Here is a 70,087-nt window from a genome sequence, read left to right on the forward strand (position 1 = left end):
AAATACAAAGAGGGCTTGTCCCACATGATCTGTAAATGAGACAAAAGACAAATTCAAGAGACAAAAGTTAATTTACTCATTTTACAGTCCTGACAAAACACTACAAAACAGCCCATTCAAGCACATAACCATTTTAATGACAAAACTAACACTTGCAAGACAAAAAAAAATAATATTGCTTGTTAATCTTGTTTTATTTGTGCTACAGAACATTTTCCCTCCCGATTTCCATTGCTGCCTATTTTTCATGCTATATGCTTTCGTAATATACGCCAAGATAAGCCAAGAAGAACATGAAAAAACCCAAAGTAGTGTTTAAATGGTTATTTTATTTGATGAAGGAAAAGGTTGTGCAGCACATAAATGACCAGTGTAAAAATGCCCCATTAAAGTTAATTACTCATTGGATCACCTGTATAAGCAGTGACCGCAGCCAAATGCTGTTCTGTATTGCACAATACTTTGGTGAAACATGGGGCGGGCTTTATATTAATGCCCATGGTTTTGGCATGGAATGTTTACGGTTAAGTTTAAGGTTAGGTGTCCACATAGTTTCGCTTATACACTGATCAGCCATAACATTAAAACCACCTCCTTGTTTCTACACTCACTGTTCATTTTATCAGCTCCACGTACCATATAGAAGCACTTTGTAGTTCTACAATTACTGACTGTAGTCCATCTGTTTCTCTACACACTTTTTAGCCTGTTTTCACCATGTTCTTTAATGGTCAGGACCCCCACAGGACCACTACAGAGCAGGTATTATTTGGGTGGTGGATCATTCTCAGCACTGCAGTGACACTGACATGGTGGTGGTGTGTTAGTGTGTGTTGTGCTGGTATGTGTGGAGTGGATCAGACACAGCAGTGATGCTAAAGTTTTTAAATACTGTGTCCACTCACTGTCCACTCTATTAGACACTCCTAGCTAGTTGGTCCACCTTGTAGATGTAAAGTCAAAGACGATCGTTCATCTATTGCTGCTGTTTGAGTTGGTCATCTTCTAGACCTTCATCAGTGGTCACAGGACGCTGCCCACGGGGCGCTGTTGGCTGGATATATTTTTGGTTGGAGGACTATTCTCAGTCCAGCAGTGACAGTGAGGTGTTTAAAAACTCCAGCAGCGCTGCTGTGTCTTATACACTCATATCAGCACAACACACACTAACACCTCCCCCATGTCAGTGTCACTGCAGTGCTGAGAATGATCCACCACCTAAATAATACCTGCTCGGTGGTGGTCCTGTGGACGACCATTGAAGAACAGGGTGAAAGCAGGTTAAAAAAGTATGTAGAGAAACAGGTGGACTACAGTCAGTAATTGTAGAACTACAAAGTGCTTCTACATGGTAGGTGGGGCTGATACAATGGACAGTGAGTGTAGAAACAAGGAGGTGGTTTTAATGTTATGCCTGATCGGTGTATAGTCTATATATTCTCCTCTTGGAGGATACTACACTTTTACAACATATCTGTGTATTATTTGCTAAATGACAACAATGCCTTTTATTCTTTCTTTCCCCTTAATTATCACATTTAATTGCTTAATTCCTCAAGTAATATAGGTGTATGAAGGAAAACAGTTTATGTTGTCATGCATTCTATAAACAGCTAAAAAAGAGAAAATTAAAGCACTCAATCTGTTGTTCTGTTTGTTGATTTCCAGTTAATTTGGTGTTAATTTCCTCGAGTAAACAACGGCATATTTAAAGTGATTAGTTCTAAGGTTTGAATGTGCCTGTTGCAGTATGCAAGTGATAACATCCACACCCACATCCGCAGCAGGTTAGAACCAAACACTGTGAAGCTTCGTGCTTTGCATTTGAACTCACAGTTTCAGTCATGTTATAAAGGTCTCCAAAAGTAGATTTTTCAGTCATTTATCACCTAGCACTGAAGTGTATGATTTGTTAAAGACCTTTCTTGTAGGTCAGCACCTTGCACTGTGTTGCCACAGAGATCTCTGGCTCAAGCTGAGACACATCAATCTGAGGGATTGAAAAATAAAAGTCATCACATAGTCATGATTACATCTTTTTTTTCCCCCATTTATTTTTAGTGACTCAACAGACACAACATATCTGTAAATCTGAACCATGACTCGAGTAAACATCAATTAAAGTTAAAGCAGCACTTTGCACGATTGGTCAGGGACATCACTAGTTTGTTCTAATCACAACCTATAAAACATTTTCCTTGACACACACTGATTTACTATTTAATGTTACATGTAGTTATTTTTATAAATCCATGTTAAGGAGCTGATCTGTCAGCTAAAAATTACATTTATTAACCATAAACATCTACTCATTAAGGTGTTTAAAACGTTCCATTAAACGTGAATTAAAGAACTGCGTCCTTTATGAAAGGGGCCTCAAGCATTTTTCACAGGCAAAACTGACGCTTTCAGAAAATAAACGTAAAAATAAAGCAATGAGGATTGGTAAATAGCCAAGGCAGAGCTAAAACATGCAATGTTTTGCTCAGAAACAGATGGCAAAAAATTTGTGAGTGTGCGAAGCAGAATCTGAAACAGACGTGCCATAGGGTGTGAAAAGGTGGGGGTACAGGAGCGGTGGATTTTTGGGAGCACACTCGTCTGGAACCCTCCGAAACGTGTAAAGAGGGAGCGAGGAAGTGAGAGTAGAGGAGGAGGGAAGAGGAGAGGGAGGAATGGAAGAAGTTGGCAGCACATATGTCTACAGATCAGTAACCATATGGATGAACAGCTTATTACAGACCATTTTAAATCATAACTCTCTTCACGACAGACAAAGACAGAGGGAGAGGGAGAAGGGACGGAGAAGTTGTTTAATGCTGTGTTTTGGAGTGTCCTGTAGAGCTGTTTCATTTTTGTTTTGTGTGTTAAGAACTGCTGTGGTGTAATGTAATGCTGTTGTGTTGTGATTTGTTCCCTCAGGCAATTGGCTTTTGTGCTGTATATGATGGGTTGGCAGGCTGCATTGTGTGTTTCTAACAGTGTGTTGTCTTGCACTGTGTTGCATTGCATGTTTTTTGTTGTATTTTGTGGCATCTTAAATTGTGCATGTTGTACTGTATTATGCTGTCTTGCACTTTGTTGCACTCATTTGCAATAAACTATAAGCAAATAGTCCAACTGTTTAAGAATGTTTCTCAATGCATTATTGCAAAGCTTTATGGATTTCCTATCTACAATCCAAAACAATATAAAAAAATGTATTAGTTATTATCATGTTTTACAGTTTGGTTACATTTATGGCCTGACAGGTTACACATGATTTGGGTTTAAGTTCAATGTCAAACAAAGTCACAGGCAATTTTGTCTCTCCAGTTAACTTACATGTCTTTGGACTTACATGTCTTTGAACGTGGGCATATTTAAACATGTTAGTATAATACAATTGCCTACCCTTATTCCAAGCTTTTGGAACCTGTTGCAGCCATCAATTATAGAATCAGCATGTACATACAGTATACAAAAAACCTAGTGAGCACTCTACATAGCCAGCATTTTATGTCATCCTACGTGCGCTCCTGAGAGGCTGTCTCAATTCTTAGAGGACTTAAAATACAGCCTACTGAGATGCCTTATTCTGACCAATATTCTGAACAGATAACGAAGGAGCTCTGTGTGCTTCCTTAGACGTGAGGGCAATCCCAGCATATCAGCATTATCATTAATTTTATTTTATTAATTTTAAAAAAATTCTTCATTATAATTTTTATAAATATGTACATGCAATTTATTTGCATTTTTGGGTTTGTCAGTGACAATCTAACAGTTTTTGGTACATGGAAGAAGATGTTAGCTTGCATGTTAGCTGGATGTGTCGCCTCAGCCCACTGGTTAAATCTGTTAGCTTAGTAAGCTAAAACTGAAACGGTGGGTAGAGACGGCCGCTATCTAACTAGATCGCCTCAATAATCTGCCTTCTAAAGTTCGACGTTGGTTAAAATCCTCCCTACTTAGGCATCCATGGTTTCAGATCCTCATACAAAACGTAATATAAGCCTAGGAGAACATAAGAAAACCCAAAGTAGTTTTTAAATGGCTGTTTTATTTAATGAAGTATTGGGCTGTGCAGCACATATATGACAAATGTAAAGACGTTAATGCCCATTTAAACTTAATAACTAATTATGTCACCTGTAGCAGCAGTGACTGCAACCAAATGCTGTTTAGTATTGCACAATGCTATGATGAAATATAGGTAGGCAGGGGGCAGCAAGGCAGCTTAGTAGGTTTTGAGACAGACACGTTGTTTCCAATTAAATGCAGGCCAAAAAAGATTTGCTAATCATTACAGTCTGATCTATTGACAATTTTATAATTGCCCAACTTTATTTGAAACTGGGTTTGTAATTATGCTGTATGTTGTGGTGCCTTCCTGGCTGTTCTGTGGGAACAAACTGATGGCAAGAGGCAGGGCCAGACTGAAAGCAGCAAGACAAACCAAGCTGTGTACTGGCAGCACAAGACGACAGTGAGCCTGCAGCAGAGGAAGTCTCTCACACACATGCATGTACATGTTAGTGCTGAACAGTATGACAGTGTATATCATGACATCAGAAAATACATTTAACTAAACCACTTTTATCATGTTAGTTACAGCATGTTGCCAAAAGCTTCCGGACACCCAAACATTCCCCTTTTTGGAATCCACCCTCTTGTGGCAAAAGATTTTGGAGTAATGGTAGAAATTTGTGCCTATTTTGTCAAAAGAGCATTTGTAAGATTAGACACAGGGAGACCTGGTTGGTGGTAGATGTTTCAGGGCTTTGTGCAGGCCCTCAACACTATAGCTGAGAAAACTATCTGTCTTTTCACCATTGCACTGAAGCAGTAGGCAAACAGTGTTTTTTTTATACTGTACAGCCCTGTATAATATAAAATTTAATATTAGATTTTAATAATAGATTTAAATTAAATTAACATAATAATTTATTTGCTTGTTCCTATGAAACAAAAAACAATTGTTTATTAATTTTGTTTGTGTATTTCTCTAATAGGTTTTGTATGTTTAAGTTATTATTCATATTGGTCACCAACTAAATTAATAAGTGTTTATGTATTATTACAGTTAAAGATAACATATTCAAATTTCTTTGTCAATAATTGGAATATTATCAACAGAAAGACAAAATAATTAGTTAAGTGCAGTTATCTTACAACAAATAATTATCCGAAATTTTAGAATCATGACTGATCTAATTATATACACAAAAAGACCAGTACAAATGAGAAAATACTACAAATAAACACTGATGAACATTTAAAACAAGTAAAAGAATCACCTCAGCTTCAATTACACTTGACATAAACAGGCATTGCTTTTAATAAGAATGGCAGCCCAAAATGAAACGCTAATGGATGCCAAATAAATGAGTAAATGGGACAGTGGTAGCCTACTGGGTAAAGCAGTGGGGTACCAACTAAAAGGTTGTGGGTTCGAATCCCAGCTTGCTATACAGCCACTGTTGGGCCTGTACATGTGTATATGTATATATGACAAATAAAGGAACGTATAAAAGTAACCAATTTACAAGTTTTTAAACAGGTGTACCCATAAGTATACTATAAAATTAAGCATTAACATCCCATCATACTTTGTGACATAGATAAAAATTCTGGATTAAGACTTTCCAAAGAAAATATCCAGGAGCTTTAGTCACAAAGACTGCTCAACTGGAAAGGGTTTTGGTAGGGTTGCATATTATTTACATGTCAGCATGTTCACAAGTGTAAACTGCCTCCTTGTTTCTACACTCACTGTCCATTTTATCAGCTCCACTTACCATATAGGAGCAATTTATAGTTCTACAATTACTGACTGTAGTCCATCTGTTTCTCTGCATGCTTTGTTAGCCCCCTTTCATGCTGTTCTTCAATGGTCAGGACTCTACAGAGTAGGTATTATTTGGGTGGTGGATCATTCTCAGCACTGCAGTGACACTGACATGGTGGTGGTGTGTTAGTGTGTGTTGTGCTGGTATGAGTGGATAAGACACAGCAGTGCTGATGGAGTTTTTAAACACCTTACTGTCACTGCTGGACTGAGAATAGTCCACCAAACAAAAATATCCAGCCAACAGTGCTCCGTGGGCAGCGTCCTGTGACCACTGATGAAGGTCTAGAAGATGACCAACTCAAACAGCGGCAATAGATGAGCGATCGTCTCTGACTTTACATCTGCAAGGTGGACCAACAAGATAGGAGTGTCTAATAGAGTGGACAGTGAGTGGACACGGTATTTAAAAACTCCAGCAGCACTGCTGTGTCTTATCCACTCATACCAGCACAACACAAACTAACACACCACCACCATTGTGGTGTCATTGTCACTGAAGTGCTGAGAATGATCTACCACCTAAACCATGAAAAACAGTGTGAAAGCAGGCTAAAAAAAGTATGTAGAGAAATAGATGGACTACAGTCAGTAATTGTAGAACTACAAAGTGCTTCCATATGGTAAGTGGAGCTGATAAAATGAACAGTGAGTGTAGAAACAAGGAGATGGTTTTAATGTTATGGCTGATCAGCATATATATCACACTGACCAGATCCCAAGCCAGTTTACAGCCATGAAAGATTTTAACCTGTACTTTTAACCAACATCATGTCTATCTCCAGTACAGTTCCAGATACCTGAAAATGTATACAAAAGTCTCCTGAAGCTCTTCTACTGACTTACTGTCTTATTGTGCTATATACAAATAAAATTATGCATTCTGTGACAGTTTTTGGCTCAATTCCTGACTCAACACACATACATAATTCTTTGACAAAATAAAAACTCAGCATTATGTGCATTCCTGTGATAATCATTAAAACCCCCCTTTTACCCCCACCACTTCCACAAAGTTACGCGAGATCACTTTGTGCTGACACCTCCCCCACCCCTTACTCACGGCCGCAGTGTGGCATGAGGGCTTGTGGGATAGCATGCTCTGCAGGAGTCCTCCAAAGCAGTCCTGCTTTAATAAAGGCAACGGCTGCTTAATGACGACTTCATCAACACATACGCGTGATGAGCATTAATTGGCCAACAGACACGGCCAGACATGTGCACGCTCGAGTGCAAAGTATATGTGTGCTTACAAGGAGAGATTGAGAGTGTGTGAGAAGGAACCCAGGAAATTCATAATAAAGCAGTATGTTAAATATCTTTTATCATGTCCATCAGCTGCTTACACTATGTCATCATTAGTCACTGCTAATTCAATCTAAAAGAGCCAAGCAAAATACGCTTTAGAGAAGCCAATGAACACTTGAATGAAAGTGGCAAAAAGTAGGAGGCCCCGCAGGTGGGAAACTATGCCGAAGAATTGGCCATCACACATGTGTAACATACACACACTCCTCTCAGCACACTAATCCATCAAACACCCTCTTAAAACCCCTATTACACTGACCCCTCTGCTCTCTTCTTCTTGCTCTATTGAAAGGCAATGAGGGTAAGCTGACTGGCAGCAATGCACAGGGCAACTCACCGTTTGCTACAATACATGGATACACACCTGCAGATTAAGTTGTGAAAATATAGTTTGAATCACAACTACAAAACACACAGAAGTGGAAAAACATGCATGGACAAAGTGAATGACTAAGAAGAGCGGGGCACCATAGAGGTATGATATTAACATTGCTATACATTTATCATTGTCATGATGAGCTAATTTAAACATTATGGCATCATCAGGTGACATTTTTTTTTTTAACAAAAATATTTGTGTTCTTCCAAAAAATAAGCTGAAACATGAATCATCTGGCCACTGTTTTTCGGTCCATCTGAGATGAGCTTATTTACATTTTTGGCATTTAGCAGACGCTTTTTATCCAAAGCGACTTACAGTTGTGACAGTATACAATCTAAGCAACCTAAGCAACAATCTAACTTGAACCGGCAACCTTCTGATTACTGGACCAGTCCCTTAACCACTAGGCTACAGCTGCCAGCTCATGCCCAGGAAACGTGGCAGCAGTCCTGCACAGAGCTGACGTATGGCATTTTCTTTGCATAGTAAAGTTTCAGGTTGCATTTCTTGATGCAGTCTGACTGTGTAATAACTCAATGGTTTTCCAAAGCACTTCCAAGCCCATGTGATTATCATTATCACAGAAGCAAGATGCAATGCCGTCTGAGGGCTTGAAGGTCACACACATCTTATCTTATCTTATCTTACATTCAACAGTGTTTTGCTGCCTTGCTTTACATGGACTGAGATTTCTATGTATTTTTCCACATTATTATGTATGGTAGATGGTCAAAAGCTAAATTACCATTACATTTTTTAACTGACTGACAAATAAAAATTCATTATAAGTAATAAGTCACACATTCTTCTTTTCACTGCATTTTACAAAATGTCCCATTTTTTTGGAAATGGGGTTGGTAATTTCAGTATACTTTTGTGTGTTAAATAAAGGTTAAAGAGAATTAAGATCAAATCACAGTTTTCACAAAAAATCTCAACTTTTCTGAAATGTAGTTTGTAAATAAAATGTCCCAATCATATCAGGTTTTTAAAATTAATTACATGAAAATAACATGCTTTGTCAACATGACTGTGACATGTCTTGTCTTCATTTCAAAATATTTTTACTATTTGCCAAGTCTCTTTGAGTGAGTCTCTTTTATGTGTGTATTTTTCACATAATATAGAACATGCAACACAATAAAAAAACAACAAGACACTCTAACCTCTCCAGCATGGTCATCAACATGGGCGGTAGCAAAAGGATGGGCACTGGCAGAAACACACGTTACTGCTGTCTCCAACAAAGCCTATGCACACAAAGCAATACACTCAATTTCCACACAAACAAGCTTGTTATGAATTATCATCTCCTAGTTTGATACACAGCAAATGTTGTACTGTATGTGTTGTACTGTATGTGTTGCATTAGAGTAAATAAAGATGAGCAGCTCTGGGTGCTCATGTACCCATCTAGCTGCCAGCCTTGAAATGCCCACCACAGTACACTGATGCCCTCAAACAGCTCACTGTGGCGCATCAGCAGCACACTGCACACATTGGCACTTGCTATAACAAAGATTGAATAAGCAAAAAGTTAACAGTGCAAAGCTTGATGTAATTAACCCTGTCTTCTGTAGATTGCTGAGCAAATGACACAATGTGCCCGAACACAGAGCAAAAGTTTTCAGTATCAACGCTTTCTTTAATTTAAGATTACTACACAGAATATTTTTAATTGTGATTAAAATCCTGTTTAAATACACATCAGATACAGCAAATATAACACTGAATATATATATAAAAAAATAGCCTGTTCGTAGCATTGAAAAATATTCAAAATTTTTCAACAATTTCAGTTTATTATGACAGACGTAATTTTTTTTTACTTTTTCCCCCCCATCAAATTGGAACTGGCATGTATATTATAAATTGTGAAACTACTAAATTAGAAAATACCTACAGTGTATCACAAAAGTGAGTACACCCCTCACATTTCTGCAGATATTTAAGTATATCTTTTCATGTGACAACACTGACAAAATGACACTTTGACACAATGAAAAGTAGTCTGTGTGCAGCTTATATAACAGTGTAAATTTATTCTTCCCTCAAAATAACTCAATATACAGCCATTAATGTCTAAACCACCGGCAACAAAAGTACACCCCTTAGTGAAAGTTCCTGAAGTGTCAATATTTTGTGTGGCCACCATTATTTCCCAGAACTGCCTTAACTCTCCTGGGCATGGAGTTTACCAGAGCTTCACAGGTTGCCACTGGAATGCTTTTCCACTCCTCCATGACGACATCACGGAGCTGGCGGATATTCGAGACTTTGCGCTCCTCCACCTTCCGCTTGAGGATGCCCCAAAGATGTTCTATTGGGTTTAGGTCTGGAGACATGCTTGGCCAGTCCATCACCTTTACCCTCAGCCTCTTCAATAAAGCAGTGGTCGTCTTAAAGGTGTGTTTGGGGTCATTATCATGCTGGAACACTGCCCTGCGACCCAGTTTCTGGAGGGAGGGGATCATGCTCTGCTTCAGTATTTCACAGTACATATTGGAGTTCATGTGTCCCTCAATGAAATGTAACTCCCCAACACCTGCTGCACTCATGCAGCCCCAGACCATGGCATTCCCACCACCATGCTTGACTGTAGGCATGACACACTTATCTTTGTACTCCTCACCTGATTGCCGCCACACATGCTTGAGACCATCTGAACCAAACAAATTAATCTTGGTCTCATCAGACCATAGGACATGGTTCCAGTAATCCATGTCCTTTGTTGACATGTCTTCAGCAAACTGTTTGCGGGCTTTCTTGTGTAGAGACTTCAGAAGAGGCTTCCTTCTGGGGTGACAGCCATGCAGACCAATTTGATGTAGTGTGCGGCGTATGGTCTGAGCACTGACAGGCTGACCCCCCACCTTTTCAATCTCTGCAGCAATGCTGACAGCACTCCTGCGCCTATCTTTCAAAGACAGCAGTTGGATGTGACGCTGAGCACGTGCACTCAGCTTCTTTGGACGACCAACACGAGGTCTGTTCTGAGTGGACCCTGCTCTTTTTTTGGATGATCTTGGCCACTGTGCTGCAGCTCAGTTTCAGGGTGTTGGCAATCTTCTTGTAGCCTTGGCCATCTTCATGTAGCGCAACAATTCGTCTTTTAAGATCCTCAGAGAGTTCTTTGCCATGAGGTGCCATGTTGGAACTTTCAGTGACCAGTATGAGAGAGTGTGAGAGCTGTACTACTAAATTGAACACACCTGCTCCCTATGCACACCCGAGACCTAGTAACACTAGCGAGTCACATGACATTTTGGATGGAAAATGACAAGCAGTGCTCAATTTGGACATTTAGGGGTGTAGTCTCTTAGGGGTGTACTCACTTTTGTTGCCAGTGGTTTAGACATTAATGGCTGTATATTGAGTTATTTTGAGGGAAGAATAAATTTACACTGTTATATAAGCTGCACACAGACTACTTTTCATTGTGTCAAAGTGTCATTTTGTCAGTGTTGTCCCATGAAAAGTTATACTTAAATATCTGCAGAAATGTGAGGGGTGTACTCACTTTTGTGATACACTGTATAAGCCCTTACATGTACACTGATCAGCCATAACATTAAAACTGCCTCCTTGTTTCTTCACTCACTGTCCATTTTATCAGCTCCACTTACCATATAGAAGCACTTTGTAGTTCTACAATTACTAACTGTTGTCCATCTGTTTCTCTACATACATTTTAGCCTGCTTTCACCCTGTTCTTCAATGGTCACAGAGCAGGCATTATTTAGGTGGTGGATCATTCTCAGCACAGCAGTGACACTGACATGGTGATGATGTGTTAGTGTGTGTTGTGCTGAAATGAGTGGATCACACACAGCAGCGCTGCTGGACTTTTTAAATACTCCATCAGCATTGCCTTGTCTTATCCACTCATACCAGCACAACACACACTAACACACCACCAGTGTCAGTGTCACTGCAGTGCTGAGAATGATTCACCACCTAAATAATACCTACTCTGTAGTGGTCCTGGGAGAGTCCTGACCATTGAAGAACAGCATGAAACAGATGGACAACAGTCAGTAATTGTAAAACTACAAAGTGCTCCTATATGGTAAGTGGAGCTGATAAAATGGACAGTGAGTGTAGAAACAAGAAGGTGGTTTTAATGTTATGGCTGATCAGGGTATAGAAGATAGGATGGAATAGCATTTCTACCGAAACTCTTTAAATATCTAAAAACACAGAAGTTACATACTGTGCCTTTAAAATAAACCTGCACACATTAGAAATTCTTTTTTGTTGTTAATATTTTTTAAACTCTACATGATGATTAGTCTAATTAGTCTATTTAAAATTAGTCTAACAAAATATATGTGAAAAGTCTGACCATGTCAATGACCACAAAATATTTATGTTACTTTAATCATCTACTAGTTTAGATCTATTTTCTTAAATAAATAGCTTTTAAAAATAAAAAAGCTTTAGTTGTATGTGTTAATTTGAAACCACATTTTTCAATAATTGGAATACTTTTAAAGCTACACTGTTTTGCAACATTTTAAATAGTTCAAACATAAAATTATGCCAAATTAAGAATATCCTTTAATTACTTTTGCATTTTTGCATTTTTGTTCAGAAGGTGACACAGCTAAGCATTTTGGACCTGAAAATCTTATTTTGATTATTTTGATTTTATTTGGCAATGTAGAACAAGGTTATGTATTTACTAAATTATTTAAAAGGAAGATAATAGACTTGGAACCTGTCACTGCCCCAGTGCTAAGATATGTAACCTAAATGAGAAAATAAACAACCTCTGTGAAGAAAACAAAGGTTGTTGGTGGTGACTGGCCTAATTCGAAAGCAATTTAATTAAATAGACAAGTCAATTAGGCTAACAGTTGATTAATATTCTGACAATTGTAGTTGATAGTGATCGCCACCACCATAATATCGTTAAAAATAAATTAACACAGTCAAGGACCACATAGCGCGAAAGTACGCCATGGACCCCTGAGGGGCTCCGGACCCTACTGTCCAAAGGCCAACACATATCTGCTTCCTTTTCATAAGCTGACTAAGAAATTTATTCTAACAGTATTTAATAACACAAACAAAACATACTATGTTGTCATTAATATAACAAAATGTCTTGGTGTAATTTACAATTTACAAAAATAGTGTCTGAAAATAATTACAGCAGCTTTAACTGCTACATAAATCCAAACGATATCAAAACAGCATGATAATTTACTCTGTTTAGTTGGTGTGTGGGTGTATGTCTGTGTGTGTGTCTGTCTGTGTGTGTGTGTGTGTGTGTGTGTAAAAGTGAGAGAAAGCCTGAAGCATTTTTAATTTGCAGGCTTTGTGTTGTGAGTTATCAGTGTTCAGTGCTGCAGTGTTATGGGACTGAGTTAATTGGTAAAGTAAATAGCTATTCACCTCTGAGGGGTTTAGACCCAGATCAATTAACCAGAGACATGCACATGCGCGCACATACACACAGGCATACACAAGTGCAAAAACACAAACATAATGCTTAAAAACATTAAAAAATATTGTTAAGAACATAAATTATGAAATGTGCCAAAGTGATTAGACAGACAGACAGACAGACAGATAGATAAATAGATGCTTCTGCATGCCTGAATGCTGTTCTTCAGTTGAAACAGACTTTAACTAAGGCTGAACTTTGAAGTTAAACTTAAAAAGCATTTTTTTCAAATACAATGCCTTTATTTTTTGCAATTAGATTCATTTAATATACTTTTAGAAGCAAACACTGGGGGAAAAACAAACACCATGGACGACCTGGTGGCCAGGAGACAAGGATCCCTTTGCTGACAAAGAGAGCACTTTAGGCCTAATTAACCAATTACAGAGCAGCAACCAGGAGCTAACGAGGCTCCGTTACCCAAGCCAAAAGGTAAGGGGGACTGTCTGATTTAATTAAAGCGATGGGGTGAGGGGACAAAAACAATTTAATTACAGCCAAGTATCCCCACGGCATCCTGGGACTGTCTCTCAGAGCCCCTCTGGCCTTGTTAGAGCCACAGAACGCTAATGGAAGAGTGAGATAGCGTTCCAGCAATTCCCCTATGACACCAGTCAGAACAGAAAGACACCAATAAAGAAAAATAAACAAACACTTAATGTATTGGTGGTTAAAGGATTGCAAACACAAGTGTCATTACATTTATAAACACATGACAATGAGCGCTGAGACAAAAAATGACGTGACATAAAAGGTCATATAATCTTAATGAATTAATATTTAGCGCTACTGATTTAGTCATTCATTTATGTAATGCACATGTTTAACCAGGCTGGTTTAAGGCCTGCAAGACAGTACTGTCTTGTAGACAATAAAATACACGCCAAACAGGACACTAAAACAATATCCTTCTCCTTATTTTCACGCTCATGGATAGATACCTACTGGCAGCTGGAAAAGGGATGAATCTTTGAACCAGAAGTCGTGTGGCTGGGCTGAAATGTTCAGCTCTCCTAATCAGAACATTAAGACCCACCTGTACAAAACACAAATGCATCATATTTGTGAGATTATACAGAACATACATTACACCATTCTATAACTGTGTCTAAACACATTTTCAATCCATCAAAATTTATGTTATGGTCTCTTTGTTTTTTTAGAAATGTTAGCTGTTGGGATCTTATAAAGAAATGTGTAATATTACAACCCCAATCAGAAAAATAAAGATTCTCTGCCCATCTTTGCTCCTCAAAGACTCAGCCTTTCGTAGATACTGCTTTTGTTTCAAATTATAATTACAATCACCTGTTAACATCACCCATTCGAAATCCCATAATTACCTAGCTTTTTTAACCTCATTACTAGCCCTAAACTGCCCCTGTCCCAATCTTTTTGGAATGTATTGCAGGCCTGAAATGCAGGAATAAATGTATATTAACAAATTAAATAAAGACCAGACAAAATATGAACTTTCTTGGATTCATAGTCCACAATGAAACAAAAATAAAAGTAAATGTAAGAAACACTTTTTATTTACATCCTTTGTTTACGTTTTCTATACTGTCCCAATTTATTCTGATTTGGGATATGGGACACCCTGGACAGGTTGCTAGTCCATCATAGAGCAGATACACTCACACACACTCAGGGCAAATTTTAGTATCTCCAATTAATCTGCTTGCATGTCTTTGGACTTGTAGGAGCAAACTGGAGGAAACCCACACAGACAAGGGGAGAACATGCAAACTTCACAAAGAAAGGACCCAGACTACTCTACCCGAAAATCAAATGCAGGACCTTCTTGCTGAGAGACAACAATGCTACCCACTGAGCCACCCACTGTACATTTTTACTATAAAAAATAAACAGTGATTGATATTACAAAGCTTGTTTAATTTAGGTTTTGAAAACTGTACATTTATTAGGTTTTTCAAAATCAAAAAGTGAGCTAGACAAAATACTCAAACCCTTAAAATAGACTAAAACAATACTTTTAGTATTTATGTAACCCTAACCAGACGGAGATTATCCCTAATTGTAAAATGAACTTTTTATTGGACTGCATTCACTTTAATACAACCTTTGATTTCCTAGATGAACATGTATTTTTAGTATGCAAAAAGTTCCACGTCTGCACACCAATCTCATCTCAAGTATCTATATCATGACAGAAATAATAAAAGGTGAAACTTAAATTGTGAAGCAATGTCAATCAAAAACAGAATACAGTTAACAAACAAAAACAACACTGCAAATTACATTGTATTACACATGCATCTGATATCATATCAACTTATAAATGTGAACTTAAGCTCAACTTTTCAGATGAAAACGTACATACTTCATTAATACATTTGTTTTCCTGTGCGTGTGAGGACAATGATTCTCCCAAGGGCCCACAAGGCTTGGTGACAGGTCATGACAGGCTGAGTAAAGTTGTTTCTTGCCTGGCGTTGGGAGTCTCTGGTCATTTCCAGCAGCTCCTGTTACAGGCCTGTCTAACTACCATCTAACAGCTTCATCCCTGCTCCCCACCATGCCCTTCCCAGCAGGGAACTTCGTCAGGACTCGGGGTTTTAATTAGTGACCCCTCCCTCCACTTCCCACAGGCATGGAGCCATTTGTAGTTGCAGTCATCGCGGTTATGGTTGTCATGCCCCAGGGCATCAAACCGCCGCCAGCGGGGCAGCTAATTGGCTCTAGAGGACATGAGGGGGGGCATGGTTACATGGAGACGTGCTGAGGTCTGTGTGACAGACAATAGGGCCTGGTACCTGAAGCTGAAATTCGCCTTATTGACAGGGTTGTACTTTACCAACCAAATATGTTCAAAATACGATATGTAGCATGCTTGATGATAGGGGTTTAAGATTTGTGTTAAATGTGGGTGCTAAACTCACTGCAATGGTGACTGCACTGCTGACTGCACCCAGGTATCCAAGAAAGAATTTAGACCTCTGTGTAGGCTACAAACAGAATTAATCAATTAATCTGAATCAAGGTTTGCCAGTAAAATAGTGGTAATAAGAGCAAGATAAAGCAGAATAAAACTAAATAAATAAAATACAATTACAAATTTTACAAAACTGACTGAAAAAAATAGTCTTTAATTATTTAAAATTGGGAACTGTACAATCCATTCATTTCTGTAAAAATAAGACATCTGGTGTCAATCTCACAAATAAATAAATACATTAAAAATAAATAATTACCAAATAAATGTTAACATTAGTAATAGGCATCTATTGAACCTTCAGAAATAAATGTTCTACAATTTTAAACATTTCTGACATTGTTTGCACATTTATTACCCCTAAAAGGAGTATAGTAAAAAATATTTTGCTTCACCCCATTCCAAACATTTGCTAAACTACAAACATATTGCTTTATACCAGGGTTAATTGTGACATTTTTTTTTCACTTCTGTTGCCTATGTGATAATATGTATGTGTATTTGTTATTATAATTATTTTAATAAATATTTTTATCCCTGTTAAAGCAAAAATATTTTTTAGAGCAGTGGTAGCTCAGCAGTACTGTAATCAGAAGTCCCACCACCACCATATACTGAGCAAGGCCCTTAACCCTCAGATGCTCAAATTGTATTTAGTCATAATTGTAAGTCACTCTGCAAAAAAGCTCTGCTATATGCCGCAAATGTAAATGTATAAATGTATTTTTTTAAATACTTCTGTTGAATTTGAATGATAAAATGAAATGTTTACAATCAGAAGAGGCACAAATGAAAATGAAAACATAGACAATTAATAATTTTCAACAAAAATAATAAAACAAAACAGGTTTATATAATTATTGCAAAACGATTGCCAAAAGGGCTGAAACTCGACTAACAACAACTGCCATCCATCTTTATTGCACCCTGGATCAGACTGTGCTGCTCATACTGCACCTTTGTGGCATTGCAATTGCAGTAGTTCACACAGGCATTATGGCTCTGGTTCAGCCACTAAGAGATCCAGAGAGAGAAAAAAGTAAATAAAGAACTGTAGTATGTAAAGTATGTTACGTTTTCATCTATTAGAATGGAACTAGAAGCAAGGAGTGTTTACTTGTCAGAAGATTGTTGAGGCCAGGGTTGGATTGGGCAGTAGGAGACCAATAACCTATAACAGCGGACAGCTGTTGTTAGAAGCCGATTTATTTTTATTTTTTTTATCAGAACAGCCACAATATACTGAGTAAGCAACCAGCACTTTAAATGTCTGCTTAAAACAGCTACTAAAAAAAACTTTTGTGATTTTGTTTCATATGAGGTACATTTGCTGCATAGATTACTTGAGTAGTACATTGTTCAACACTTAAAAAGGTAGTTTATTTTTAGGTCTGTTCATTTGTAAGCTATAAAAAATTTCAATGTAAATATTAAAGGACGTCATGGGGAAAACTAGTGCTCCCCAAAAACACTATTTAATTCCTGCTGTGTAGTGTAGTGGAGGGAGCATCATGTCGTAGGGCTTTTCTGGTGATTCTTGGACAATTTGTAAACACAAATCAATAAAAAAATTTTTATTGTATCAGTTTTAAATGTAATTCATTGTATCCAGAATTGTTTTTGACAATAATTATTTAATCAGATTAATTGTCCATCTAGACCTTAACCCAATTGAGATAGCATGACACAAACTAAAGGGTGTTGTTCAAGGAAGACAGGAAAAGTGGTCTAAAGTTTTTCCTCACCATTATCAAAGTTACTACCAGTTAGTAAATACATTGATTCAAACTTTTCCAGTTTTTATTTTTTTAAAGATAAATTAGTGTGTTAAATAAACAAATTAATGTTTAAAACAAAATGCATTCAGCAGTGTTTGAAATCACAACTATAAAGTTTTATTAATGTTTGCATTCATATTACATTGGCTTTTCTTCTTCTATTAGCAACCTACCACTGGTGGACCAAAGAGAATAAAACCTACAAACACAAAAAGCAAAGAAAAGAATATAAAAGTGGAAGTTTAAAAAACTCTTTAAGAAGGAATAAAGGGCAATAGGGCTCTGTCATAAATGCTTTAATTATCCTATAAAAAGACTCCCTCATGTCCCCACTAACCATTTACATGGTAATAACGCTGATTAGACTCTTCACTGAAGGACTCTAGTGCTCATTCCAGAGGTAGCCATCACCCTGTTCCAGCAAACAGGTCATTCTGTCTCTTCCTCTCTCTCTCTGTCTTTAAATAGCTTTGTTAACACCAGTCTAAAGCACTCCTATTTCTGAGAGGCCCAACATCAGTTCCAGGCAGCAGGGGGTGACGGCTTTAATCAGAACCCAGCTGAGTGTGACCTTTCCCAATCGCCCAGTCCACGTGGATCACCTGCCATGCTGCCCAGGACTCCAGGCATGGTAACAAGGAGCCAAACCGCCAACTAGCCATGTCACATACACACAGGTTACAGACATGCTCACACCCTCACCTGACATGCGAAAGGGCATGGGGATCTTCTCTCCAGTGTCTGGATGGAGGATAGCCTGACACCACCGATAGCACAGAGGGGGAGAAAGAAAAAGAGTAAAAACAGATGGGAGGGCTAGACAACCTGTGATCACTCACTTATTCTACCTAAAACCCCAGCTGAGTGTGCTGCCTGTCAGTGTGTGCATTTACATAAACGCCCACTAATAATAATATAGTTAACAGATTTGCACAAATACTCAATCAATACAGTGCTCAGGTGGACAAAATGCTTCTTCATACAAACATCACCACTGTCTGCTTTTTTAAAAAGTGCTCTTGGGCATTAAAATATTAAGCATAGCTGTGACTTGGGATTTCAGTGATTTCTGTTTTTTGTTATGTAATAAACATAATTCCTTGTAAAAACAAAATACATATTTTAGTTCTTTTGTAGGTTCATTATAAGTTTTTATGAAAATGAAAACCATTATTATTATAGATTATTAATGTGGATGTACAGTGTATCACAAAAGTGAGTACACCCCTCACATTTCTGCAGATATTTAAGTATATCTTTTCATGGGACAACACTGACAAAATGACACTTTGACACAATGAAAAGTAGTCTGTGTGCAGCTTATATAACAGTGTAAATTTATTCTTCCCTCAAAATAACTCAATATACAGCCATTAATGTCTAAACCACCGGCAACAAAAGTGAGTACACCCCTTAGTGAAAGTTCCTGAAGTGTCAATATTTTGTGTGGCCACCATTATTTCTTAGAACTGCCTTAACTCTCCTGGGCATGGAGTTTACCAGAGCTTCACAGGTTGCCACTGGAATGCTTTTCCACTCCTCCATGACGACATCACGGAGCTGGCGGATATTCGAGACTTTGCGCTCCTCCACCTTCCGCTTGAGGATGCCCCAAAGATGTTCTATTGGGTTTAGGTCTGGAGACATGCTTGGCCAGTCCATCACCTTTACCCTCAGCCTCTTCAATAAAGCAGTGGTTGTCTTAGAGGCGTGTTTGGGGTCATTATCATGCTGGAACACTGCCCTGCGACCCAGTTTACGGAGGCAGGGGATCATTCTCTGCTTCAGTATTTCACAGTACATATTGGAGTTCGTGTGTCCCTCAATGAAATGTAACTCCCCAACACCTGCTGCACTCATGCAGCCCCAGACCATGGCATTCCCACCACCATGCTTGACTGTAGGCATGACACACTTATCTTTGTACTCCTCACCTGATTGCCGCCACACATGCTTGAGACCATCTGAACCAAACAAATTAATCTTGGTCTCATCAGACCATAGGACATGGTTCCAGTAATCCATGTCCTTTGTTGACATGTCTTCAGCAAACTGTTTGTGGGCTTTCTTGTGTAGAGACTTCAGAAGAGGCTTCCTTCTGGGGTGACAGCCATGCAGACCAATTTGATGTAGTGTGCGGCGTATGGTCTGAGCACTGACAGGCTGACCCCCCACCTTTTCAATCTCTGCAGCAATGCTGACAGCACTCCTGCGCCTATCTTTCAAAGACAGCAGTTGGATGTGACGCTGAGCACGTGCACTCAGCTTCTTTGGACGACAAACGCGAGGTCTGTTCTGAGTGGACCCTGCTCTTTTAAAACGCTGGATGATCTTGGCCACTGTGCTGCAGCTCAGTTTCAGGGTGTTGGCATCTTCTTGTAGCCTTGGCCATCTTCATGTAGCGCAACAATTCGTCTTTTAAGATCCTCAGAGAGTTCTTTGCCATGAGGTGCCATGTTGGAACTTTCAGTGACCAGTATGAGAGAGTGTGAGAGCTGTACTACTAAATTGAACACACCTGCTCCCTATGCACACCTGAGACCTAGTAACACTAACAAATCACATGACATTTTGGAGGGAAAATGACAAGCAGTGCTCAATTTGGACATTTAGGGGTGTAGTCTCTTAGGGGTGTACTCACTTTTGTTGCCGGTGGTTTAGACATTAATGGCTGTATATTGAGTTATTTTGAGGGAAGAATAAATTTACACTGTTATATAAGCTGCACACAGACTACTTTTCATTGTGTCAAAGTGTCATTTTGTCAGTGTTGTCCCATGAAAAGATATACTTAAATATCTGCAGAAATGTGAGGGGTGTACTCACTTTTGTGATACACTGTATATATTATTAAGTTCTATTATTCTGTTCCCCATGGCCTTCTAATTCCTATAGCCAGTGACATCTGACATCTGATTTTCACCTCTGGATCATGTAAGCCACTGATTTCTGCAGACGTAAAAGTAAAGTGGGTGATGATTTAAGCATGTGTGGGTTACACTGGTTATTGCATTACATTATTGTTTTAGATTACTAATAGGATTAATAACTGAATTATTATTACATTTTATATTGAGATTATAGCTTTTTGTTTAAGGATGTCACATTAGTAAAATCTCTGACCATATACATATCATTCAAATAGTAAAATTACCCTTGGTGTGTGTGTGTGTGTGTGTGTGTGTATGCCATGTGATGGACTGATGAAGTTTTGTATAATTTTGGAGTAATTGCTGTTCCTGCTGTTTTCAACTATTTTTAAGTGACTGCTGGCTTCTCTCTTACTTTTCTTATCATTAGTCTTGAAGTATTTAATAAAATCGTAGGTACAGCTCATGTGTCTGTAGACACATCGTACCAATAAAGCATTTGGGGTGTTTGCAGTGGCTCTGTGGGTTTTTTCCATTTACTGTGATTGCTACTAGTTGAGCACATCATTCTAACAGGTGGCAACATCCTTTAAAATAAAACCAGGCATCATTAGCATTTGGAAAAGAAATTTGGGATGTTTTTCAGCATCAATATCTAGAACTTAATACAAAGTCAAAAGACATTATGTCTGTAAATGCTGAAAGAATATTAAATTTTAAAAAAAAATCTAAAATGTACATATGAATCACAACACAGTGTCCACAATCTGGACAATCAATCACTGGATTTTACAGAAATGTACAATTGCCTGTTTTACTTTTTGAGCCTCCCAAAGCAAGAACATATGGAGAGACAATTTACAATTAGAATAACATCTGTGACCTCTATGTTTGTTTGTTTGTTTATTAGGATTTTTACCGTCATGTTTTATACTTTTGGTTACATTCATGACAGAAACGGTAAGTACCCAATACACAAGATTCATCAGTTCACAAGGTCATATCAAACACAGTCTTGGACAATTTTGTATCTCCAGTTCACCTTACTTGCATGTCTTTGGACTGTGGGAGGAAACCGGAGCACCCAGAGGAAACCCACACAGACACAGGGAGAACATTCAAACTCCGCACAGAAAGGACCTGGATAGCCCCGCCTTCTTGCTGTGAGGCGACAGTGCTACCCACTTAGCCACCGTGCCGCGTGACCTCTAAGTAAAAACAAAAAACAAAACCATTTTGAAACATTATGGCTAAGTGCCATATCATAACTCCAAAAACTCCAAAAGAGACCTTTAGCTTCAGCACGTTCCGATAATAACAATCTTATGCTCTAAAAGTCCTCACTTCAATAATCATTTATTTTCATTCCATTAAAAAGATTTTGACTTGACACCACTGACCAACATAACAGAGGCCCTGACAAGAAAGTGAGTGTGGTGCTGAAATCAGGTGCAGCAGTATAGTGTGTCAACATATTTCACATTTCACTGCTGAGCTGAGACTAAAAAAATACAGTCTGTGGTTGTATACCTTCAAATGCACTGTTTTGTTAGGTGTATCAAACAGCCAATAATTGTAAACATCTGTGAACTCACTATGTTGGCATTTGAGTGTAGAAAATGTCTAACAAACCTGTGCGTTGGTTACACCTTGGGGTAAGGTGCCATCTTTAAAGTGTTGTACAGTAGAAGTTCCACACATTAATTTAGGCGAGGCTAGGTAAAAAACAAACAAACAATCAAACAAATAAACAGAAAATACAAAAAATACGGAAAAACAATATAGGTTCATTTGAAAGTCTTTCAGAATGTATGAATGGTAAGAAAAAAACAGATTAATAAACATTCACTACAGAAAAATGTACTCAATGCCCTAAAGTAACTCTTTGCCTCATGTCTCAAATGCCTACATAATAAATATAACTGAACAAAATTAAATGTCTATCCAGTTTTAACCTTATTTAACCTTAATTTTGGTCATCAAACACTTCCTTTATTTATGTTGTTAATTATCTGGTCTTTATTTAGCTTTTTGATTAATCCTTATCTAGCATCCTCAATTTTTTTCTGCATCCAAAAAATACTTGGATGGCTTACTTACCTCTGATGTCCTCCTTTTATGGAGTCTGATGTCCTTTTTGGGGTCTGATGCCCTCCTTTTTGGGATCTAATATCCTTCTTTTTAGGGTCTGATGTTCTCATTATTGGTTACCTCTGACACAAAGAGTGTACAAGGGTCAATTACATCCAGAAAATGTCTCAGTCGCCCATAAAATGATCTCTGGGATATAGAGAGAAGACATTAAACAACCTTAAACTATTATCTCCTGAATTATCCCCTACTAAGAATTGCTTTGCATAACCCGATTCATTACAAAACATAATAACAAATTAATAATTGCCCTAGGAAGCAGAAGGTCCAGGAAAAAAAATTAAAAAGTACAAAAATTCAGATTAATTATAATTAAGTTTTAATTAACTGGTTTCTTTTATTAGATCATTTTACAGATTTCTAAGGCCACAGCTTCTGTAGACTTGGAGAGGCAGCTGTTGCTGCACAACTCGCCAGTTGTTTTTTTTGCCACCAGATGCAGCCGCCTTCTTACAAACACCAACTGTCTGCTCCCTTATAAACAGTGAAAGCAATTAAACTTTTCCAACATAATTAAACTTTTCATATGTGTGTGTGTTTAAGAAGTTCTTTTCACACCATATTTTACAGTATCTCTGCAGCAGACAGTGGTATACATCTGCTCTGGTCTTTCATTTAGTATGTAACTACAGTGTATCACAGAAGTGAGTACACCCCTCACATTTCTGCAGATATTTAAGTATATCTTTTCATGGGACAACACTGACAAAATGACACTTTGACACAATGAAAAGTAGTCTGTGTGCAGCTTATATAACAGTGTAAATTTATTCTTCCCTCAAAATAACTCAATATACAGCCATTAATGTCTAAACCACCGGCAACAAAAGTGAGTACACCCCTTAGTGAAAGTTCCTGAAGTGTCAATATTTTGTGTGGCCATCATTATTTCCCAGAACTGCCTTAACTCTCCTGGGCATGGAGTTTACCAGAGCTTCACAGGTTGCCACTGGAATGCTTTTCCACTCCTCCATGACGACATCACGGAGCTGGCGGATATTCGAGACTTTGCGCTCCTCCACCTTCCGCTTGAGGATGCCCCAAAGATGTTCTATTGGGTTTAGGTTTGGAGACATGCTTGGCCAGTCCATCACCTTTACCCTCAGCCTCTTCAATAAAGCAGTGGTCGTCTTAGAGGTGTGTTTGGGGTCATTATCATGCTGGAACACTGCCCTGCGACCCAGTTTCCGGAGGGAGGGGATCATGCTCTGCTTCAGTATTTCACAGTACATATTGGAGTTCATGTGTCCCTCAATGAAATGTAACTCCCCAACACCTGCTGCACTCATGCAGCCCCAGACCATGGCATTCCCACCACCATGCTTGACTGTAGGCATGACACACTTATCTTTGTACTCCTCACCTGATTGCCGCCACACATGCTTGAGACCATCTGAACCAAACAAATTAATCTTGGTCTCATCAGACCATAGGACATGGTTCCAGTAATCTATGTCCTTTGTTGACATGTCTTCAGCAAACTGTTTGCGGGCTTTCTTGTGTAGAGACTTCAGAAGAGGCTTCCTTCTGGGGTGACAGCCATGCAGACCAATTTGATGTAGTGTGCGGCGTATGGTCTGAGCACTGACAGGCTGACCCCCCACCTTTTCAATCTCTGCAGCAATGCTGACAGCACTCCTGCGCCTATCTTTCAAAGATGTGACGCTGAGCACGTGCACTCAGCTTCTTTGGACGACCAACTCGAGGTCTGTTCTGAGTGGACCCTGCTCTTTTAAAACGCTGGATGATCTTGGCCACTGTGCTGCAGCCCAGTTTCAGGGTGTTGGCAATCTTCTTGTAGCCTTGGCCATCTTCATGTAGCGCAACAATTCGTCTTTTAGGATCCTCAGAGAGTTCTTTGCCATGAGGTGCCATGTTGGAACTTTCAGTGACCAGTATGAGAGAGTGTGAGAGCTGTACTACTAAATTGAACACACCTGCTCCCTATGCACACCTGAGACCTAGTAACACTAACAAATCACATGACATTTTGGAGGGAAAATGACAAGCAGTGCTCAATTTGGACATTTAGGGGTGTAGTCTCTTAGGGGTGTACTCACTTTTGTTGCCGGTGGTTTAGACATTAATGGCTGTATATTGAGTTATTTTAAGGGAAGAATAAATTTACACTGTTATATAAGCTGCACACAGACTACTTTTCATTGTGTCAAAGTGTCATTTTGTCAATGTTGTCCCATGAAAAGATATACTTAAATATCTGCAGAAATGTGAGGGGTGTACTCACTTTTGTGATACACTGTAATTACAGAACATCTGCAGTTTTACAGTGTCAGAGACTATTCACTCATAACTAGATAATTAAATAGTTATTTATGGAAAGTTACTGGCTTTTTTTAAGCTTAAAAATTCAATTATTTTAATTTTTTCCTGCATTTATAATACAGATTGTGGTTTTAGGGCAGGAGGATATGATCTGACATTAATAAAGTGTTTTAATAATGAGAGATTCTCATTTATTTATCCATTTTTACTAACTGCTTTATTCTGGATACAAGGCAGGACTACGCCCTGGAAAAGGGTGCCTAGGCATCATGGATTATCACACACAAGAATTTTAAACAGCCAATATACTTCTGGCACGTTTTAGAAAAACGTTTTTTTGGGGCACCCATTTGACTAACTGTCAATTGTACATCATTTATGTACCTAGTTTGAAGTAGCAAGGGACAGGAGCTGGTGGACTGGGTACTGCACAGCATCATGGGTTCTGGAAAATTGGGTTTGATCCAAGCCTTGCCTCCAATCACTGTCTGTAAGGAGCTTGGTATGTTCTCCACATGTTTGCATGGGTTTCCTAAATGTAGTCTGGTTTTCTCATACTTCACAATAACATGCAAAATGTGGACTGGCTGCTTGCCACCAGGTGTAAGTGGGTAAATGTATTTATTACTGTGTGTTGCACTGCAATTAACTGCCATCTTGTCTGGTGCCACAGTGTTTACTGGTGGTGTAATTCTGACAAGGGTGAAGTGGTTAGTAAAAAATTGTGTATCTGTATGTATCTGTTTTCTTCAACTTGTTTTTAGAAGTGGTTTCGAAAACAATTATCATAAATAATTTGCAATGCATTTTAGAAAAAGTAGTTTTTACCAAATAAATGAAAACATTTAATTTACATTCTTGTACCAATGCCTTAATAATTTACTTTTTAGTAAAGAATTATAAGTAAAAAATAATTATAACATGAAATTATAAGACAATTAATGTACCATTGAAACCACAGGCAAAAATTGCTCTGATTTTATCAAATTGCTCAGCCCTAGAAGTACAAATAAAATAATTCATGATTTTCACATGTGTAACTCCTCTAATATGGCTAATACCAATTTTTGCCATGTTTTGAAACAAAGCCACCTACATAGACTTACGATGTACGATGTACTGTTAAGGCAGTCTTTAATTTTCACAACTGTAACAGCTGACTGTAGTTATTATAGTATAGAATATTTTGATATTTGGCTACATTTTAATACATCAATGAGAATATAATGACGTACATTAATGTTTTAAAATCCCTTTGTATTTACAAGTGATAAATGTGAGCTTATTAGATGTTAGCCAGCCTGCTAATATTTAGGGTGACTGGAGCTATTCGTGTGTTTAAATATGTTCAATGTTAGTAAGCTGGCCTGACTTGGACCAATGCCACATTTTTTATATTATCTGTATTTTGATATATTTGGCTAATAAATAAGTCATACATATTAATGATTTAATCTAGGACTAATACTGAAACCTTAAAGTTTTCTACTAAATGACTAAAATGACAGGAGGGCATGTTGCCAAATTGCATATAAACAAAAGGTTCTACACATTGTCTTAAAATTTCTTTTAAAGCCAAATGAAAACAGAGAAAAAAGAATTATTGTACATAAATCAGTTTGTAATTATATAAAGCTATCTGTTGATAATTACTGTGAAGACACTAGCATTATAAAACCAACAGGGGGCTCTGATAGAGTGGGTTCTCCATAATTAAATAGAAAAATTAAAAGCAAGCAATAAAACTATAAAACTGACAGCAGACATACTCACTCAAATTTATCTTATAATAACTTATAAAATTGATTTTTAAGCGCTTTTAATTAAGCAGCAACCGATGAGTTAGCAACACAACTGGTGGTTTACCGTTAGTTTGCACAGTTTTGCTTGGTGTGTGTGTGTGTGTGTGTGTGTGCGTGTGTGTGTGTGTGACACAGTTACCTGATCAAAGCGAGGCTCTGCCAGTTTAAAATGAGGATACACGGTGGATTCAGACATGGTGGAAGAAACCCAAAGCTAACAGGCTGAATGAAATGGGAACTGAAGTGCTGAGTTTAGCGTAATGTAAGCCTCAAATACTCCGGTTACGCCCCTAAAATCTATTTCTTCCTCCCAGTGCATTTTGGGTAATGTTGTTTTTAACCACCACAGAAAACTAAGTGAGGAGAGTGTCTCTGAGACCAGGAGACACCTGTTGTTTTACTGGAAACTCCACTTAAATGGCCAGTTCAATTATCAACCAAGTGTAGTGGAACTTTTCTGTCAGAAAGCAAACACAGACACAAGAGATTCTTCTTAGCTGGATTAAAGTTTAATGAAAGCACAATTGTGGATTCTTGCAAACAGCATAAAGGCACACCTCAGAAAGACTGACTACCTGAGCAATTTTACATAGCTGTTATTATAGCTCTCTCAGCCTAATTCGTTAACCCCCTCCCAGGACACACCGAGAGAAAAGGGAGGAGGCCGTAAAACATACATACATTTACAGCATACGCTTTTTATCCAAAGTGACTTACACAATGAGCAATTGAGGGTTAAGGGCCTTGTTTAGGGTCCCAACAGTGGCAACTTGGTGGTGGCAGGGCTTGAACCGGCAACCTTCTGTTTACTAGTCCAGTATCTTAACCACTGAGCTGTCACTGCCCATACATGTATGTGTCCTTCTTAAATAAGAAAATACATCTGGTGCCATAGAGTCTGTTATGCTCTAAATAATTCTGGCCTTGTGTTGCGATAGCTTGTCCTTCTTAGTTTTACTTTGTTTTTACATCCTCCATTTTAAGGATCCTCTGACTATTAGGGACTTTGACCCCAGGGCCTCTTGGGGGCCCTAGCCATGCTTTTGGGGCCCCTAGCCATGCTTTTGGGCCCTAGCCAAAATACTTCTCTGTTATAGTTGACTCCACTCCAGACCTTGCTCATGTGGACCAACTTACTTTTATTTTCAGGTTTGTTAATAATGACGGACATGTAGTTGAGCGTTTTCTAGCTTTTGAGCCTATTGAAAACCATAGTGGGGACAGTTTGGCAGAGTGTGTCGTTGCTATGGTGGAGAATCTGGGCCTAGACTTATCCAACTGTAGGGGCCAGTCATATGATAATGCAAGTAACATGTCAGGAAAGTACAATGGAGTCCAAGCTCATCTTAAACAAAGAAACCCTTTGATTTGTTATGTCCCCTGTGCAGCACATTCACTGAATTTAGTTGGTGTCAATGCTGTTGACAGTAGCCCAGAAGCTGGACGTTTTTTTGACTTTGTACACATTTTGTGCATCATCTACACACAGGTGGGGAAAGGTTTTCCGTGATACTGATATCAAACTCACACTGAAATCACTGTCAGGTACTCGATGGAGTGCACGAGCTGAGTCAACTAAGGCTCTTTGGAAATATTATGCACAACTGAGAGAGGCATTGAATGATATGTCTAAAGATATGGAGGAGAAATGTGTAACTCGAAGTGAAGCCTCTGCACTCTGTGACAAATTGGACACGTTGGAGATGGCCTTCATTGCATACTTCTGGGACACAATACTACAGAGGTTCCAAGCCACAAGCCTGCAGCTGCAGAAGCATGATATTGACATATGTACAGCTACACAACTTCTCTTGTCTTTACGAGACTTTGTGGCAGCACAGAGAGATAACTTTGAGGTGTTTGAAGGGGCAGCTTTAAATGTCACCACTGCTGTCTCCCAAGAGTACAGGCATGACCTCCAGCGTACAAAGAAGCGCAAAATTATGTCTGATGATAGTGCAGAGCCAGGTGTAGCATTTAACGGAAAGGACAAGTTTCGGATCGAAACTTTCAATGTTGTCATTGACAAACTTGTGTCCTGTCTCAACCACCGTTTGAATGCATACACACACTTAACTGAGCTATTTGATGTTCTTTTCATGCCTGACAATATGTCCAACAGTGAGCTCACTTTAAAGGCTAACTCACTCGCTGCAGCATATCCTTCAGATCTGAACATGAGCCTGGCAGATGAATTGATACAATACAAATCATTCATAACAGAAAAAGAAAAATGTCCTAAAAATGCTCAAAACCATGATAAATTTGAATTTACAGTCAACCTTTCCAAATGTCTACATAGAACTTAGACTTTTTTTGACTGTGCCTATCACAAATTGTGAAGGGGAGCGTTCATTCTCCAAACTGGCTCGTATTAAGAATGAACTCAGGATTAGGATGCGCCAAAACCGCCTGAACTCACTGTCACTTCTGGCCATTGAATAAAATTTGGTCAGACAGCTTAATTTTGATGAATTAGTGGATGACTTTGCAAGAAAGAAGAGTAGAAAGAAACTTATATAAAATATATTCTTGTGTTAGGGTTAGTTATTGACAGGTTGTTTAATGTATTAATTTATTTATGTTTTTGGAGGGGGGAGGGGGGGGGGCGCACGGGGTGGGGGGGTGGGGGGTAGGTGGTGACCTGGGCAACTCTTTGCCCAGGGGCCCAGACTATCCTTAATCCGTCCTTGGTTGCATCCCAGTCTTCTGCTTACAAATGAAAACAAGCTGCACTGCTGTGCTAAATTGCTAGCAGCATATGATACGACTGCACAAGAAAGCAAGCTGTTTTAGTTTTAGAATACCAGTAGTCTACTCTAGTAATTAAACTTACAACATCAACTACGAATGTAAATTATGTACACATTTAAATCTACTAAAATCAGTACAACAAAGTCACAGTAAAGAAATTAGTTTGCATTTGAAAAATCTAATAATACTAATTTTAAGTTGGTAATTGGGGCTGTGACCTTAATATTATTGCTATTTTACCAAGCCTGATATTCTCCATTATTCTATAAAATAAGTAATAATACATTCCATTACAACTGTTTTAATTATTTATTTTAAAAAATATTTTGACATAGTTGTTACAGTACACAAATGTTTCACTCAGCTATACACCCATGTTTTACTACTCTGCTACTCTCAATGTAAACAATGTTTTCTTTAAATTTAAGTGCTTAACCCTCCACTTTGGTTTGTGGTGTGAAATATTAAATATGTGAAATATTCCTCTTTATCCTACTTAAAACTTAAAAAAAAAAAAAAAAAAAAAATACCATTCCAAAGTGAAAAGAGTTTATTTTATTTAGCGGTGCAAAAAGACAGACCAGAGAGCTGAAAATATTTTCAAACTCCATCATTCATTGACCAATAGGACAATCAAACAAACTTTGCCCTCCACGACAACAACCTGAATATTTCAAATGACAACACCCAGTCGAAGACTGAGAAGCATTAAAAATTTTTCCTGATTTTAACCCTTTGATGCACAACCTGGGTCAAAAGTGACCCAACTGAGTTTTTATTTTCTATATCTTTGCAATAAATTAATTTCGTCATTCAAGCGTCCATGAATTTTTCAATTAACTTGTTTTTGATCATCACAAATCCTTATTTCAGTTTTATATTTTTTGCTTTTTTAATAAAAAATAATAAAAATCATTTTTGTATCACTACCCTTCTAATGCACAACATGGGTCAAAAATGACCCTTATGTATTTACTATGGAATTTGACAGAAACTACTGACATTTGTAAGTGTTTGTAGTCAAAAACATATTTACTGATCTTTTGAAAGACAACCAAAGATTAGGCTCTTGAATCTTGAATATGTCCAATACTATTTGCTTGCTAGCTGTTTACATATTCTAGTATAGATAGCTTTTATTAGCTAAGACAGCAAATACATGAATAACTGACAAATGTGCATATGAAAATATTCTTGTGCATTAGAAGGGGTTTGCTTAGCTTGTGCATCAAAGGGTTAATGGAGCAATCAGTGTGCATATGCCTTCTAATCTCTTTTATTTGATGAATTACAGAACTCAAAAGAAGCAGGTATAAAACATTAATGTACTGATAAAAATGCAGTATGTTTTCAAACAATTTTATTCAAAATAAAACATATGCAGTTAATATGGTAATTTATTCTGGTCATTTAAAAAATATAGGAATTGCAGCATGAGGAACAAAATAAACTTAATAAAACATCTGCTACAGAATGACAACTTTCATCATTAGATTTATAATTAAAATAGCAAAAATCTAATTTCATATTCCTTTCGTTAAACATTCTATAACATAACGTTAAGACAAGGACACTTGTACCTCCCAACTGGATTGCAAGCTGGATTCCAGTTGTCTAGCACTACATTCATTTACCTATTTATTCATTTATATACTCATTCATCCACATTTAGTAACTTTCATTCTGCACTATTGCTTTCTTTATTACTGACCCTTAAAGAAAAAAGTAGCCACCCTGATAAACACAGTGATACTTGTTGGAACAGTAAATTTTAAAATAGGAACCAAAATAAATAAAACATTCAAAATGTACTTGACCATAATTTGCAAAGAAGAAAAAAACAAACATGAAAACAGTGGCATTAGGACAAAGTGGTTCACACAACCTCCAACTGAATGCAAAGTAAAGAAAAACAAAACAGAAAAACGTAATGAAGCCTGCAATAAACATATTGGGTGTTTAAGAATTGTAAACTTGTAGTCTCTGACATTATTAAAAGCCATCTATACCAGCCCAAACATCAAATGCGTACATACATACGAAACAAGAGACAAAGTGATACCTCAAAGCGAGGCAGAGCACATAGACTGTCAAGTGCTTCTTAATCAACCCAAGTATTTGACAAGTAACATATATTGTTGACTTCTAATCGACACTTAGAGTAGCACAGGAATACTGCTTATATCAATATAGGAATGAGCTAGTGCGGTGTATAAGTGCATCTATTTGTGTTCGATTAGTAAGTTTCCTATGTTTTTGAGGAAGAACCAGATTAAATGTGTGTGTAGTTTGAAAGTGCTGTAACATGGGCTTCTACCACACAATTACAGATGGTACTACACTGCAGAAACACTGACTGTGGCAACATCATACTAATATCAGAACATCAGGGCCATGGCTGCACTGGTGTTACTCTAACACTATTATAGCAACTTCTGGTATTTAGTATTCTTTAATCCTCATTCTCCCTGTTTTAGCCAGTTTGTTTGTTTACAATTCAACACTGAGGCAGTAATCTATGGCATATACCTGACTTTAACAGTCTGTTGGTAATTAAGTTGGAACCGACTATCCCCTTCAACAATACTTGCAGGTAAAGTGATGGTTTCAGCAATAACAGAACAGAGACATATGATAAGGCAGCATTTGGCATTTCATCAGTGGCATATATGCAGTAAGGACATTATATGTACTGTTTATTAAACCTGAAAGCACTGGCCATAATGTGTACATGTTAGCGCAAGCAAAGTGCAAAAGGGAAGGAGACAGGTTGATGGACAATGACTTGGATGAGAAATAGCATGTTGGATGTGAGCCTCTAGCTTTATGCTTGTCAGTAAAGTGCGGAAGACGTTACATGAGGCACAAGCAGATGTGAATAAACCAGTTCCACTTATTTATATCTTTTTTCTGTCTCTTTATGAACTGGCCTGTTCAAGCAGCACAGTATTTGTAAATGTGATGGGCCCCTTTAATGTGAGGAAAAGGAACTTGGTAAAATGCATATTTGAGCAGCAAAAACTACTTACCCAGGTATCCAAAAACAGTTCAAAAAGACCACACCTCCCTTTGATTGACAGATGGCTTTGGTAACTAGCTGGACAGATAAACCTCTGTCTAGAGGACGTGTACATCAGCTAAGTATTTTTTTTCCTATAAGTGATTTAGGTTGGGGGGTTGGGTATGGAGCCCCACATAGGGAACCACTGCATTTAGAGACTAATAATGCCAAATCTGTACCTGTTCAACAATGCCAGTTGCTAAACTCTACATTTACATGGTAGCATTAGCAGTGCAAGGTTGCAGCTTCTGCCCAAAAAAGATTTGTGAAAAAGTAGTTAAAGGTATGCTAGGCCTTTAAAAGTTCATTTCATCTTGGAACGGACCTGCAACAATGCCGGAGTTTGTTCCATAATTCGAACGAGCAAAGTGTCAATGTAGTCTTCCAGATCTCTAATAACAGCTTTCATCTTCTTTATCTCCACCTCTCGCTTCTCTAGCAAAAACCCACGTCGATCATATTCTTCTCTCTCTTGCTGGAGCTCAGAATCCCGCTGCAGCAGAAGGGACACCAGCTCATTATGGTTCAGGTGGTAATAGGAGCCGCCACCCTCCACTAGTAGCTGGAAGAGGATTAAAGAGACAATTACATTAAAAACAAATAAACCTTTTTTTTTTTCCCCAAATCTAAGATCAATCTCGTCATGTCAGGCGAGTTTACCTAGGACACTAAAGTAAAACACTGCTATGTTAGAGACATTCTTTCCATCTTTTTTTTAATATGCTACATGTCCAAAGTTAAGCAAAACGTCCTTATAATTTATGGATTCAATGTTTAAAGCAAAATCCCTAAATAAATGGTTTTAAAGTTTGTACAGGCTAGTTCAACACCAAGACATAAAGCTTTATTGTCAAACATTAAGACCAGCAAACAGCAATCAACTTCATATAAACACCCATGGTCATAAATGATAGTAATGGTGAAGCAGTAACAGCTACTAGACTAGCAATCTGAAAGTCACTGGTTCAAGCCCAGCCACTGCCACATATCAAGTGTTACACGTGTAAACTTTGCCTACTTTCTTTTCAGGTTCATGATCTCCATGGTGGCTTCTTCCAGGGTTAATGGTGGACTTTAGCTTCTCCAGCACAGAGCGACCTTCTGACTTTTTCTCATCCGGAGGAGTCAGTGGTTTTACTGGGTGTGGACTGTAAAACCCAAAAACAAAGAAACAACATGTAAAATTATTAAATTACAGTAATATATGACCACCAAAGCCACAGGCTATTTGCTGTGGGCTTCATTATTTGTGCCTTATGTGTAATTGGTTTAAACTAGAAAGCAGTCAGATTCTTCCTGGTTCACAAGACTGACGATCACCCACCACTGCAGAAACCACCAGAAAATGTGTTTTTAAGGATAAAACATTAACTAAAATGGTGAGGAAAGAGAAGAATACAGATTTGATTATTGTGAGATACTGCACCACAACAAAATTAAGACCACATAACCCCTAGTGTGAAAACCAAAGCAGTCAAAAATAATCATTAAAACGAGAGAATGAGACAGAAACACCAGTTTTGGTCAAACTAACCAACCCAAAATATAACGAGTTAAGTTGATGTTTGAGTGGTGCAGATTTCATGCAGATTTAAAATTATTTAAATTCTTTAATAATTTGCTTAATTATACTTAAATATTTGTTTACATTAAAACCCCTGGACCAGAAAATCTGCATAGAGACCGCATTACTCAAACACCCTCAACTGGATTAAATCCCAGCCACTAACCATACCTCAACCTAATATGACCTCACCTGTTCAGATGCATGGGTACCTGATGTGCTGCCAGGGAAAAGGATGCAGGCAATGTACTAAATAAAGGCTGTATAGAAGGAACAGGAAGAGCAGCCTGCACAATATATGGTGATGAATTTGCAGAAGCAAAGAGCTTTATAGGTAAACGGGACAGTGGCAGATCATTAGTACCAACTGCTACATCAGGTGTGGAAGAGCCTAGTGGCGAGGGGTCAAACAAAGGGTGTTTCAACATAAGATCATGTCCTGAGGCCAGGGTCGGGTGGCCCACACTGCAAGGTTTAGGGTTTGGTGGTTTAATTGTACAGGACCAATGCTGGGAGTTCTCTAGGCATGGTCCTTGAGGATTAGACACTGCAGCAGCTGTTGATGGGTTGTTAAGATTTCTTTGCAAAGTGTTAGAAGAATCATGCAACAATTCCACATTTTTACAAGTATCCCCTGGGTGTGCCAAAGGACTGTTGCCAACAGTATTTACCACAGAATGATGAGGAACACAGTTATGTGCCAGGAGATCCTCTAGAGCACAATCAAGCTGTCCATGCTGGGACAGGGGAGGATGAGTTGGGCTAATATTATTCCTCCCCAAACAAATATGAGGATTTAATTTTTCTGGCCTTGCAATCATCTTTTGAGGTGTATTAGACAATTTCTCCTGCATCAAATCACTGTTTAGCATTTTGTTCACAAAGATATTACATTTTAATGTTGCTTCATTTGTCATACTACTTGTCAGGGCATATTCTAGGTCACACTTCTCTGGAGTATTCCCTAAGGTGACACATTTTGGCATAGAGATAGGTGATGCTTGCTGGCTTGAGGAATCATTTGTAAAAACAGCTTTGTCTTCTTGCAAAGCTTCCTCAGAAAGCTCATTTGGGTCATGCTGTGGTTCTGTCACGCTGTGCAGAGGTAGGTAATTTGTTGGCAAGTCTTCATGAAATGAGCCAAATTTTGGCTCGTCTTCTTCAAACGTGTTACATTTTGGCCTGGGCTCCTGAGAAAGCAGAGAGAGGGAAAGGGAACTGTTTTCTGACATGCAGGTAAAGTAATGTTCTGAGTTTGCACTTGCATATAGACTATGGGAGGCCACACAGCCTGGAGACAGTGCTGCATTTAGATTTAGTAGCACTCCGTCTGTTTCCATGGTCACATTGGCACTATGAGGATGGAGAAAGCCTAAAGGCAGCATCATTCTGCCATTATGTCGTGTCTCTACCTCCAAATCTTCACTGATGCTGCTGGGCAATCTGTCGACCTTGAAACTGACCTTAAATGGATTAGGTGTGAAGTTGTTGCTTTGCTCCTGTATAACCGGTATGTTGTTTGAGACACCAGGAGAGGATGTCATGATGTCTTCCAAGTTCTCAGTCAGGAAGCTTTCCTCAACAAGACTCACTTCATTTCCATCCAATGACGCACATTCTACATTATCTGCAGCATGCTTCTTCTTCACTACTTCATCTTGCAACAAACAGTCACTGGGTCTTGGAGGAACCTGTAAACTTAATGTATCTGTTGCTATACCAGCAGAAAGAGATGCATCCAAACATGATTTATTTTTATTCACAGGCTCTTCTTCACTTGTTTTAATACCATTATCTTCATTAGTCAATTCTGTTTGAAAGGATTTTGAGTTCTGGATGTCGAGATATCTGCCTGAAGATTCAGATGTTTCAATAGTAGATGATTCCAGGGTGCCATCCGAGCTAAAGTCTTTACAAAAATTTGGAGTGGTTTTATGGACATCCTTACACTCTTTACTATTATCATCTATCAGTATCTGGGTGGAAAGGCTCTCAACCGTTTCATGTTTAACCCTCCAATCAATTTTGAATCCTAAACCCAAAGATTCTCCTGTGAGTGATGAAAACTCAGAACGTGTAGGCAGCTGTAACTTTGCACTGGGTAAAACCCTGCAGACTGAGACAGTGTTGAGTTTGTCTTTATTAAAAGTAGTGTCTAAAAGTGCAGGATAAGGGCATGCTAGTGCATTCATTTCAGAGAAGTCTATGCTTGTGCTATGAGGCAATGACAAGTCGAATTGAAACTCTGAAACATCTTGAGGAATAAAATTGATATCATTCTTCTGAGTGTTCCAGCACATGCAATTAGCTTTACTTTCTAAAGAGTGAAATGGTGTCATTTTTAAGTTCTCTACAATCCAAGTGCATGGTGAGGTTGTGTTACTTAAATTCATAAGAGAATCGTCCATATTGGGTAGTGCCATGACACATTGAGAACAAGAGGTTAATGGGTCAGTTGGTTTGATCAGGGGAGGAGGAGAATATGTAATCATCTGGGATTTAGTCTTTAGGTGGAGTTTCTGACTTTCACTGATGAAGTCCTTCCAGTTTGTATAAATGTCAGAGTTGGTAATACATTGTTTATCAGGTATAATGGTTTTGTATACGCTTTTAGTAACTTTTTGTGCTGCTTTATCCACTTGGTTTCCCTTGGATTGTCCAGACTTAGATAAATCTAGAAGAGGGGTGGGGTTACTTGGATTGGAGATTGACCCTTCATGTTGGTACTTGGATGGGCTAAAGACAGAAGGTAAAGCATTTGTTAAAGAAGCAACAGCATACAATTCCTTTAAAAAGAATTCTGTTGAAGTAGTGACAGGAAAGATTCGGCAGGAGAAAGTAAAGTTTAGTGTGTTAAAGGGTTAGTTTATTGGTAAGTCAGGCACTGAAAAGGTTAGTGGGGAACAAGGGTAGGTTACAAGGGTAGAGTTTGTGTTGGCAATGGAGTCTGTCTGGGGAGCAAATAGCTTGCTTTAACCTATGGTACACACAAGTCCAAACAAATATTATTAAAACTTGTGTTATCAATTTTCCTCTGATATGCTATAAAAGTTCAAACATGGCACCCAGGTGGCGCAGTGGGATATTCCGCTTGCACGCCAGCACCGAGTTTCTGAACTCTTCGGTTCGAAACTCGGTGTTGCCTCTGGTCGACTGGGCGCCATCTAGCGGGCATAATTGGCAGTGCCTGTGGCAGATACTACTTGACCACCGTATCTGCAGGGTGGGGGCTGGACTATGTGTGGGTGGGTGGGTCTACGCTGCGTAAGGACCCTGATTGGCGGAAGAGACGCCTGTGTAGAATGCATGGGCAAGAAGAGGAGGGCTGTGCACGTGTCGGTAGAGGCGTGTACAGCAACGTGCTCTCCTCGGATGCAATCTGGTATCTCTGGTAGCATGGAGGAAAATGAGGAGAAAATGCATAAAAAAAGTTCAAACATTATTACCATCAATTGTTGTGTTCACTGTTAGTCTTTAGTACATTGTCATTCTTTATCAAAGATTTTAAAAAACTTTCGATGAATGAAAATTGGGTCTAATCAACTATTTACTAATAAAAATGTTAAATGATAACATTTAGAAAAAGTAATGCAATTATATTCAACACATCACCAGAAGGCACGATAGTTAGCACCATGACATATCAAAGCAGGTCACTGTGATAAAATGATATTGCTATTTATTCAATTCAAAAGATTGTGATACTAAAATTATGGCATATTAAACATTTATTTAGTTTTGAACTGCATTTATCAGCCCTAAACCTCAAAGTTTTTTTTTAATCTTTTGCAACCCAAGTTTGAGAACATCTGTAATAAATCTTCTTAGGTAACTCTGCCCCAGTGCAAACCAGAAAAAAGTAGTCAAACTGTGTGGATATAACTTTTTGAATATGAGATAAGGGTGACAATAAAATAAAAACCTGACAATAAAATATATGTTCAAGAAAAAATGGCTCCCCCAGGCTCTGTAAACAAAAGTTAAAAACAAGCCGAGGCGGTAGGCAATATTTAACCAGTCAGCACAATAGTGTACTAGTAATCAGCTTGTATATCTGTGTTTGAGGATTGGATTTAAAAAGCAGAGCTAAATTTGTCTGGTTGTAAGAAAATAGTTAATAAATTTAAAAAGGGGTTTTTGTATCTGTTGGTCCTGGATTTTGTAAAGTTGCTTTGAGACAATGTATATTGTAAAAAGCGCTATATAAATAAAGTTGACTTGACTTGACTTGACTTGAAAAAGACAATAATGTGCACTCGGTCAGCGCAGAGTCATAATGCGCGAGCTCACCACCAGAGAGCTTGAACTCGTATCTGAGCTCGTATCTCAGTGTTGCCATCAACCTGCCCACGATCCAACAGGCTCAACTGTCCATGCCGGATGAAAAAAAGGTAGACTAAGTTTCATTGATGGTGCAAAAAAAATGTGACCTCTGCTGTCTGATTGAGTTGCATGCTACTTGAGTGGTGGATGCTGCATGCTGTGTCTCTCTCTGTACAGGATGCAGTTTTTTTGTTAGAATCCACCACTGACAGGTAAAAAGAAAGTGACTTGATAGCAAGCATGTTAAAGAGGGCACATGCCTCTGTGCAAAGGAATTTCAATAGAGAATTTGAAATTACTAAATTGGGAGAATTTGAAGGAAAAGAAAAGAAAATGCCAAAAGAACAATCATGATAAAGATGAATTAATAACCTATAGGCTAGTATTAAATATTGGTTAAAATAAGAAAACTGATAAAACCATAGCTAAAATACAAACACTTTAAGACTTCAGGCCATAGACAACAGTGGGCACAAATGCTTGTTCTTCAACATTTAATCCCTAAACCACAAAGAAGCATTTGCACAATTGCTGTTTTTGTAAAAGCAGAGTAAAATGTAGTACGTACATCTAATCTAAAGCAATGCAGGAGGATGCAAAAGGAATAAGCCCACATATGAAAATCTAAATTTACTTGCACATTGAGGGAGTGAGTGAATCATGCCAGACCTGCTTTATATTGCAGCACTGCGGACTGCTAGCTTTGCAGAGTTGGGAAACACCATAATGATCACCGAACCATATCAAGGTATGAGTGGGTGCAGCAGAGCAGAGTAGCGGAGAGGGAATAAATGAAAAAAAATGTACAGGTGGCTGCAGTCTAAACATATTTTGGAGCAGTAAAATACCAGTGCAGTTTTCTAATGCATCTCATTCCTGTTGATAATTGCATTTAGATACATTCATGAAATAACGTTTTCATGTTTATATTAATGCCTTTAATTATTAGGTTTTAGCAATGGTAGTAGTTTCAATAAATGTAGCATGGCATTCAAGAGAGACGGTCTGGACACACGTGCCTGGTATTTTTGAAATTTTTAGAGAATCTAACAGTATTTAACATGCACATCCAGAATAAGTGCAGCTGATGGTTCCACAAAGAAGGATTTGTGGTTTAGCAAGGCACAAATTTCAGTAGCAAACCATGACCCTTAAACCTTGGCCCTGTGCCCCAATTCATAACAATGTCCTTCATTAATTGCTATCTTCCTGCTGCACCCCCTTTGGCCACAATATGATGAATCTTCAAAAAGTTTCCACACTTTTATATTTCTGTTGGAAATGGTAAGGGTGGGAGGAGTAGTAATTGGGCGTGTCTGAGGTACTAAGAGAGAGCTTATAGTCCGGATTTAGCGCCATCTGATTTCCACCTTTTTGGACTTGCTTAAAGAAGCTTTAAGGGGAAGAAGATTGTCATGTGATGATGATGTGAAAGCAGCAGTGCATTAGTGGCTACGAGCTTAACCAAAAACATTTTTTGATGATGGCATTAAAATGGTACGACGCTGGGAAAAACGCATCGCAACGGAAGGTGATTATTTAACAACGTTATGCAATTTGTTTTTTAAATTCTTAAAAAAATGGTGTTTTAAAAACTTTTTGAAGAACCCTCTTATTTCAACTTCATTCACAAAGTATTGACTTTATTCTTGAAGTATTTCGACCTTATTCTCGAGGTCTAATCTAAAAAAAAGTGGCCCTTAAACTTTGGCATAGTGTCCTTTCAACCAAGTTTTGTCAAGCATTACAATACATTCATAAATGCCACTTAAAGCTTTACTGTGCAAAAGAAGCCTCATGTTAACCATGTTTCAGGTTCTTTGGGCTCGAAGGCATTTGGGATGTACTATCACACAGTGGAAACATGTATTGTGGTCAGACGAATTAGTATTAACTTTTTTTTTTTTACTTTTGTCTAATATTAAAAGCAGTTTGATTATGTAAAACATACAAGTGTAAGAAATATGCACAAATAAGGAAGGGGCGAATACTTTTTCACTGCACTGTATTTCATTTTGAAGCATGAACCCACAGTCAACACTGGGATCTTTTTCTGACCCCTTATATACAGAATATGCTCACTTTTGATGTAACTTGAAAGTAAATAATATTTTGGGTATATACTGCATACTGGGACAGTACACATATTTTTAACACAGACAGTGTGACAGCACTCACACAACTACTATTCTGTCTACCATGCCTAGGGATCTTGTGGAAGGAATCTAAGGACAGATTAAGGACAGAAAGAGATAATGTAGCGGAAATAGAAAAGACAAAGGACAGAAAGTAACAAACAACAACAAATTGCTCTCAGCAGTGCAGATTATAAAACTACATAATTACAAATTATAGCACAATCTCACAGATTTACAATATTTAAAATGCATGACGGCTGCATACCTTGGTTTACTGTCCTTCGAGCTGAACCATCCTCTGTGTTTCCCTTCTGCAGCTGGCTGCGTCTCCTCTTTTCCAATTGAGAACAAGCCCCGCTTCTTCTTGCTCTGAACTTCTGCCTCGCTCACAGTAACAGTAGTTTGTTCCACTGGCTCATCAACTACCAACCCTGTATTCTCCAACGCAGCTGCGATGGCAGCCTTCTCCTCTTCTCCAGGTTTATCAAAAGACCAGCGACGTCCATCTAGAGGGCCCCCACCCTTCTGCTCTTCCTTATGGCGAGATAGGTTCTGCATGGACAGAGACAGTGCAGGGCCTTTCTGCAGCAGCCCTACCACTGGGAAGTGAGGTTCTGGTTTGGGCTTAGACTCTACCTTTGGCTGCCGGGTCTGAGGTGCTGAGGTCTGGGTCAAAGTTGGTTTGTCTATTTCTGGTGGGCTTGTCTGTGATGAAGTTTTTGTCTGCTCCTGATCTGGCTGCATTTGTGGCTTGGGTTGCTGTAGTACCAGTGAGGGGGGTTGATGAGTAAGAGGAGACGTTTCTACTGGATTTCCATTTACACATACAGAGGGTAAAAGAATTGGGGCATCACCATCACTTGTCAGGGAGTGAGGCACCGGGATGCTAATATCACACACCTCATTAAACACATGTCTAACGGGAGAGACGAGAGGTGAGGGGGCTACTGTGTGCTCTGAAAAAAAGAGAGAGAACTTCATGAATTAAACCTTTTAGATTGTGATAGTTGAGATACAACCACGCTAAAATGTATGCCTATTGCTTATGTTTATACATATTATTAATAATAATAATAATAATAATAATAATAAAACAATACACATTGTTGCTGGGCGATATAGTTTTGAAAGCTACTGGTAAACACATAGTACACATACAGTACGATAAACTTAGTTAAAGTATCTCTATCATGTGATTTTAAACCATTACTTGTAAATGTATCAAGATGATTATCCAAGGTAATTGTAGTATTTTCATAGACATTAAAAAAGATCTAGAGAACAGTTATGGCCTAGTTAACTTGTAATGGTTTATATACAGTACATACAGAGGAATATGTTTACTGTAAGTTTATTGCAATGTCACAACTGTTTTCAAAATCTTTTTTTTATGTTTTTCTTCAGCTGCAACTGGGGCTTTACTCAAGGTAGTGAGAATTATGAACAGTTCCAAATATCAGTCAATTTTGGCACAAAACCTTCTAGCCTCTGCTAAAAAGCTAGAGATAAAGAGGAGTTTCACCTTTTGGCATGACAACGATGCAAAGCATACCTCTACATCAACAACAGAATGGCTTCCCCAGAGGAAGATCAAAATTTTGGAATGGCCTTAAGGGTGACCTACAGTGGACTGTGCACAGGAGATTCCCTCACAATCTGAAAGATTTGCAGCACTTCTGCAAGGAATAGTGGGCAAAGACAGTCAAAACAAGCCATGCTAATAGACTCTTACACAAAAAGACTAAATGCTGTCATAAAATCAAAACGTGCTTTAACAATGTATTAGTTTAAGGGTGTAAGCACATTATTCCAGTTTCTTTGTAACCACATGTAACCAGTTTTTTTTATTCCACCAACAAAACAATTTCAGTCTGTTTTTCACTTAAATTGCACAGATTATAGATCACATTAAAGGTCAAAACAAGTTCTGAAATGATTCATCTTGGTCTCATTTTTTTTGAGAACCTGGCACTGTAACAAGGATGTGTAGACTTTTTATATCCACTGTACATACGCTTATACTTAAAAATCAATTAAAAATAAAGGCAAAAAACCCTATTAACCATTTGATGCACAAGCTAAGCAAACCCCTTCTAATGCACAACATGGGTCAAAAATGACCCATATCCATCCATTCAAGAATATTTTCATATGCACATTTGTCAGTTATTCATGTATTTGCTGTCTTAGCTAATAAAAGCTATCTATACTACAATATGTAAACAGCTAGCAAGCAAATAGTATTGGACATATTCAAGATTCAAGAGCCTAATCTTTGGTTGTCTTTCAAAAGATCAGTAAATATGTTTTTGACTACAAACACTTACAAATGTCAGTAGTTTCTGTCAAATTCCATAGTAAATACATAAGGGTCATTTTTGACCCATGTTGTGCATTAGAAGGGTAGTGATACAAAAATGATTTTTATTAAAAAAGCAAAAAATATAAAACTGAAATAAGGATTTGTGATGATCAAAAACAAGTTAATTGAAAAATTCATGGAAGCTTGAATGACGAAATTAATTTATTGCAAAGATATAGAAAATAAAAACTCAGTTGGGTCACTTTTGACCCAGGTTGTGCATCAAAGGGTTAAACCTGTAAATATATTTTACTCACACAGTAAATTCATTCAATTCTTTATGTACTGTAGCTATTTAGCCCAATTGAATCACTACAAAATGAGCCAAATCTATACAATTGCATTTCTCCATTTATTATTAATACTTTGTTTTGTTTAAAGTGTTAAGTTTTCAATTTATTTAATTTATATTGTAGATTGCATTTAACATTTTTTGCATGTGAATATGGTTTACTTAAATATTTTGTTGTGTACTGCTGTGATTACTAATTTGACAAAAATACTGAGAGTTACATGGGGTCATGCATAGCATGATAGAAATACAAGCAGGTGTGTGTACATCAGTGTGTATCTGTGTGTTTGTGCACATGTGCATATACCTGGGCTGTCTACAGTTAGGTTGCTGCTGTTGCTGGGCGAGTTGGAGAGGTCAGAAACCACCACACTGATCCCCGCAGTGGGGCTGAGGCTTCCTCCTCTGGAAGACGACTCGCTGCTCTCTGAGCCCAGTGATGTGCTAGAACGTGTGTCTGAAGACTTTCTTAATCTCCCATGAAGGAAGTAACTTCTCATCTTACTTCTTCTCAACTCCCCACCTTCATCATCCTCATAATCTTCCTCTCCACCACCATCACTTGGCAGACGCCCTCTTATGCGGGCCTGACCCCCATAGCCCCCTGGTACAATGGCTGAGGAGGACTCTTCATCTCCACAATGCTTTCTGGCACGCATGCGCTCTCGCAGTCTGATGAAGGCTGACCTAGGCTTGTCCTTTATGGAGAGGTCATACATGCTGGCTGTCAGGTTGTGGCGAGTGAACTGCACGGTAAGTTGAAGCTCCCCCCTTTCCTTCTCTTTTTTGCCTGTCTTGGAATGAAGTCTATACCATCTGAAAAAGAAAAAGGCAGCTTAAGATTTGAGACAAGAAATAGAACAGGGACCAAACTTTTTTTTTTTTTTTACCTTACAATCTCTAACATGTTGAAATTTAGTGTTAGCGTTATCTATAATTTAGTGTAATGCTGGCATATAATAGTTTTTGAAGAAGCTGCTTTGTTTGGGCGTTGCATTCAGGTTCAGGCATTGCATGCACATAATCAAAAATTGGTCTTTTTATAATGTGTCTATTTGTCTGTATAACTTTCTTGCTGATGACACCACACCTCATTCACTGCTTGGTAGTCTTGAGCAAGGCCCTGCTCCAGGGGCGCCGTACAATGGCTGACCCTGCACTCTGACCCCAGCTTGTAAACAAGTTGGGACATGCGAAGAAAATTTTTTTTGTTGTACTGTACGTCTGTATATGTATATATGACAAAAAAAAGCATTCTATTCTATTAAACATCCTTTGTTGTGAAGCTTTTGGCCACCCAAGCTTATACTTTTAGCCATAATATCATCGTGTCAGATACCACAGGACTCCTTCAGATGTCTTGTTGAGTCCATATCTTGGCAGGACAAGATTGTTTTGACACCACATTAGGTGGGTGGTCCTAATGTTCTGGCTCATCAGTGTAGTGTATTGTATGCATATTTGTTTATCATTGGGTAAACTGACATTATTATGTTTTATATGTCTAGACCACATCCTTAACACAGAGAATCTGATAGACCTTCATAAGAACACGATTATATTGAACAATGAATTCAGAGCCTTTTAAATGAATAAATGAATAATCATTTCAATGCAAAGGTTTGCCAATAGATGTAAATGTAAACCTTTTGAAACAATGAATGTAAACTAAACCAAACCTTTTGGACCAGAACCAGAAAATGAATCAGCTGAGACAAAAACCTAGATACTTCCACCCTAGATACTAATAAATTTATCACACCCTAGTAGACAGAGTTTCACTTCACACCTGCCTGGGAACAGTCGTCATTTCTGTCAGACAGGTTAAGTGCCAACTTAAGCCTTCATAATCACGCCTGCATTCTTTTTTCCTTAATGAACTTTTCCCACAGTAAGTCTAGTTTTGTGTGAATAGAAATATGCATAATGGTTTATATGCAATAATGGTTTAAATTTGAAAACAGCTAAGTTCTCTACACTGGCTTGAGTTGAGGGTAGTGTTGAGGGAATATTTTTGAAGTGATGTCACTTGCTTATTAATCTGTTGACTTAATCTATTGGGGGAAAATATTTATCTGATAAAGTAAAATAAAGCATTTATTAGACTTCTCAATCAAGGACTGGACAACCATGAGTACCTAAACAAGGTGAAGTATATTGTAGAGAGCAGATCTAAAATCTGTCTCTGCGAGAGCTTTTTATAAGTCTAAACTTAAATCCTACTCATGCTCCTGCTTCTATGACTAGCATTTCAATTTATGTATTTTTACTATTAATGCACTTTACCTTTAAACTTTTTTCTGTTTATATGTTTCAGTCAAACTGTGTACTTTTATTGTATTCAAAGCCTTTTCCTCTTGGTTTTCACACATTCTTTAAAAATAGAAACCACATCAGAGTAGTTGGGCAGGAGTAGTAGGTAGTTTCTATAGCAGTAGATAAAAGAGGTTTGCAGAGGTGGTAAACTTCTGTTGACCTAATCAATGACTGTAGACAGAATGAATGTTACATTAAGGTATAAAAATGGACACAGCACAGCTAAGTAAGCTTACTGTCAGTAAGAACAGTGTGCAGGCTAGGGAAATACCACAAATGCACATTTGGAAAGGTATTGTGTTGCTGTAGGACTGAACATAACCTACTGCTTTTTCTGCTTGGAGTGTGTTAGATAAAAGTCTGCATTGCTACAGCATGGAAGTAAAGTGCAAGTCATTTCCAATGCATTGCTTTTTTAATGTAATAACTGCTTGTAATATTTTCGGTGAATCAAGAAGACTCACAGTGAAGGTAATGCTTAGTCACCAACCAATCTAATTTTCTGTTTCCTGAAAGGAAGTGGGGAGGATGAACATTTGTCACAAGTACCCACGTTATTTCCTACACAAGTCACAAATACACAAACTAACACTGTGTGTCATGTACTAACGAGGCTAAATATAAAGTATATTCCTTGAAACATAAAATAAATGTTCTGTGTTCAAATGAATGTTATAACTTTAGAGCAATAAAATCCATTGCTTAGCTCCTGCTTATAATAATTGCATGTATAAATTATAAATATACATTTTTGCATGTCTCTTAATAAAAAAATTCCAATTATAAAGTTTAGCTGGTGTGATTTACAGAACACCATGGGATCATGATACACGACTCGCTTCTTAGTGTTGAAGCTTTTATTTTATTTGTTAAGGTTATGCATAGAGTTTGACTGTAATCTATATAATTGTTACCTCGATATTGCTGTTCCTTTAGTTGTAGTTATCCATAGAACGTTTTCATGATAGTGTTTGAAACTTCTTGAAGCCTAACTTTCTGAGCACTTATTTAATACATAACTGGATATTCTGTTAGTTGTGTAATTATTATTCATTCATTTGTCTTTAGTAATTGTCTTATCTTTGCCAGGATACCTTTTAGGGGACTACAAGTTTTATATTATTAAACTATTTACATTCAAATCTCATTTTCAGGTTTACCACCACTATATCTTGGTCAAAGTCACAGTAAATCCAGTTTCCCCAAAATAAAGACACAACACATTAACACATCCCAGATAGGACGCCAAACAATCACAGGGCCTCGGCAAACCCCCACTTGCCCAAACATAGACAATCATGCAGTCTGTATGCAGCCACCCAACCAAGTGATGGCACCACTGGAGATTAGAACCCTGGATCACTGTTGTAGTGGATTAGCACAATTTACTGCTCCATGACATATTACAATTATTAATATTATTAAAAAAAAAAAGATTTTTGCCTTTCTGTGTGGAGTTTGCATGTTCTCCCTGTGTCCACGTGGGTTTCCTCTGGGAACTCCGGTTTCCACCCACGGTCCAAAAGCATGCAAGTGAGGTGAATTGGAGACACTAAATTGTCCATGACTGTGTTCAGTATAACCTTGTGAACTGATGAATCTTGTGTAATTTGACTCGGTCATAAATGTAACCAAAGTGTAAAACATGACGTTAAAATCCTGATAAACAAACAATTACTTGGTTGTTGTTTTAGTACATAACACCATTAAGCTTTTCTCATGTTAAATGTGTCAGGATGGGGAGCATGTTGGTGCAGCAAGTAGTGAGGGGGCCAAATAGGGTCCTGGATTTCTAGAGGTCCAATCCACACCTGCAGTTACTGTCTGTAGGAGACAGTTCTTTTAAAGACAAAATGTGGATTTAGGTACTCCAATTTTTCCCACTTCCAGGTACTCCGGTTTTCCCCACCTCCTGAACACATAAAAGTAAATAAGTGAGTGACCCACTGCACTAAATTAGGGCCTTTTAGGGTGTATTCTTGCCTGACAGCCAGTGTTTCTGGTTAGTCTTTACACCTACTGCAACCCTAATGAGTAAGTAGAGGTTACTAAAGACGAATGCATGATGTTTTAGATTGTCCTGGCACCAGGTCTTCCATGAGTATACATAAAGCAAAGACTAGTTTAGTGCAAAGTTGTCAAGATGATTCTAGAACACAGTGTTTTCTTAGTTTTTAAAATACTACACCCTTAGCTTAGTTTAGACTTATATAATGCAAAGCTGACCAGGCTGAGAATGCTCATCAGTTACCAAACAGAAACAAGAAACTGTGGCATCATGCAGGCAGGTGAATAGGCAGTAAAGAGGTGACTGGATTTACACTGTGACCTTGTGGGAGATGCATGCTCTCTGGAGACCGTGTGATTAATAACTACACTATATAAACTATGCAACCGCAGGCAATGGTTTTTATAATGATGTTTTACCAACATCCCAACAGCCAGAGTAAAGAGGGCGTGACTGCGGATTGCAGCACTCCGTCTGTGAGCTGTGTTAGATTTCAGTTTACAGTTAGACCTAGCGTGTGCAGCCTGCAGTGTTGAAAACCAAACAAACAGCACGCTATCCTGCACACAGTGCAACATTCTTATCAACTCGCGAAGAAGCACACAGTAGTACGGAATAGCAAAAAACAACCTACTCGTTTCTCATGCACGCTCGCTCTCGGAACGCTGTATCCAGGGCGATAACAGCCTGACCTAGGAATACATCGAGGCCGATGAGCGCGCGGTGCATGACGGTGAGGGTGAGGTCGCAGGTGCCGGCCGGGAGCATGTCGCGGCTGCCATCCTCGAGCACGCCGGGCTGCAGCTCAAACGAACATTCCTCTCCCCATTCGGGCGCCCTGGTTTTCTCCATCAAACACGTGGAATACTTGGCCTTGCCCAGTTGCACCACGACGTACGCGTCGCTTGTACCATGTTTGCCCTTGGCACGTAGCCCGCGGGCGCGAATCACCAGCACCTGCACATGTGTGGGCACCCATCGCTGCTCCTCGTCCCTGCTTACCGAGGCCATGGGCGCGCACGCTCGCGCTTCACACTCATACAGCAGCACCGACAGGACGTTCAAAGCTTCAGCTGCTACAGTTACCTCAGCTTACTCCTGCTTTCACCGACAAAACATGGTTTCCCCGGCCGTCCGCTTATGTTGTTCCAGCTCCTTCTGCTGCAGTATGTAGAGCTGAATCTGAGTACGGATCTCCCGGTGTGTGCTGGCGTCGTTTCTTTCAGGTCGGCCGAAGGTTTTCTCCTTTGCGGCGCTGTTGCAACGGAATCAGGCTGCCGACGTCACTGCTTTATCCTCCCGCAACGTTAGAAAATGCCTCCTCGCGGATCTGTCCCAAACCGCCTAAATTCTACCCTACTACATTCAAGTGCAATGATTAAATTAGACACATATTGTAAACACTGTACATACTAAATACACTGAAAGAGCACAATCTTCTTTAATAAAATTTTTTAATAAGTATATGTATGTATGTGTGTGTGGGCTACAGTTCATTTTTTAATTTATGTGTATGTCCTGTTCAACAGCAGTGCAAAATAAGGTCTCCAACGTTTTTAAAGAAATAGACTTACCATTTGATTCATTCTCTTGGATATACTTTAACATTTGATTCATTCTCTTGGAGTTACTTTACCATTTGATTCATTTTCTTGAAGTTACTTTAGCTTGTTTTTTTGTCAATTTTTAATAAGTACTGAATATATAAGTGTATATGGGGGGCTAAAAGTGCAAAATAAGGTCTTCAACGTTTTTTAAAGAAAAGACTTACCATTTGATTCATTCTCTTGGAGTTACTTTAGCTTGTTTTTGCCCATTTGTAATAAGTATATACAAGTGTGTGTGAGTGTAGGCTTCAGTCCATTTTTTATAGTCTGTGTCTGTCCTATTCAACAGAAGTGCAAAATAAGATCTCCAACGTTTTCTAAGAAAAAGACCATTTGATTCATTCCCTTGGAGGTACTTTACCATTTGATTCATCTCTTGGAGTTACTTTAGCTTGTTTTTGCCCATTTTTAATAAGTACTGTTTAAATAAGTGTGTGTGTGGTTGGTACAGCCCACTTTTCTAAAGTCTTTGTCTGTCCTATTTACCAGCAGTGCAAAATAAGATCTCCAACGTTTTTTTGTTTTTTTTTTAAGAAATTGACTTGTCATTTGATTCATTCTCTTCGAGGTGCTTTAGTGCACTGGTATCATTTTTATGTGTGGCAAAACAGATTTACCAGATTCACGTTCTTTAGCTATCTATACAATATATTTTTGTAATGTAAGTGCAGTTACTTTAAATGAAAAGTTCTAATGCTCTACAAATTATGATACTTTTACTTATTTCTAATGCATTAATTAGACACACTGTAGTGCAGTTGTGTGCAATTTAAGACAACTCACTTCTATTTTTCTTAGGTTAACCCTAACTTTTTAAAATAAAAAAATAATAATAATTTGCTAGTATTTTTTAGTAATTGTTGTTTTAAAAATGTTTACTCACCCTGTTTTTTAAAGTGGAGAACTTTGACCAGTGCTTTCTTCCAAACAGGGAAGTCTTTAATTAATGCTATTTTAATACCTAACAGCATTACCTGTTTTAGATGGTATTTTTAAACACTTTATAGCATCCCTGGTCTTAATTTACCCCCGTCTCAACCTTTTCTAGTGCTGTAGGCAATAAATAAAAAATTACCATATATATTTACAAAGATCTATACATTTTATGAAATAAAATGTTAAATATCTCCTTTTTGTGCTGCTTTCAGTTTAAGACCTGTAAAAGACAGATTACAAATCAAATACTGTACAAAGCACTATATTGCAATAATTTTGATTGCAAATCACTTTATCTTATTTTTACAGCAGGGGTGAAGGTCCTGTATGCCTTCACCTCTGCATGCCTCATTATTTGCACTTTATCTGCTGTCCCAGCTTTTTTGAAAGTAAGTGTGTATAAAGTGTATAAGGTGATATATGTCAGTAAATTTAGTTACCAACCAATGTCTTCTTTTGTTGTGTTGATAAATTTTTCAAAAGGACAACTCAGGCAGAGTTCTGTATGGAAACACTCCTGCCTTATTATGATATTATATTGCAGATGGCTTTGATTTAAGGCCCTCTCAGCTGAATAAACATGGACAGATTTTCTGATAAGTGCAGAATATGCCAATTTGCCTAAGATCAGACATGTAGGCTGCATGAGGAGACGGTCTTAGAACGTAGTCTGCGGCAGCCAAACACACATTATTATTTGGTTGCAATAAGGTGTAAGTTAGCAAAACATCCAAACATGGCTATTTTACTTCACTGGACAAATCTACCTGTCTATTTAATTTATCAATACATAATACATAGTCCTCCCAATTTACATAAATATCTTCAATATCTGAACATGACTTCTGGAGCTCTTTTAGAGTGAACATTGGGTTTTTTATTACCTCAGTAGGTGAGCTCCAAATAACTCCATCTCAAAAATAATTAAAGCAAAACAAGATACACCTGAGAATATTTTAGAATGCCATAGCAAAGGACTGACTATTTTTGTGAATAAAAGCTTTTCAGCTTTTGATTTATTTTTTTTACTAAGAGGGTGATTAAGTGTAATTTGAATGTAAATTAAGTAAAAATGGCAGGTATACCCATTCGAAATCAAATAATCAATACAAAAAGTCAAGAATACTGTCTGAAACCACTGTCAGCGCAAATAACTAAAGGGATACAGAATGAATTCATTTCTTTCTCTTTCTTTTATTTTTTTCATGCATATTTATGAAGGAAAAAATCATTATCACAGAAAATTAACATTTAAAAAAAAATTGAATGACAGTATCTATGCTACCAATATAATTAGTCATAAGCTTTGTGTTGGCCTTAATTTAGAAGAAAGTGAACAAGCTTGGTCCCTATTGGATTTTTTTTAATTTAGTCCCAGAACTTATTCTTAGACAGGAGATGTCAGTCCCTTCTTATTAAAAATTAATTAACCATATTATCCACAGCTATCATGTAAGGATTACTGGTTAAATTCTGTGCCCTAACCTGCATTGCTTTTTTCACATTTATGCTCACTTAACTTTTTTCATACTCACATATTTTATATTAAAATTCACAACACAGAGCTCTTATTATAACTACCTAAAATAACTTAATAAATACCACAGGACTTAAGAGAAGCATAGTTAACCAAAAAAAGACTACACCACGTGTGGATCAGTTCACTCATATACAAACTCTAATTTGAGCAGGGTTCAGGTCCAGCACCAAAGTGCAAATAGACCACTTACAGTCTAAACTGAGTAATTAGATCCCTAATCAGGGATCAGGACCAGTGCTGTAGTGCATAATTAAATTCTACATCCTTACACAAACACACATATACCCTAACCTAATCAGCTCTTATATACTCAGCCTTGAACAGCTGCCCTTGATACGTTCTCTGTCACTTAAGCGCAAGCACATACATTATATTCATATCATGCATACCAAAACACAACTTACCATCACAGCAAACTAAATGCAGTTATACCTGTCTTAAATTGCCTAATGGTATCCTGAACCATTCTTCTAGCACAAAGACCTTCTTTAAAACTTGTACTAACATTACAAATTGATTAAATCTTTGCTGGCTGTAAAAATAGTGTCTAAATGCAGCTCATGAATTATTACTAAAGATTTTTGGTTTAACTGTCCTGATTTTTTTAAACGCTAAGTGAAAATGTTGCTGTAGTTTGCACTGGGTGTAGAACATTAATACAAATAACTTGGTTTATTAAAGTCAGTATATCCACTGGCTGACTGAAACTCTGTAACAGAAAACGAGGCTGGATAGATGCATATCTATCTGTACAAGTTCTTTAGACCCACAGAGAAAAGAGCAGAAATTCTTTTAGTGTGGTCAGTATTAAAGATCATATAGATCTTTATAATTATTTTAAGTTGCAGGGGATCAGCTTTCTTCTTTATGCTGTTTATTCTTTTTATCAAGGAATCTAGCACCATACTCATCTTTAACAAAAACAACTGATTAGTGATATCAGCTTTTGTATCCAATTTCCAAAGTGACTTCCAATGATGTGTGGGTGTGTAGCCATTCTTTTTTATTTACATCACTTTCATTATGATATTTTAGTGACATTCTTGTTCAGTGTGGATGGCCAGTAAGAAAAACATTTTGATTTATAAATTAATTGGTTCTATAACTGTCTAATGAGACAGTTAAGTTTATATTTCTCTTTGCACTAATGCAAACCAAATCAGAAAAGCAGTTTTTTTAATGAAGCTCATGCCATGCATGTTTCAGTAGTAAGTCCTTTTTTTCAAATTTAAATGAATCTTTTAAGTTTACCCAGGTCTTCTAAAAATTAATGAAAAAAGTAAAAATGAGAATAACAGGGTTGGAAAAGTGATAGGTCCCCTGAGGTAGTACTCTGTAGAGCCACCTTTTGCTTTAATTACAGTCATCAGTCTGTTTGGATATGCCCATGCCAGCTTTGCACATGCAGATTGGGGAGTATTTGCTGATTCTTCTTTGCAGAATTGTTAATTTTCATTCAGCTTTCATGGTGATGTCCAATGCACTGCTTTCCTCAAGTCCATCCACAGATTTTCTATAAAATTAAGGTACAGGTGTGGTGTATTATAAATGGTGTTCTGTGTTTGTTTTCCCAAAACTTACCACTTGAAGTTCAATCCAAAAAGTCAAATTTTAGGTCTCTTCTGACCATAAAACCTTTTGCCAAATGGCATTACAATCCTTCAAAGTCTTTCAGCATGGCAACTTTTCAGGGGCATGCAGCTTCTTTCTTGCCACCCTGTCATACAGGCCAGCTTTGTGAAAAGCTTGTGATATTGTTGTCACATGCACAGACCAATCAATTTTAACCATACAGGCTTGTAAGCCTTTAAAGTTGCCACAGGTCATCCAGTTTAAAGGGAATGTCTGACCTTGGCAAGGTGTTGGTGGTTTTATACAGTTTCCACTTCTTAATAGCACTCTGAACAATACTCAGGGGGATAGTTAAAGTCACTAAAATCTCTTTGTGTCTTTCTACTAACTTGTGCCTTTCCACACCTTTATCAATTAGCCCTTTTCAAAGCACCTTTCCAACCATAGTGATTTTTTTTTGTGTTACCATGCAGTGCTAGTAGTGTACTCTTCAAGAAACAACTGGTTTTATGTGTGGGCCAGTTAGCCCATTGTGTGACCTGGAAGGCAGTACATTTTACCTGAGCAAGCTCTATCCAGCTCTATACTAAGCTCTATACTAATTCAATTACATTAATTTATTAGACTGACAAAAGCCAATTTTGACGTATGATGATTTTCTAGACTGTTTGCAGGTTAATGTTAGAGAAAAGAGTTTAGCATTTATTTTACAGGTTTAGTCTAAGTATTAAGTCTAAAATTGTATCCATATTTAGTTCCATATTTATTTTTTAAATGCAGTGAAGTTTACTTTTATTTGTGTTTGGGTAAAAAGATAATCCTATAAATAAAGTAGGATTTCAAGAAATATAAACAATTAGGGTTTATTAGTATGTTTATTAAAAAAAAACAGTTACTGAAAATTGTTTGGACAAGAGTAAGCCTTTTTTATTTTAGATACAGTAAAGTCTGGCCCTTTCCAAAAAAACAGTTGAACACTGTAAGTAGGACTTACGGAGTCTGATGTGGCCCGGCACATAGCAATAGGCTAATATTAAGAGTGCGGCTGTTGCGCGCAGGCAGCACAATCTTGTTTGACACAGCTGAGCACATGCTGTGCTCCTCTTTGTTTCAGGGATTATTTCTGGTGTCGGTTTACAAGCTTAGGCCTGTGCACTTCCCTTTGAATGGTTTAACTTGATTTAGATTTTAATTATCTGCTAAACTGCATGCGGAAGCCATTTGTGGGAATGAGCTGTGGCCTGGCAACCTCTTGTGTCAATCATCCTATAAAATAGACCCCCCTCATGCCAACCTTTCTGCACCCCTAATGGTTCAGTACAAAGGACAATATGAACCATCTAATTATCCTTATGCACAGCGCACAAAAGTATTAAATCTCAAAGGTAGGGTAATATATATAAATATATATATATATATATATATATATATATATATTATATACCTATATAACATATAATGTTTTATATGCATATATGTGTATTATATACTGTGTATGTAAAGTTGCCACTGCTGGGCCCCTGAGCAAGGCCCTTAACCTTCAATTGCTCAAATTGTATTTACTAATCATTGTTAGTCACTTTGGATTAAAAGCTTCTGCTAAATGCCGCAAATGTAAATGCACAAACCCTATTTCCAAAAATTATTCTGTGATTTGCTTATTCTCTTGAACCTTCTGTTTTAACTGACAAACGTTAAAAAAGTTTTTTTCTGTCCAGTTTAATAGTATTTTTCAAATGTAAACAAATTTTGAATTTGATGCCAGCATTTAAAAACACAATAAAAGAAGTTGGGACATGGGGCATGTTTACCAACGTTTATCACCTTTCCTATTTATTACACTTGTCAATCGTTTGAGAACTGAGGATACTAATTGTTGCAGTTTTGCAACAATGTGCCATGTGCTTCATGATGTGCCATGTGCATCAGTGCCTACTGCATGGGTGACTTGCATATGTGTGAACACATGATTGATGCAGAGACATAACGTATATGGGGATTTAGAGAGACATATGCTGCCATCAAGGATTTGGACATTTTAGCAAGACAATGCCAGGTCTCATTTTGCATACACAGGGTGGCTTTCTAGATGCAGAGTGTTAACTATGCCAGCAGTTCAGATCTGTTTCCTTTTGAAAATGTATGGAACATCATGAGGAGGAAAATCGTTCAACGGTGACCACTGACTGTTGAGCAGCTGAAGTCTCATATTAAGCAAGAATGGAGAAAAATTCCACTTGCAAACCCCACCTTTCTCACTCATAATTTCCAGAAACTCACAATTACATTTTATTCTCCAACAGACTGAACTGAAAGATGTTGAACTCTAATTACTTTTTTTATGCTTTCTTTTTTGCATTTTTCCCAATTTTCCTCCCAATCTAGTCATATCCAATTACTCGATTATGCTTCCTTTCTACTGATGCTGACCTCCACTCCTGACCGAGCAGAGCCGAGACTGACACACGCCCCCTCCGACACGTGTGCAGTAGCCGACTGCATCTTTTCACCTGCACAAGGCGAGTTCATATGCGGTTCAGCTTTGTGTAAAAGAGCCACACCCTGAACAACACATTCTCCCTCGACTCTGTGCAGGCACCGTCAGCCAGCAAAGGTTGTAATTGCATCAGTTAAGCCAATTGTTGTTCATGTAGGCGCTCAGCCTGACGGATGGCAGAGCTGAGTTTCAAACCGGCAAGTTCGAAATGCCAACTCTGGTGTGCTAGCATATTTTACCGCTGCGCCATGTGAGCGGCTTCTTTATGCTTTTTTTTTTTTTTACTTTTGCTTAAATTAATTTTATTTTAACTAGCATCTGTGTATTTGAACTAATTCTAATTCTTCCAAATATAATTTAGGCCACCCATGGTGGACTGGTCCCTGTTTGAGTCTGGTTTCTTTCAAGGCTTCTCTCGTATAAAATGTAGCTTAGCTTGCTCTTTGAAGGGTTTTGTTTCTAGAATCTGTAAAGTTGCTTAGAGACTATGTTTATTGTAAAAAGTACCATAACCTGGGTATTTCATGACAATAAAGCAAAACTCAGCAATAAGTAAGTCAGAACTGACAAATGGGCACATTTGCAGCTTTCTAGTTTCTATGCTTACTCAGGTATTATACTAGTACTTCACATCAAAATACATTCCATCAAAGATACTTTACACAGACCCAGATTTACAGTGAAAATGATCAAGCCAAATCTAACCATGGCTAGAAAAAAACAAAGAACCTAGCTTCAAGGTGGAATATGTCAAAATGTGGGCTTCACCAAACAGTATTATTAAAGAAAATATATTAGTTACATTTAAGTTAAAAAATTAAAAAAAAGTTTAAAAATAAATTCCTTAAATCAGTGCAAATCTGTCTAGTCTTGACCACTTTTATTTGGTATGATTTAGATGCTACATGGTCTGTACTTCGGACAGATCACTAATACACAGTTACAATTACAAAGTAATCTAATGAATAAAACAGCAGACTGCAGTTTACATTGCTTCAGTATCCATTTTGCACGCAAAAGGAATGAGGCTTGAGTGTTAGAATGATAATGATCCAATCTGTCAGTTAGGCTGCCACTGTTTATTCAACGGCTTAGACAGAACAGATCGACTCTTCGGCTTGATCTTGAAGTCCATTATGATTGGCTATGGCCAGACTAGACATAACGGGAAGGTGAGAGGTTAGAGAGCGGAGATCACAGGGTCTGTGGTCATGATCATGGGTGGCCGATCTGTCCCCTGTTAGCCCCAAGGACTAATAATTGTCCTTCCTGACCATGTGTATATGTGAGTGTGCATAAAAGAAGACAATAATGAAAACAAAGCATGTTCATGTTTGTGCTTACGCACACACACAGACAAGAGGTCTATTGTCATGTTCACTGCAAGGTCAAGGAGACTGGACCCCTAGGAAAATAATCAATCCTGCTAAACCATAGCTATTACACTAGACATAAAATCTGGTTCAAAACTCATTACTATTTTACAGATTTATTGCATTTATAGATTATAGTCAATTAGTAAAATATAGTAAATAAGTACATGTATTTTTAGATGTATTTTTAGAACATCCTCTGGGTACTTTGGGTTCCAAAAACATGAAGAAAGTAAACTGGGTACTCTTATATGCCCCAATAATGAGTAGTTGAGTGTGTGATGCCTTCTGCTTGATTGCCGCCCGGTCCAGGGTGTGTTTCTCTTTGTGTTTCTGAACCAACTGTGACCATCCTAAGTCCAGTGAGGGCGCACAGGTGGCACAGTGGTAAAACATGCTAGCCCACCAGTGCTGACATTTTCGAATCTCAGTTCTGCTATCTGTCGGACAGGCAACTATATGGACAATAATTGGCTTGTCCAAGGGAGGGAAGGCCGGAGGGATTTCTCATTACTGCTGCATTTACGACCTCTGCTGGCTGTTTGATGGTGCCAACACAAAGACAGCAGAATAATGGAGATCGGTGTGTGACTCTCTGTGCGCAATACAGATCTCCAAATGAACCTGGTGCAGGTGAACAGAAAGGGTTGGCTACAGCATGTGTCTGAGGGAACGTGTAAGTTACTTAGTCAGGAGAGGAGATCTGCAGCAGTAGGGGTGAAATATGAGTAAGTGGATATGACTAAATTAAGAGGAAAAATTGGGGGGAAATGCATTTTAAAAGTACAGTGAAAATCAATTAATAAATGAGCTTCACAAATCTTATAGTTGGAATTGGAAAGAGAAACAGAATTCTTATAGATTCTTAATTGAGTCCCAGACCTACAATTATGGCATCAAAGTCAATTTCAGTTTCAATAAAAGACCATTGTTGGCTGTGAGGTCATGATGGGCTAGAACTTACAGAATGTCATGTACAGTCTCATGGGGGTGGGTGGGAGGCGAACATTATTTCAACATAAAACTAACAATATTTATCTGTAAATTTTCTTTCCTCTCAACACGTTAATGGTTCCATTACGACCTCATGATTGTTTCCACTGCATTCATCACCTGGCACATGCCACAGGGCAAGCACAATTAGATTAAAAAATAAATAAATTGATAAAAATAAATGAATGACCTGAAGTTAATTTGCTGTTTTCAAATTCATTTGTTTCCTGAATGGTAAGGTTTGCCTAATTTCTGTGTTTGATTGCCTGACGCATTAAGCTGAAGCTTTAGACAGTTTAACTCAAAATAGTTTGTCAAATATAAAATAATAACAAAATGTCAACAGCTGTTAAAACAAGAAGTTTGTTTGTTTGTTTTATTAGGATTTTAACGTCATGTTTTACACACTTTGGTTACATTCATGACAGGAACAGTAGTCACTCATTACACAAGATTCATCAGTTCACAAGTTTATATCGAACACAGTCTTGAACAATTTAGTGTCTCCAATTCACCTCACTTGCATGTCTTTGGACTGTGGGAGGAAAATGGAGCACCCGGAGGAAACCCATGCGGACACGGGGAGAACATGCAAACTCCACACAGAAAGGACCCAGACTGCCCCACCTGGCGATCGAACCCAGGACCTTCTTGCTACCCACTTAGCCACAGTGCCACCCAAATGAGGAGTTGGACACAATGGTGGACATTGCATTCAGCAATAAGTGTTCACATATACCAGCTCAAATGTCTAAAAGTACCTGTGCAAAAACATTATTAAAAAGCAATCATTTTTCTTATGAGTTTTTACAATTTAATTTATTTAGCATTCAAACAATTTTAAAAATTCACTGTTTTACACTGTACATTTTAAACATAGTTCTGTAGATGTGTGCAATAGCCTGTGTCAAATAAAAAAAACTAATTATTTTCACTAAATAGAAAAAGTGTTCATACACCTTGTAACCTAAAGACACATTGCACATCTATTTTACATATCTTTCTTAACTCTTAATTCTAAACGTTGTTGATAGTCAACATGTGTGTTCTACAGCCAGTCTTTTTAATAGAGTTTTATCTGTTCATTAAAGATCCAATTTGTCCAAAGAACAAATCAAAATGAAAACATTCAAAACATTCAAAACCAGTACAGGATCTAATTTTAGAAAAGCACAGATCCATATAAATAAGGTGTTTAAGGCACTAAACCCTCTTCTAAGCTCAGTCCAGTCTATTATAATTGATACAGTCACACAGTCTGTGTCAGATTATCCATCTAAACTTAGTCTACAAATTAGAAGGTTACGTGTTGAAATGACTACTGTGATACCAACTGTCATTCTGACTAAGCTGCAGTCATAAGCTGCAACTGAAAGAAATAATTATGAATCAACCATATCCAATGTGTTATATCAAAATAGCCTTTATGGAAGGGTTGCATGATGATGCCCATACTGACAAAATTAATCACTTGAAAGTGCAGGGAGATGCTACAGGGAGTAGCAGTCTGTTCAAGGCTGAATAAAAAGTAGTGCACAACACAGAAAACACTGAGATATTTAAAATAATAAAAATTAATATTCTTATGTTGGCCAGTCTATGATAAATATCTGTGGTGGTTAACTGTAACATAAAATTGCCCCCACTTAGCCACCAAATTAGCTAAACCGTGGGCGAAAATTGCTCTATTATTTTTTTTCTTTCATCAACGATTTTGTCAGGGTTACAGCAGATCCGGTTCCACCAGGAAACACAAAAGGCAAGGCAATAATACCCAGGAAAGGGTTTCAATCCATCACAGCACTTTAGCCATCCCTCCCCCAGACACAGTCAATCATGTCTGTGTAGATGCCCAGCTGGCCAATACCACTGCTACATTTAAACCCAGATGTTAGGCTAGCGTTATAGACCACTGCATCTTATACTCATGTAGTTAAATGTAGTCCACATTTTATATGATATGTTAATATAGAGAACAACACCACAATATGCAGACATCAGTTGCACTTTCAAGTTACTGCTTGGGAAAACTTTTAAAAACAAAAAAAAAATGGTAAAAACCCCCAAGCAGACTGAATATTCCCAGAGCAACCAAATGAATATTTGACTTTGACCATGCACAACAGACAACATAACATGCTAGTGTCAGAGCTAATTGAAGAGTGTCTGCAGGCTTATTCTACTATCATTTGTTTAGTGTAATGTTATTGCTATCCACAACAAAGACTTGTAGCCAAAGTCAAAGGCAAAACTCATGTGCGCATACATCATCAGGATTGTAAAAGATCATTTATGAACCAGCACTGTGGTGCCTGTAGACAGAGACAGCTGGTTTAATCTGGGTGGACAGCGTGCTTGCCATTCTCTCAGTGATCGCCCTTTATTGCTGATTGATTTGTGTGCAAACAAGTACTTCTTTGTCACCCAAAGCGCTCGTTGCATGCCAAATGTGTCATTAAAACACCAATGTTGCTCTTAGTTCAACAACATGGAGTTCTGTAGGCAAAAAAGATCTAATATAGAGCGCTTCATTATATCAATATAATAATAGCCTAAGAAGTAAAAGTGGGAGAAAAGAATTTAGTATAACACAAATGAAATGACACCATTAACAGTAATGAATTGTAAGTGTTTGATTTGAAAAAGAAGAATAAGTGTGTTAGAGTGCAGATTATCATTGAAATTGTACTGGTTTGAGCTACTTTTGATGTTTATTGTGTCACTTTGATGGGTACAAATACAAACTTATGAAATTACATGGAAACCCAAAACTCACTAGGTTAGAGTCTTACATTAACTACTAAAACACTTGTTAATAAATAATTCTAGTTTAGATGCAGTAAGATGGTGATAGGTCTACACAGCAATCACCTATCACCATCTTACTGCATCTAAACTAGATTGCAAGATACATCCAAGAGATGTATCTGGCAACCTAGTTTAGATGCAGTAAGATGTGATAGGTCTACACCAGATAAAATATAACACAAAGTGTGTGTCTAACATAACACACAAATATAACACAAAGTGTGTGTGTTAGTAAACACTCACTTACTGTAAATGAGTAAATAAGTGTTTGTTTGTTTGTTTGTTTGTTTATTAGGATTTTAACGTCATGTTTTACACTTTTGGTTACATTCATGACAGGAAGGTATATAGTTACTCATTACACAAGGTTTATCAGTTCACAAGGTTATATCAAACACAGTCATGGACAATTTTGTATCTCCAGTTCACCTCACTTGCATGTCTTTGGACTGTAGGAGGAAACCGGAGCTCCCGGAGGAAACCCACACAGACACTGGGAACCCAGGACCTTCTAAATGAGTGTTTAGATAATATATTTAGATTATATTGGTGTTCAGAAAGCTTGCAACAGGTGGATTGACTGCTCTAAATTGTCTCTGAGCGTAAGTGAGTGACTGGTTAAGTGTCTGGTGTTTTGCAATTGGCTGGTGTTCTGTCCAGAGTGTATTTACGACTTAACCTCAGTGTTTCTGGGTGGCACTGGACCCACCGTGACTCTGATCAGAAGGAAGAGGTCATTGAAGATTAACGGGTTAATAATTAAGCAAAGCAAGTTTTTGAATGCAAAATGCAGAGTGCAAAAGTAAAGATTTCAGTAGAATTTGTGGCAAAAAAAATGGTTTAACAATGCTAATGCTAATGCTAATGTTAGTCAAGAGGCTGAATGGGACTAATAAGAATGGAGGCTGAGGTTAGCTTAGCTTGTCAACGACAGCTCTGACAAACCCTTGATTTGGTCTGCACAATTAAATTCTGGACATTAAATTGCATGTAGAAGTTAAAAATTTTAAACATAGCTCACTTGTTAACTGAATTACAATAGTAAACTAGTTCTGGCTAAAAAATCTCCCATTTTATGCAACATATAACAATATATTTTGAAATGTCTGTTTAAAATTCATTGAGACGTTGGAGAATGTCGGGTTGACGCGAAAGGGCTAAAAGCATTAAGAAATTAGATTTACACACGGAGCAAAGGGAAATGACATTTAACTTGTTAATATTTTCTATCGTCAGATCGGCGATAAGTCGTCCATTATTTTTCTTTTAAAGAAAAAGATAAGACACCGTTTTGGCCCACAGGCCGCGCTCTACTCCTATAAATTGACAACCAATTATAAAGGCTGAGTGAGGGTAACGACGACGTGCCTTTCAGCACCTAGATTAGCGTAATGACTTTTCAATGCAGCCGCTGATTGAAATGTAACTGCCATGGCCGCAGGCACAGTGCAAGAAATGGATACAACAACCTCAAAGACTATCAAAAGCTATAAGACAAAAGATCACCGCTGTCCACATTTCTCCATACCCGTGGCTCAAATTATACCCTTATGTGGGACCTGTTACCTATAATGTAAGCATATGTGCGTTGGAAAGATGCATCTTATAGGCTACTGAGGAAATAATGGTTAAACCAAACACCGCTTCCAGCCAAAATAAATTAGCATATTCAGGGTAAATATGCAGAACATTTACGATAATAAGGCGTGGATTATTCAATTCAATGAATGTTAAATAGATGAGGAAATTGTTTGTGCGTTATCTTTAGTGGCTTCGATTTATTTTCATCTCTGGACTCATATCGTCCGTTCAGCTTTCTCGACTGCGGTCTACCTAAGCAAAGCGGCGCATGCGCACACGTGTCGCTCATTCTGCAGGTCCGTTCTGGTTACGGTCATCAGAATTCGGCCCGCGGGATAAGCGCTTTTCATTATCCACCACCCGAGATAATGGCCAAGATTAGAGCGCGCAATATGCATAAAAGCAAAATAAGTCAATAAAAAGCAGATTAAATAAAGATGGCCAACACGTGAAAAACGTTTTCACCATGCCACTATAACTGCCCTCTTTTTCTTTATGCAGGTCTAGCCCAAGTTTTGTTCTTATCAATTTTATGTTTTAACACAGAGGCTACTTAAAGTAACAATTTTCATTCCAAAACTGGTTAAACGTTCTTTAACCTTGACAGATACCATGCACCAGAGCAGCCCCACCAACATTATGTCTAAAGGCTTTGAGGAATCCTAGCAAACAATGCACTGGTCTAATGTCATTCAAAAACGTATTATTACTGCAAATCATTAAAATTTTACTTATTCCATATTTTCTCTGTTTTATGTGGTTTTCTTCTCCTAAAGACATACAGAAGATAGATTTGCTACACTAATTTGCCCCAAAGTGGGATCGAATTGTATGAGTGACCTGTGAGAGAGTGTGTTTACTTGTTACATTTACATTTTCAGCATTTAGCAGACGCTTTTATCCAAAGCGACTTACAGTTATGACTGAACACAATATTGAGCAATTGAGGGTTAAGGGCCTTGCTCAGGGAGCAAACAGTGGCAACTTAGCGGTGGTGGGGTTTAAACCGGCAATCTTTTGATTACTAGTCCAGTACCTTAACCACTGAGCTATCACTACCCTTGTTAAGTTGTTAAGTTGTTAAGTTGAATTCAGTACTGTATTTTCAATGCTTTTGTGAAACTGCTATACTTTTACTGTACTTTTACTTACTACCACCAATGCTTTTGCTGTAACTACTGTAACAATCATGCTAATAAAGCTGATTAATTAAATTGTGTGTGTGTGTGTGTGTGTGTGTGTGTGTGTGTGTGTGTGTGTGTGTGTGTGTGTGTGTGTGTAAACTGATCTGCAATGGACTGGTGCTCTGTCCGTGTATTTTTGCACCCATTGTTTCTTAATGGAAAAATAATGAACCTTTGATTGATATTGAACCTCCTGAGTGTTGGGTCTGACGTTACCCTAAACACCGGGAACAAGACCTTTACATGGTGCTAGTCCATCACAAGCCATACAAGCAACACACCAATTTTCATCTACTAAATCTGGAGTAATTAAGACTAACGAAAAAAAGTTTCTGAAAGCTTATGAGAGATGAAATGAAACACTAGTATTTAAACTAACTGCTGAATCTCAATGCTGCTCTATTTTCAAACCACCATTCTCAAATTCTAATTTTTAGAATGTATACCCAATGTCATTTACACATAGGACATGGCTAATTGAAAGGGAAGAACAGCAACTTTCTTTAGTTGTCTTATAATATTGGACCTGCTTAGATTGTGATAGCAAAATGTGTCTATCAAAAACTACATAGAAATGAGAATTGGAATGTGGGCTATTACAAAAACAAATCCACATTTTAAAGATCACAGATTTGAAAGCTAAAGACATTGGTCTGCAGAGATGTGGGGAAAATAGCCTGATGACCTTCAACACTTTCCTGAAAGGGGGCAAGTGCATGTGTGGGGTACATTATGAAAAAGGCATAGGCCTAAAACGTATTTAAGACCTTGCCTCCTTTTGTGTGATTGTCACCTCTTTATCTTAATTGACAACAAAAAGCGTTCCTGCATCTTACAATTGACTGTGCTGCCCTCTTCTGGATGTACTACGTATTGCTCCTAAATTAAAGAACACTACACTTAAAGCTACACTTTAAACCCTGATAATTCATTAAACGTTCAGTTCTTCATCTGCTTTAATTATGTTCATCAAACTTATAAAGATCCTTGCTGAGTTTTGACAACGTGGACATGAGAATAGTTTGGTGGTACTATGGACACTACTTCTGTGACTGCGGCTATTGATTAGTTGGGGTAATTAATATCATTTCCTTATTTTGCATGCCAACAAAATGGAAAACATTCATTTATTTAGTTGCTTTTTTTACAGGACTGATGAAATGTGAAAGAGTTCTTGAAATACTGATGACCACCAAAGAGTAGAAATGAGTAAAAACTGCATTTACTGTGGCATGAATGAAATAAAATAGAAATGTAAATTTATTTCAGTAATGTGTATATATGCAGTATAGGCCTACATTAGATATAGTTAAATATTAATTGAGAATGAATCCTTCCAATATAAGGTAATATAAACCCTTGGGCAAATTCAATCACTTAGAAAAAAGGTCAGTAAAATATTTTTGTGCCATAATCCTCTAGGTCTAATGATTTAAAGAATCTATCAGAATAACTTGATATTTTAGGAAGAATCTGCACATACACATACTGTATGTAAAACATATATATTAGGAAGATCTTAATCTTAATGCTTTTTGATCATAAAAATCTACAAATGCTACTAAATTCATTTAATCAACCACCAGCAGTGCTTGTTACTCAGTGTCAATGTACTTATCACATGTAGTAATTTTTGTTTAAGTAATTGACAGTTAAAAACTCAACAAGCCCAGCTGAGCCCTGGGTGTAAGTGTCGCCCTCACCACATAGAAAATTTCCCTCAATTCATGCTCCCATATCATGGTGCTCTCATCACCATAATTCATTGTGGGTTTGGTTCTCAGGTTTCATCTGGAAATTGTTCAGATTGGTCAAAATGCTGAGCTTTACATGGTCTGTGCTAAAGTGTTTTCAAATGCTGTTTTTTTTTTTTTTTGTTTTTTTTTTGTAGAGGTCCAGGTCCTTTCTGTCCTTTCCTCTTGGAACTCCAGTATCCGGCCACAGTCAAATTTGAGATACTAAAGTCCCCCTTAGGTGTGTGTGTGTGTGTGTGTGTGTGTGTGTGTGTGTGTGTTTGACGTAGGATGGGCCTTTCACCCAATGAATCGTACCCACCGTGACTCTGAATCCCATAAAGTGGTGGTAAAACAGAGAATGAATAAATGTACTTCAGATGTTTCCATCTAATTTATGATAATAGCAACAAGTAAATATTGATCAGTTCACAACATGCACAAAATTAAACCAACCAAATGTTTTCTTGAATGGAATCATTTTTATTTAGATGATGGAAAAGTTTCTCTCTGGTGGACACTGTGTCTTATGGTGGTTCTTTGTTCCATTTCTCCATTCCTTATTCAAGTTCTCCAGATTGTCAACACATCAGGATTAAGTCATCATAAGCATGCGCAGTCCAAATAAAGCTACAGCGATACACAGCAGAGCAGCAGCACAGAAGACACAACCTGTCATGATGGTACTGGTACATGATGTGTCATTTACAGACTCGTTCCCTTCAGATTCAGCATCAAGACCAGGGGGCACAGGAAGGGAGGCTGGCACTGACACGTCTACACAACAACAACAAAAATATACAGACATGTTAAAGGTATAATCCAGCTAATCTAATATAATCTGCTCATTGTGATCTAGATCTAGATTTTTTTTTATGATTTTATTTTTGTAAGTACTTTTTTTGCAAGTAAAACAATCCACCTTGATCTTCCGGTGGTTCATTGTCCATCGGGGTCTCTATTTGTATCCTACACTCTTCGGTCTGGGGTATGTAGGTGGGAGGAACAAGGATGTGGTCTTTCAGGACATTCTGCTGCTTGTGGTCCAGTTCAGTCAAAAAAGGCTGGAAGATGTTCTCCAGAACAACAGACTGAAAAAGATCTGCTGCAGAAGTGAAAGCTTTGTTGAAAGTTTTTTATGTTCAGCTACATCACATCACCAACATAACAGATGATAAAATTTGAAAAAAGAAAAAAAAACATCTTACAATGGATTAAATACAACCACTTTTTAAAAATCTTCTAGATGTACCTTTGATCCATTCTCTAACCAGATTCTGCTCATCTAATTTCTTTAACTGGTCTTTCAAGGCTGCCTGAGTCTCCAGTTCTGTCAGCTGGCCCAGAATTGCTGCATCCTTCTCTGGTTTCTTTACTAGTGTCACACTGCTAGCCTCTGTGTGCTCATAGGTGCCACGCCCCTCTTCTCCGTGAGCACACTCACTCCTGATTGGTCCCCCTGAGCAATCAGCCCCAGCTGATCCTAATCAGGGAGCATTTAAAAGGAGAGCTGAGGAACAGGCTGGCAGGGGTTATTTTGGTTTATTTTGGTTATTTTTGACTTGTTTGTGTTGGACTCCCTCAGGTGATTACTTTGGTTTCTTTGGACTCTGGTTTGCTCTATGTTTCTTGCATTTGTTTGTAGTCAGTTCCTTGTTTGTGTTCCTAGCCTGTGTTTAGCCAGTGTTCCTAGCCTGTGTTTAGCCAGTGTTCCTAGCCTGTGTTTAGCCAGTGTTCCTAGCCTGTGTTTAGCCAATGTTCCTAGCTTATGTTTAGCCTATGTTCCTAACCTGTGTTTAGTCTGTATCCCTAGTTTATATTCCCAGTCCGTGTTCCCAGTCCGTGTTCCCAGTCCGTGTTCCCAGTCCGTGTTCCCAGTCCGTGTTCCCAGTCCGTGTACCTAGTTCATGTTCCATACTCATGTCATTCCCTTGTTTAGTTCTTTAATAAATATCTTGCCATACATCTCTGCGTGTGTGTCCGCCCCCTTTGTCTTGTCTTTGTCTAGTCCTTAGCCCCACCGTGACATAATAACCCCTCTCAAGGACACAGCGAGATGTTTAGTGTTAGTAATTTTCCGGAGTTTGACTCCATGAGGTTTCCTATAACCTTCTTACTTTACAAGCCAGCTCCCTATGATGGAAGCGACCTTTTGGTTGAGGGCTTTCTGCTTCAGAGCCAGCTCTACCTGCAAAACCTTCTCGACCCGCAGCCTTCTGAAACACAAAAGGTGATGTTCATGATGTCAAGGCTGAATGGTGCTGCGCGAGAATGGGCGAGGCAGCTCTGGACTGAGAAGGGAGCTGTGCTGAACTCTGTGCAAGAGTTTGAGGGCCTCATGCGAGCTCAATTTTCTCGTCGTCACCCCAAGGGCTCCAGGGGTCTTTTTGTTTGTTCACCAGCCCCAGTGCCGTGTTCTCAAGTTCGGGTCAGTCCTAGGCCGAGTTCGTCTGTCCAATGTCTCCAGTGTTTTCGCAGCTGAGTCCAGTTTCTCCAGGGTCCAAACAGCTGACTTCTGACGCATATCCAGGGTCCAAGCAGCTGATTTCGGACGCCTCTCCAGTGTTTTCGCAGCTGAGTCCAGTTTCTCTAGGGTCCAAACAGCTGACTTCTGACGCATATCCAGGGTCCAAGCAGCTGATTTCGGACGCCTCTCCAGTGTTTTCGCAGCTGAGTCCAGTTTCTCCAGGGTCCAAACAGCTGACTTCTGACGCATATCCAGGGTCCAAGCAGCTGATTTCGGACGCCTCGCCAGTGTTTTCGCAGCTGAGTCCGGTCTTTCCAGGGTCCAAACAGCTGACTTTTGACGCACATCCAGGGTCCAAGCAGCTGATTTCGGACGCCTCTCCAGTGTTTTCGCAGCTGACTTCGGACGCCTCTCCAGGGTCCTCACAGCTGAGTGCTGTTTCTCCAGTGTTTTCGCAAGTGACTTCGGACACCTCTCCAGGGTCCTCACAGCTGAGTGATGTTTCTCTAGTGTTTTCACAAGTGACTTCGGACACCTCTCAAGGGTCCTCACAGCTGAGTGCTGTTTCTCCAGTGTTTTCGCAAGTGACTTCGGACACCTCTCCAGGGTCCTCACAGCTGAGTGACGTTTCTCCAGTGTTTTCGCAAGTGACTTCGGACACCTCTCCAGGGTCCTCACAGCTGAGTGATGTTTCTCTAGTGTTTTCACAAGTGACTTCGGACACCTCAAGGGTCCTCACAGTTGAGTGCTGTTTCTCCAGTGTTTTCGCAAGTGACTTCAGACGCCTCTCCAGGGTCCTCACAGCTGAGTGACGTTTCTCCAGTGTTTTCGCAAGTGACTTCGGACGCCTCTCCAGGGTCCTCACCGTTGTTTCAAGGAGTTTCTCAAGGATTTTTGCAGCTGACTTCGGACGCCTCTCCAGGGTCCTCGCAGCTGAGCGACGTTTCTCCAGTGTTTTCGCAAGTGACTTCGGATGCCTCTCCAGGGTCCTCACCGTTGTTTCAAGGAGTTTCTCAAGGATTTTTGCAGCTGACTTCGGATGCCTTTCCAGGGTCCTCGCAGCTGAGCAACGTTTCTCCAGTGTTTTCGCAAGTGACTTCGGACGCCTCTCCAGGGTCCTCACCGTTGTTTCAAGGAGTTTCTCAAGGATTTTTGCAGCTGACTTCGGACGCCTCTCCAGGGTACTCGCAGCTGAGTGACGTTTCCCCAGTGTTTTTGCAAGTGACTTCGGACACCTCTCCAGGGTCCTCACAGCTGAGTGATGTTTCTCTAGTGTTTTCGCAAGTGACTTCGGACGCCTCTCCAGGGTCCTCACCGCTTAATTTAGGAGTTTCTCAAGGATGTGTGCAGTTGATTAATGACGTTTCTCCAGTGTTTTCGCAGTTAACTTCGGACGCCTTTCCAGAGTCCTCACAGCTGTTTCAAGGAGTTTCTCAAGGATTTTCGCAGCTGACTTCGGACGCCTCTCCAGGGTCCTCACAGCTGAATGACGTTTCTCCAGTGTTTTCGCAAGTGACTTCGGACGCCTCTCCAGGATCCTCACAGCTGAGTGATGTTTCTCTAGTGTTTTCGCAGCTGACTTTGGACGCCTCTCCAGGGTCCTCGCAGCTGACTGACGTTTCTCCAGTGTTTTCGCAAGTGACTTTGGACACCACTCCAGAGTCCTCACAGCTGAATCAAGGAGATTCTCAAGGATTTGTGCAGCTGATTAATGACGTTTCTCCAGTGTTTTTGCAGCTGACTCCGGACGCCTCTTCTCAAGGGTCCACGCAGCTGACTCCGGACGCCTCTTCTCAAGGGTCCACGCAGCTGACTCCGGACGCCTCTTCTCAAGGGTCCACGCAGCTGACTTCGGACGCCTCTTCTCAAGGGTCCACGCAGCTGACTCCGGATGCCTCTTCTCAAGGGTCCACGCAGCTGACTCCGGAAGCCTCTTCGCCAGGCTCCACGCAGCTGACTCCCGAAGCCTCTTCGCCAGGCTCCACGCAGCTGACTCCCGAAGCCTCTTCGCCAGGCTCAACGCAGCTGACTCCCGAAGCCTCTTTGCCAGGCTCCACGCAGCTAACTCCCGAAGCCTCTTCGCCAGGCTCAACGCAGCTGACTCCCGAAGCCTCTTCGCCAGGCTCAACGCAGCTGACTCCCGAAGCCTCTTCGCCAGGCTCAACG

The 70,087-nt window shown here is 38.5% G+C and overlaps 2 protein-coding genes across 2 annotated transcripts; both read right to left on the reverse strand.

Moving 5' to 3' along the window:
• Positions 1–1,511: 1,511 nt before the first annotated feature.
• sfxn5a (sideroflexin 5a) lies at positions 1,512–27,055 on the reverse strand. Its single transcript, XM_062995092.1, is given in 15 exon segments — positions 1,512–1,994; positions 4,377–4,490; positions 8,687–8,749; positions 8,751–8,770; positions 8,930–8,961; positions 8,964–9,025; positions 13,914–14,008; positions 15,876–15,941; positions 16,886–16,942; positions 17,046–17,099; positions 17,880–17,905; positions 18,409–18,463; positions 22,209–22,291; positions 22,677–22,789; positions 26,952–27,055. Coding segments are annotated over 13 exon segments (795 nt in total). The 5' UTR covers positions 22,278–22,291; positions 22,677–22,789; positions 26,952–27,055; the 3' UTR covers positions 1,512–1,912.
• A 3,628-nt stretch (positions 27,056–30,683) lies between these two features.
• On the reverse strand, positions 30,684–48,674 carry rab11fip5a (RAB11 family interacting protein 5a (class I)). The gene is made up of 5 exons (XM_062996364.1): positions 48,265–48,674; positions 43,614–44,122; positions 40,918–41,608; positions 33,646–33,775; positions 30,684–33,189 (listed from the first exon to the last, which is right to left on the reverse strand). The coding sequence occupies exons 1-5, from the start codon at positions 48,639–48,641 to the stop codon at positions 32,932–32,934; spliced, it is 1,965 nt and encodes a 654-aa protein (XP_062852434.1). The 5' UTR covers positions 48,642–48,674; the 3' UTR covers positions 30,684–32,931.
• Between the last annotated feature and the right edge of the window lie 21,413 nt (positions 48,675–70,087).

This window comes from Trichomycterus rosablanca, chromosome 5 (genome assembly GCF_030014385.1).
Source record: "Trichomycterus rosablanca isolate fTriRos1 chromosome 5, fTriRos1.hap1, whole genome shotgun sequence".
Lineage (NCBI taxonomy): Eukaryota > Metazoa > Chordata > Actinopteri > Siluriformes > Trichomycteridae > Trichomycterus > Trichomycterus rosablanca.

Bases quoted from the DNA above. Each gene is read 5' to 3' on its own strand.
- rab11fip5a (XM_062996364.1), bottom strand. From the start codon at position 48,641: ATGGCCTCGGTAAGCAGGGACGAGGAGCAGCGATGGGTGCCCACACAT. The intron at 44,123-48,264 runs GTAGGTTGTTTT...TTTCTTTTTCAG, and splicing joins CGAGCGTGCATGAGAAACGA to ATGGTATAGACTTCATTCCA. The intron at 41,609-43,613 runs GTATATGCACAT...TCTTTTTTTCAG, and splicing joins CCTAACTGTAGACAGCCCAG to AGCACACAGTAGCCCCCTCA.